The 57859-nt window shown below is 48.5% G+C and overlaps 1 protein-coding gene across 1 annotated transcript; it reads right to left on the bottom strand.

Annotated features, from left to right (window-relative positions):
* Positions 1-10757: 10757 nt before the first annotated feature.
* On the bottom strand, positions 10758-23983 carry GMNC (geminin coiled-coil domain containing). The gene is made up of 5 exons (XM_087726053.1): positions 23948-23983; positions 22869-23040; positions 15442-15527; positions 15092-15295; positions 10758-13248 (listed from the first exon to the last, which is right to left on the bottom strand). Exons 1-5 carry the CDS (start codon positions 23981-23983, stop codon positions 12694-12696), a joined length of 1053 nt encoding a protein of 350 aa, XP_087582179.1. The 3' UTR covers positions 10758-12693.
* Positions 23984-57859: the final 33876 nt, after the last annotated feature.

The following is a 57859-nucleotide window of genomic DNA, read 5'->3' as shown; positions in this document are numbered from 1 at the left end:
ACAGACTCAACAAAAGAGTTGGGGCTGTTTGCATTGCAGCTAAGGAATTAGTAGACTTCCACAGAGATAAACAAAAGCTTTCCTGAAAGTATTTGGGTAAATATTAAAAGAGAGAAGAAATGGCTTTGCTGGAGGTGTGTACTAATCATGGACGAACTCTTTGCTAATCAGTTAGCTCAGGGGTTCCCAAACTTGGCAACTTTAAGACTTGTGGACTTCAACTCCCAGAATTCTCCAGCCAGCTCTGCAGAGCTGGCTGGAGAATTCTGGGAGTTGAAGTCCACAAGTCTTAAAGTTGCCAAGTTTGGGAACCACTGAGTTAGCTGAAGAGTTCAGGAAAGACACTGCAAGAAGAACAGAGATTTTTTAAATACCCTGATATCCATTGGGAAACCAACGGTGCACCTAGGGAAGAAGAAACATTAAAAGATTGAAAATCTATAAAACAAAATTAAGCCGCTGAGACCCCAGAACAGTGTTTCTCAACCTTGGCCGACTTTAAGTCCTGTGGACTTCAACTCCCAGAATCCCCCAGCCAGACGTCCACAGGGCTTAAAGTCACCAAGGTTGAGAAACACTGTTCTAGAAAGAGGGCAGAGAAGAGCAACAGAGATGATAGCAGTTAGCAATAGCAGTTAGACTTATATACCGCTTCCTAGGGCTTTCATCCCTCTCTAAGCGGTTTACAGAGTCAGCATATTGCCCCCAACAACAATCCGGATCCTCATTTCACTGACTGTTAGCTGCAGTTCAGCGGTTCTAATCTCACCGGCTCAAAGGTTGACTCAGCCTTCCATCCTTCCGAGGTGGGTGAAATGAGGACCCGGATTGTTGTTGGGGGCGATATGCTGACTCTGTAAAACCACTTAGAGAGGCCTGAAAGCCCTATGAAGCGGTATATAAGTCTAACTGCTATTGCTAATTGCTATCTGCAGAAATATAGGCCCCCCTTCCCCAATCAGCCGGGTTGATTGACAGTTAGGATCCTTAATCCCCGGGAAGTACCCAATCTTTGCCATTTTGTATAGAGAGGCAGAGAGAAAGAGAAGGCGGTGTGCCATCATAAATCAAAGCTCCTTCAGCCTGTTCAATACATTTTTCTCGTTCAGTTCCTCGGAAAATATTTAAACAATCATCATGATTTATTGAAGGTTTTCAGACTTCTGGAAACCAAACACAAGTTTCCCCTTTCGCAAATGGCCTTTAAAAAAAAAAAAGAGAGAGTCCTTTTCATAGCCTTCTTAAAACCTAATCCTTCACTTTGATTTACTTTTGGTATTATTTGAGTCCAGCAATTTAACTTTCCCTTCTCTCCAACTAACAATGCTTTCCACGCCTTCTGTGTGTTTCCCCCCGTCTGTTTGTGGATGAGTTAAGCTCTCTTTAAATTTACCCAGGAAGGATTGGTGTGTCTAAACCTGGATAAACACACTTTATTATTATTTATCAAACTCATACTTCTGAAGAGGGAGGTTTTGGGGCAGACCTACAGCCTGGGGTTTTGGATTTCTTGCACCTTTCTAATTCGCTTCCTGATAAGCTGGCCCTTAAATGCAAGGCGTCCTCAACTTACAACAGTTCATTTGGGGACTGTTTGAAGTTACGACGGCACTGAAAAAAGTGACATGATCCTTTTTCACACTTAACAACCATTGCAGCATCCCCATGTTATGTGAACAAAATTCAGACGCTTGGCAACTGACTCGTATTTATGACGGGTTGTCGTGTTTTGGGGTATCATAGAGTCCCCTTTTACAACCTTCTGGCCAGCAAAGACAATGGGAAGACAGAGTCAATCAATCAATCAATCAATCAATCAATCAGAATAGAGCTGGAAGGGCATCAGGTAGATTAACAGTGTTGGAAAGGACCAGCCCCCTGCCCAAGCAGGAGACCCTACACGATTTCTGACAGGTGGAAGTCCAGTCTCTTCTTGAAAGCCTCTAAGAGCCAAGGTGGCGCAGTGGTTAAATGCAGCACTGCAGGCTACTGCTAGATCAGCAGGTCAGCGGTTCAAATCTCACCGGCTCAGGGTTGACTCAGCCTTCCATCCTTCCGAGGTGGGTAAAATGAGGACCCAGATTGTTGGGGGCAATATGCTGACTCTCTGTAAACCGCTTAGAGAGGCCTGAAAGGCCTATGAAGCGGTATATAAGTCTACTGCTATTGCTATTGCTATTGCCTCCAAGGATGAAGCTCCCACAACTTCTGAAGGCAACTTCTCTTCCATGGGTTGATTGTTCTCACCGTCAGAAAATTCCTCCTTATTTCCAGGTTGAATCTCTCCTTGGTCAGTTTCCATCCATTCTTCCTTCTCTGGCCTTCGGGGGCTTTGGAGAATAGCCTGACCCTCTTCCTCCTCTCTGGGGCAGCCCTCAAATATTGGAAGATGCTCTCCTGTGTCCTCTGGTCCTTCTCTTCACTAGACTAGCCATGCCCTGTTCCTGCAACCGTTCTCCATATGTTTTAGCCTCCAACTTCCTAATCAGATTCAGATTAATAGAGTTGGAAGGGACCTTGTAGGTCATCTAGTCCAACCCCCTGCCCAAGCAGGAGATCCTACACCATTTCTGACAGATGGCAGTCCAGTCTCTTCTTGAAAGCCTCCAGGGATGGAGCTCCCACAACCTCTGAAGGCAACTTCTGTTCCATGGGTTGATGGTTCTCACTGTCAGGAAATTCCTCCTTACTTCCAGGTTGAATCTCTCCTTGCTCCGTTTCCATCCATTGATCCTTCTCTGACCTTTGGGGGCTTTGGAGAATAGCCTGACCCCTTTCCTCCTCTCTGTGCCAGTCCCTCAAATATCGAAAGATGCTCTCCTGTCTCCCCTGGTCCTTCTCTTCCCTAGACTAGCCAGGCCCAGTTCCTGCAACCGTCCATTGTCTGTTTTAGCCTCCAGACTTTTGACCATCTTAGTTGCTCTTCTTTTCACTTTTTCCAAAGCCTCGACATCTTTTTTGCAACCTTTTTTGTAACCAGAAGAAGAAGAAGGAGAAGAAGAAGGAGGAGGAGGAGGAGAAGGAGGAGGAGAAGAAGGAGGAGAAGAAGAAGAAGAAGAAGAAGAAGAAGAAGAAGAAGAAGAAGAAGAAGAAAAAAGGAGAAGAAGGAGGAGGAGGAGAAGAAGAAGAAGGAGAAGAAGAAGAAGAGAAGGAGAAGAAGGAGAAGGAGGAGAAGAAGAAGAAGAAGGAGAAGAAGAAGAAGAAAAGAGGGAGAAGGAGAAGGAGAAGGAGAAGGAGAAGAAGAAGAAGAAGAAGAAGAGGGGGAAGGAGAAGGAGGAGAAGGAGGAGGAGGAGGAGAAGAAGAAGAAGAAGAAAAAGAAGAAGAAGAAAAGAGGGACAAGGAGAAGGAGAAGGAGAAGAAAAGAGGGAGAAGGAGAAGGAGGAGGAGGAGGAGAAGAAGAAGAAGAGGGGAGGAGGTGGGGGCGGCAACTGAGATTGAAACATCTGGACAGATGTTCAGCTACTCCTCCAGAGTAATGCAACTCCGTCTATTTCAGGTTGACGGGCTCTCTCTCTCTCTCTCTAGGGAGAGTTAATTTTTTACCTTGGAACATCTGCTGGGGAGTTGAATACCTAACAAACGAGGGTCAAAAGAGAAAGAAAGAAATTCGAATTTATTTGTGACAAACCATCTTGGCTAGAGACAGTTACCTAGTTTGGTAACAAAGCATCTGCCACCGAGCCACCAAGCTCAGAGAGACCACCACGGACCCCACCGTCCTCCATATCATGATGTGACAGGGGAAGGAAGAGGGAGGAGGCCCCCAATTCCTCGAGGGGTCCGAACGAGGGACCTCCCACCCGAGATCTCCGAATGGGGGAGGGAAGGGATCAGGCTCCAAACGTCGTCCGTCCATCTTCCCTCTCCAAGGCACGAAGGGAGACCACATTTCTCCGTCCCACCTTCGAACCTTCTCAGCTTCCAAGCCCACATCCGAAGCTTGGTCTCCCCAACTAGGACGGAGACCTGAGTCCTGAAAGAGGAGGGGGCGGATGGGAGAGGAGCACCTGTGTTTTGGCAGAAGACCCTCCGTGCCCATGGAGGGGAGAGAAATGTCTGTCATGCCCCATTAAGATCGCCGAAGCCGGGGGAATTTTTAATCCAGCCAGGTTAACCTGGGCTGACTCCCTTTCTAGCGTTCCACACGCTGCCTTGCCAGTTGCTAAGAGAAGACGCACTACACACACACACACATACAACACACACACAACACACCATGGTGGCAGAGCCCAAGAAATCCACCTGCTCTGTATTTCGAACAACTCCAGAGGAGAAAAGGTGGTTGGCAGGCAGGCCTCCCTGGTTCTTGGCACGCGCATGGTGTCATCCCTGAGCTTCTTCCAATGTCAACCCGTGGACTTCAACTCCCAGGATTCTCCAGCATGACTTGCTGGGCAAATTATTGGGCTTGAAGTCCATAGGACCAATGTGCAAAGTTGGGCAGGCCTCAGATTTAAACCTTAGAAGGTCTGGGGTTGCTGCAGCTTGGCAGAGATTCTGTACCCGCTTGTCTCCTTGAGGGATTATCCAAATTGGAAGCTACATCAGAGGATGCTCCCTAGTTGGGTCATGAAATGTCTGTAAGGAAACCACCAAGCCCAGAGGTCACCAAGGACCCCTCTTCTCCCCCTCCCCCTCTCCACCAACCCTTCTAGCACTGATGATGTTCCCTAGTTGGGTCATGAAACCTTTGCAAGAAAACCACCAACTTCAGAGAACACCAAGGACCCCATAGTCCTTCTCTTCCTTCTCCCTCTCCCTCCTCCTCCTCTCTGCAAACACCATCACCTTCCAGCACTGATGATGTTCCCTAGTTGGTCGGGAAACGTCTCCAAGAAACCCACCAAGCTCAGAGAGCACCAAGGACCCTCCTCTTCTTCTTCTTCTTCTTCTTCTTCTTCTTCTTCTTCTTCTTCTTCTTCTTCTTCTTCTTCTTCTTCTTCTTCTTCTTCTTCTTCTCCTCCTCCTCCTCCTCCCCCTCCTCCTCTTCTTCTCCTTTTCCTCCTCCTCCTCCTCCTCCTCCTCCTCCTCCTCCTCCTCCTCCTATTCTTCTTCTTCTTCTTCTTCTCCTCCTTCTCCTCCTCCTCCTCCTCCTCCTCCTCCTCCTTTCTGCAAACCCCATTCCCTTTTAGCATTGATGATGTTCCCTAGTTGGGTCATGAAACGTCTCCAAGAAAACCACCAAGCTCAGAGAGCACCAAGGACCCCACGTGCCAACCCTGAGCAACAAGGCCTCTCTCTAGTGAGAGCTTTTGGTCTCAGAACCTTGGCCGGAGGCAAATTTGGAGACAAGAGTTGCCCCCTGAAGCTCCTTGACCACCAAAATGCCCAAGAAAGAATCATTAAGGCTGGAAGGGACCTTGGAGGTCTTCTAGTCCAACCCCCTGACCAAGGCAAGAGACCTTATTACATCCTGGGCAAATAGTTGTCCAGACTCTTCTTGAAAACCTCCAGTGATGGAGCATTCACAAGTTCGGGTGGCAAGCTGGGTTCCACTGCTTAATTGTTCTCACTGTCAGGAAATTTCTTCCTGAATTCTAGTGACTCGTGACAGTTTTTCACACTTACGACCACCGTTGTACCATCCCCATGGTCACCTCATCAAAATTTGGACTGTCTCACCTTTGTGATGGTTGCAGTGTCCCCAGGGTGTGTGTGTGTGTGTGTCACATGATCCCCTTTTGCGACCTTTTGACCATCAAAATCAAGAAGGCAGCTTTGCTTAACGACCGTGTTCCTAAATGGCAGCCATTCCGTGAACAAACCATGGTGAAAAAGGTCATAAAATGGGGCACAACCCACCGAACAACCATCTTGCTTAGCGATAGACCTCTTGGGCTCGATTCTGGTCATGGGTGGAAGACCCCCAATTTGGGGCCCATTTGCTTCCATTCTGTCAATGATTCTTAAGTCCCTGATTTTCCAGGAAGAGAGAGAATCACATTTCCCCCTTTGCTGGAGAAGCTTGGATGGAAGATCAAACGTGACCTGCGGAGGTCCAGGGCTCTGGAGGCACCTGGTGTCCTTGATGGGTTGTTCCTCCACCCCACAGCAGGAGCATCTCCCTCTGATGCCACCTGGCCCACAATTACTCATCAACCCCATCGGGAGTTAATCAATAACACAACCGGCCCTCGGAGAAGCCAAGCACAACGGACCTTCCCAAGGCTCCGCTCCTTCCGTGGGGCTTCCCCTGGCCCCGCTTCCACCCTCTTGCCATGGGGTTCGGCCAACCTTCTGCCAGGTGAGCCTCTTCAGCCTTCCTCCTCCAGCAAAGCCACAACTTCACCAAGAGCCCTCCAGTTCAAAGGGGGTCTTGATGGGGCCCCATTTGTAGGGGTTGAAACTTAAAAGCTCTAAGGCCGGGTGACTTGAATAGAATAGAATAGAACAGAACAGAACAGATATTAGAATGAAGAATAGAATAGAATAGAATAGAATAGATATTAGAATGAAGAATAGAATAGACTAGAATAGATATTAGAATGAAGAATAGAACATATATTAAAATGAAGAATAGAATAGAATAGATATTAAAATGAAGAATAGAATAGAATAGAATAGAACAGATATTATAATGAAGAATAGAATAGAACAGATATTGGAATGAGGAATAGAATAGAATAGAACAGATATTAGAAGGAAGAATAAAATAGAATAGAACAGATATTAGAATGAAGAATATAATAGACTAGAACAGATATTAGAATGAAGAATAGAACATATATTAAAATGAATAATAGAATAGAATAGAACATATATTGGAATGAAGAATAGAATAGAGTAGAATAGAATAGATGTTAAAATGAAGAATAGAATAGAACAGATATTAGAATGAAGAATAGAATAGAATAGAACAGATATTAGAATGAAGAATAGAATATAATAGAACAGATATTAGAATGAAGAATAGAATAGAACAGATATTGGAATGAGGAATAGAATAGAATAGAACATATATTGGAATGAAGAATAGAATAGAGTAGAATAGATATTAGAATGAAGAATAGAATAGAGTAGAATAGATATTAGAATGAAGAATAGAACATATATTAAAATGAAGAATAGAATAGAATAGAACAGATATTGGAATGAGGAATAGAATAGAATAGAACATATATTGGAATGAAGAATAGAATAGAGTAGAATAGATATTAGAATGAAGAATAGAACATATATTAAAATGAAGAATAGAATAGAATAGAACAGATATTGGAATGAGGAATAGAATAGAATAGAACATATATTGGAATGAAGAATAGAATAGAGTAGAATAGATATTAGAATGAAGAATAGAACATATATTAAAATGAAGAATAGAATAGAATAGAACATATATTGGAATGAAGAATAGAATAGAACATATATTGGAATGAAGAATAGAATAGAGTAGAATAGATATTAAAATGAAGAATAGAGTAGAACAGATATTAGAATGAAGAATGGAACAGAATAGAATAGAATAACTGAGTTGGAAGGGACCTTCCAGGGTGAAGGAAAACCCTTCAGGCAAATGGTTATCCAACATCTTCCTAAAGCCTTCCAGTGTTGGGGCATTCACAACTTTTGGAGATAAATTGTTCCACTGGTTAAACGTCCTGTCAGGAAGTTTCTCCTTGGTTCTAAGTTGCTTCTCTCCTTGATTAGTTTCCACCCATTGCTTCTTGTTCTACCCTCAGGTGCCTTGGAGAATAGCTTGACTCCCTCTTCTTTGGGGCAACCCCTGAGATATTGGAAGATGCTATCATGTCTCCCTTAATCCTTCTTTCCATTAAACTAGACATCCCCAGTTCCTGCAACCGTTCTTCATATGTTTGAGCCTCCAGTCCCCTAATCATCTTTGTTGCTCTTCTCTGAAATTCTTTCTAGAGTCTCCACATCTTTTCTACATCGTGGCGACCCAAACTGAATGCAAATATTGCAAGTGTGGCCTTACCAAAGCATTATAAAGTGATATTAACCCTTCACGTGATCTTGATTCTCTCCCTCTGTTTTTTTTTTTTCTTACAAACATTTTATTTTATTTCATTTTCATTTTCATTTTATACAATCACTTATATACTGTGCATAAAAAAAAAAAGAAAAAAGGAAAAAAAAAAAACCCCACATAACACTTCATTCCCCCATACACCCTCTCTTCTCCCCCTCCAACTTTCCTTTCACCCCTCCAGCATTCCCCTCTTCTACTTCCCTACCCCCTCAGACATCTCCCCCTCCCTCCATTTCACCCTCCTTACATTCCCTCTCACTCCCTCTTTACTTCTCCCTTCTCTTTCCCTCTTCTCCTCACTTTGGTGTATCCATACAATTCAATTTGTTTTTTACAATAAAAGTAGAGAAAGAAAAAAAGAAAAAAAAAAAGAAAAACGAGCCACCTCCTCCTCCTTCTTCTCCCTCTGTTGATGCAGCCTAGAACTGTGTTGGGTTTTTTGGCAGCTGCTGCCCACGGCTGATACCCCTGAACCCAACTGTCCAACTTTAAGATCTGTGGACTCCCAGAATTTCCCACCCAGCAGAGCTACAAATATTCTACATCTGTAGAATGCAAATATTTATTAATATTTAATACACAATATTATTAAAAACTAATTAAATAATAGTTGGATATTTAGTAAGTAATGTTAATGTCTTTGTAGCTTCTCCGTCATCCAGGTCATGATTGCTTCAAAGGTGCCTTTTTTCCCCAGGAGGCAACTGGACTTTCTGCTTTTTCTTTGAAGATGTCTCCCTTCTCCTCCAAGGAGCTTCTTCTGCTCTGACTGGAGGTGGGAAAGGGAGGGGCTTGTGTTCCCCACCATCCAATCAGAACTGAAGAAGCTCCTTGGATGAGAAGGGAAAAACATCTTCAAAGAAAAAGCAGAAAGTCCAGTTGCCTCCTGGAAAAAAAAAGCACCTTTGGGAAACTGTTGTGGTTGTTCCTGTTGTTTTGTTCTTGTTATTATTATTAAATATGATTTATTAAATATTTGTATAATTACAAATACAAAAATGTACGAATGTGTAGCAGAGCGACCAAATGCTCCTGTAAGTACCATGATGGCACCTCATGAATTGATCAGTGCAAAGACTCGGTTCCTTTTGAAGTCTTTCTCTAAGGAACCGAGAGGAGAAGTAGGATAAGGACACAGAACAGGAGTCGGCAACTTCAAACACTCGAGGAGCCACAAAGGTCCTAACCAGAAGCCCCCATTGAATTCTGAAGCTGACCGGAAGTCCTGTTCCCCCCACCATAGAGTCTCCTCCTAGCCTGGCGTCCTTTTTCCTCTGCCGACCGGAAGCCCTGTTTCCCCACCATAGAGCCTCCTCCTAGCACGGCGTCCTTTTTCCTCTACCTGTCCTAACCGAAAGCCCTGTCAATTGTGGAGCTGACCAGCGACAGGGAGCCACAGCAGAGGGATGAAAGAGCCACATGCGGCTCCAGATCTGCAGGTTGCCGGCCCCTGACCTAGAACCTTTCACCCTGGAGAAGATCTATGCTTGGGGCTGCTAAAGCTCAACATTGACTTGATAGCACATAATCAAAAAAAAAAAACTTTCGGAATACAAAACCAAAGACTTGGAAGGGACCTTGGAGGTCTTCCAGTCCAACCTTCTACTCCAGCAGGAAATCCTATACCAATCCAAAGAAATGGTTCTCCAGTCTCTTCTTGAAAACCTCCCGTGATGGAGCTCCCACAACCTCTGGAGGGAAGGCGGTCCATTGGTTCATTGTTCCTGAATTCAATTGGCTTGAATAATAGAATAAGGGAGTTGAAAGGGACCTTGGAGGTCTTCTAGTCCAGTGTTTCTCAACCTTGGCAACTTGAAGATGTCCGGACTTCAACTCCCAGAATTCCCCAGCCAGCATTCGCTGGCTGGGGAATTCTGGGAGTTGAAGTCCGGACATCTTCAAGTTGCCAAGGTTGAGAAACACTGTTCTAGTCCAACACACTACTCAAGCAAGAGACAGCCTCTTCTTTTAAAAAAAAACCTCATTTTGGAGGCCCCACAACATCTGAAGGCAACTTCTGTTCCACTGATTGTTCTCACCATCAGGAATTTCAGCTTCTTTTGATGTCTGTCTGTCTGTCTCTCTGTGTTTGTGTGTGTGAGAGAGAGTTTGTGTACAACATAACTCCTGAAAGTCTTATATCTGGAGAACTTTGGGTTCTGCCAGCAAAGGAATCTTTCTGTTACCCGCTTTGATCATTCCACTAGCATTTCAGCTGGGCTCGGACTGAACTAATTTAATAGCCATTAATTAATATGCATCCCAAGACCCAGGCGGCCTTCCAATTCTAAAGTCGAAAGGCACCAATTCAGAAGCTTGTTTGTCCACCTCAGAGTAAGCCAGTGTGGCCCCCCCAGCCCTCCTCATTCCTTTGGGGCAATTAGCCCAGAAAAGCAAAGTTTGAATCAACCAAGGTGAACGAGAAAATCAAGAAATCCCCAAGAGACTGCAAAGAGAGAAGGGCATACATCTGTTAACCGCACCCCCAGACCCTCTTCTTCCCATTGATGGATGTTTTTGTGCTCAACGACTTTTGGAATAAGTGCAGAAAATGATTGATTAGCAAATCTGGGAAGTTAAATGTTTTGCTTTATTGCTTGAAGAAGAGATATTGGAAAGATCTCTCTCTCTCTTTTTCTCTCTCTCTCTCTTTTCTCTCTTTCTAACTCTCTTTCTCTCTTTCTCTCTCTTTCTCTCTCTTTTCTCTCTTTCTCTCTTTCTAACTCTCTTGCTCTCTCTTGCTCTCTCTTGCTCTCTCTCTCTCTCTCTCTCTCTCTCTCTCTCTCATCTTAATTTGGGGAAAATATCAGGCAGAGATCCAAAGGGCCAATTATTTTGAGTGCAATAATTGCAACAATAGCTGTGATAAACACCGCTCCATCGCGCAACTGTCAGTTCCCAGTTTCTGTTGAATAAAATCATTTGAAGCTGCGAAACCTTGAAAATTCCTAGAAAGAGACTGGCAAATCTAGTTGCATCAACTCCAAAAAAGCACCAAGTAGGTCAGACTGGGGGAAAATCTTCTCCAAAATCCAGCTCTTCAGAGAGCTTTGAAGTTCTAGATCTTCTGAATTCTCCCCATCTTGATCTTTGCCCCTCAGCTGTATCTCCCCTAGCTTTCCAACATTCTAGATCTTATGAATTCTCTTCTTGGTCTTAGCCCATCATCTACATCTCTCCTAACGTTTTGAAAGTTCTAGATCTTATGAATTCTCCCCTTCTTGATCTTAGCCCCTCAGCTATGTCCCTCCTTCCAAAGTTCTAGATCTCTGAATTCTTAATCTTAACCCATCAGCTGTGTCTCTAACCTCCAAAGTTCTAGATCTGCTGAATTCTCCCCTTCTTGATCTTAGCCCCTCAGCTATGTCCCCCCTTCCAAAGTTCTAGATCTCTGAATTCTTAATCTTAACCCATCAGCTGTGTCTCTAACCTCCAAAGTTCTAGATCTTCTGAATTCTCCCCTTCTTGATCTTTGTCCCTCAGCTATGCCTCTAACTTCCAAAGTTCTAGATCTTCTGAAGTATCCTTCTTAATCTTAGGCACTCAGCTACATCTCTCATGTTTCCAAAAGTTCTAGATCTTCTGAAGCGTCCTTCTTAATCTTAGCCACTCAGCTACATCTCTCGTAATGTTTCCAAAAGTTCTAGATCTTCTGAAGCATCCTTCTTAATCTTAGCCACTCAGCTACATCTCTCATGTTTCCAAAGTTCTAGATCTTCTGAAGTGTCCTTCTTAATCTTAGCCACTCAGCTACGTCTCTCGTAGTGTTTCCAAAGTTCTAGATCTCCCTGATCTTAGCCTATCAACTATGTCTTTCCTAATTTTTCAAAATATTTGGCAGATGGGACTCAGAGAATGCACTTCACTTAGGGCAAAAAAAAATTGAGCAGAAGCAGCAGAGCTGGCCTTTTGAGAGTCAGGAGAGAGTGTCCACCATGAGGTCCTTCACAAGAAGGTTTCCTTCACAAGAGTTAGCTGGCAGTTTGTGGAACCTGACAGAGGTCTTTTTCAGGCATTTGTGGGTGGTGTCTCTTCCATGTTCTGGTACTAATACAACAATAGCAGCCGTACCAGAGAGCAGGCATCTCATGGGGTTTCTTGGCCAGAATAGTGGAGCTTTGGAAGGCTAAGGCTGAGCAAGTAATGACGTCTCCAAGTCCATGCAAGAGGGATAGTCTTATCCCACTGGTGCCCTCCATCAAGGACATGCCTTCTAGATCAGTTGACAAGTCCTCCAAACAAGAACCTTTTCCTAGAACCCGGCTCGTCATGACAATCTCTACAGAGCAGAAGACCCAAGGAATTTAGGAGGCATCAACTCAGCAGCTTCTCTTCACCGCATCTGGAGGCACTTTCTGCTCTTGGCACATGATGTACATCTCTGGCACGTGGTGTGGCTCTGATGCCCAACCTTCCCATGGCTGTGTATGAAGGTTGCCAACAGAATCATGACAATCGTTATGGTTATAATCCTTCTGTTATTCAGGCAGTGCAACGTGGGCTTGATGAGATATTAGAAGGAAACGACTCTGTAAACACATCCTTCGCTGGCAGTAGAACATGGCTGGCTGGTTCCAACCATCCCAGGGTTGGAAGGGACCTTGGAGGTCTTCTAGTCCAACCCCCTACTCAAGCAGGAGACCCTTTCAGCATAGGGGACAGATGGCTGTCCAGCGACTGTTGGGGATGGTGGGGAAAGGCCTCATTCAGACTGGGTGGGTACCCAGGTGAGCTTCCACCCTCCATCTTCATCCCGGCGCACGAACGCCTGTCCTTGGCGGAAGGTGTGGGTCTTCACGTTGCAATGGGGGCTCAGAGACGTGGTGAAGGCCACGTCCATCTTGGCTGGCGAGGGGCAGTCGGGGAGGCAAGGCAGTGGGCAGGGCGTGGGGAAGGGGCTGGCAATGCTGTCCACTGGGGAGGTCAAGGGGACACTGCCACCCGGTTGACTCTCGCTGACGCCCAGGTCGGAGGCCCCAAAGGGAAGACCCCAAAGGGGAGGGCCCAAAGGGGGAGGGCCCAGGGTCGAGGCACTGTAGTTAGCTGACTCGTCCACGGTATCCACGTCCTTGAGCCCCAGGGTCTGCAGCACCCAGGAATCCACGGGAGGCGCCGGCTGCTCCTCTTGGCAGGCGGAGAAAGCGCCCGAGAGGTTCCGCCTGGCCTTTGGCGGGTGGCGCCCCTCCGTCTTCCGGTGCCTTTTGCCGATCTTGGAGGTCCCGTCGACGTCCTGGCCATCCTGAAGGAGAAGCAGCTTCTGTTCAGGAGGGAGAGGAAAGAAGGGGAGAAGATGAGGTGAGCCGGGCAGGACTAGGAATCATATTCAGATCAAAAATGGATTTATTTATTTATATCCTGCCTTTACTATTTTTACAAATAAGCCAGTGGTGGGTTTCAAATTTTTTTGGAACCTCTTCTATAGGTGTGGCCTGCTTTCTGGGTCCACTGGTGGAACCTCTTCTAACCGGTTTGGTAGGTTTGATGAACCGGTTCTATCGAACCAGTGCGAACCGGTAGGAACCCACCTCTGAAATAAGCCATCTAGCTTTCATGCCTAAGGTGGGGCTAGAACTCACCGTCTCCTGGTGATTGGCCCAAAGTCACCCAGTTGCTTTTCACATCTAAGGTGGGACTAGAACTCAGATCAGTCATGGAGAACCTCTATCCTTTTGGCTGCTAAGAGTCAACACTGATCTGACTATCAATCAATGCAAAGACCATCATGCAGGGAAAGATGGAAAGAGAGAGACGAGGAGGACACCCAGCAGCAAAGTGGAAGACCTGAAGGACTAGATTGGAGACAGATCAGCCATGGAGAACATCTGTCCTTTTGGCCAACACTGATCTGACAGTATTAAGCCATCAATCAATGCAGAGACCAGCTCCTTTGAGAAGTCCATCATGGTGGGAAAGGAAGGAAAGAGAAGAAGAGGACAACCTCCATCAAAGAAGATCAACTGAGTTATGGTGGTGATAGAGACACTCTTGGAAGACCCAAAGGACCTGCTTAGAGACAGATCCAGCATGGAGAAGGCCCATCCATGCAGTACGTAAACGTTGACCCTGACTTGATGGCACATGATGAGTGGATCGATCAATCAGTCAATCAATGCAGAGACCAGCTCCCTTGAGAAGTCCACCATGGTGGGAAAGATGGAAGGAAAGAGAAGAAGACAACCAGAAGCAAAGAAGATAGACTCGATTACAGCAGTGATGGGACCACCGTTGGAAGACTTGAAGGACCAGGCTGGAGACAGATCAGCCATGGAGAACCTCTATCCTTTTGGCTGCTAAGAGTCAACACTGATTGGATAGCATTAAACCATCAACCAATGCAAATACCAGATCCTCTGAGAAGTCCATCATGCTGAGAAAGGAAGGAAAGAGAAGAAGAGGACAATCATCAAGAAAAAAGATCCAGTTACGCTGGTGACAGGGTCACTGTTGGAAGATCTTCAGGACCTGCTTAAGAACAGATCAACCATAGAGAAGGTGTATCCATGAAGTCACTAAAGGGTGAGCCTGACACAATGGCACATGATGATTGATCAATCAATCACTCAATCAATCCAAAGACCAGCTCCATTGAGAAGTCCATCATGATGGGAAAGGTGGAAGGAAAGAGAAGGACAACCAGAAGCAAAGAAGATGGACTCAGTTACAGCAGTGATGGGACCATCATTGGAAGACTGAAAGGAAGACTTGAAGGACCAGGCTGGAGACAGATCAGCCATGGAGAACCTCTATCCTTTTGGCTACTAAGAGTCAACACTGATCTCATAGAATTAAACCATCCATCAACGCAGAGACCAGCTCCCTTGAGAAGTCCACCATGGTGGGAAAGATGGAAGGAAAGAGAAGCTCAGTGACAGATGAAGGTGATGGTAGCACCATTGAAGGACCATATTGGGGACAATCCTCCTGCAGAAAGTCTTTTCAAGAGTTATTTCAGCTTGATGGCATAGAATCAACAGATGAAAATAGGCAGAGTTTTGGAGAACAGTGAAAAACTCATGCTTCCATTACCGTTTTTGATTTTTTGGGGAAACCCACCCAAAACCCCAGAGGACCCCCTCACCCACCCCCAGACGTCAGTTAAATGGAGCTGGGGGAAGGTTTCTTTGCGCCAAGAAGTCCTGAGTTGGCCTGGCTGCCGGTACAGAGGTCCCCCTACAGAGGACGGATACCTGGGTCTTCTCCTCCAGCTGCTTGACCAAGGCTGAGTTGAGGAAGTGTTTGAGATGCTGGTTCTCCTCCTGCAGCCGAGTCAGCTCCACCTCCTTCTGGACCAAGATGTCCCGGAGCTGCAAAGGAAGAGAGACAGAGAAGGAGATTGGACTCAACCTGGAACTAAGGAGAAACTTCCTGGCGGTGAGAACAATGACTCGGTGGAAGAGAAATAGCAGCCCCACCTAGAGAGCACTGCAGTAGTCTGGATGTTGCTCCTTACCTGTTGGTTTCTGAAGAGTTGGGTGGACAGCTGGTCTCCAGAAGGGGAGCCATCTTGAAGGACGTTGCCTGGGAAGTAGAACCGATCTAACGGAGCAAGAAGGTGAAGAGGTCAGGAGCCCCCTCCACGCCTCCCCATCTCCCGCCCCTCCATCCTCACCCTGCGTGGCCCGCTGCCACCTCCGTCTCATCACAGGTGGGTGAGACAGGTGAAACGGGGTGCGAGGTCTCTGGCCCCTCCCCTCCTAAGCCAAGCCCCCCACCCACCCGTTGCCCAAAGTCAGCACAGCTGGCTGGGGGGATTCTGGGAGTTGGAGCCCAACTTTAAAGTGGCTGAAGCTGAAACCCCCGGAGGAAACCGAGGGAGGAATTGTGGGAGGTTGGAAAAGCCTCTTGGATTGATTGAGCTTTAAGAGCAGAATTTTACCAGCAGGATTGGGCTGCCCTCCCACCTGCCCCCTCCTCACAGACCCCTCCCCTTCTAGTGCTCAGAGAACAGCAAGGAACACTCAGTCCTCCTCCTCCTCCTCCTCCTCCTCCTCCTCCTCCTCTCTGCAAACTCCCTCCTTTCTAGCATTGATGATATTCCCTAGCTGGCTCACGAAAGGTCTGCAGAAGACCAATTTCGCAATTTCGCAATTTCATGGGTTTATATGCCGCCCAATCCTGGGGGGACTCAGGGGCGGCTTACAAATACGAATGAAATAAAATAACACACAGGATACAAACAATACAAACAGTATTAAAAGCACAACATGCATCCGGTTTAATTGGGGGTTGAACCTGATTTGAGTCAGGGAGCCCCAAGGACTCCACAAGGCTCCTCCCCTCTGACCAGCAAAGCCCCCTCCCTCCTGGCATGGATGACGTCACCTCGTTGGGTCATGAAAGAAAACAGCCCAGCTTTGAGAGCCCCAAGGAGCCCACAGAAGTCATCCTCCTCCTCCACCACCTCTTCCTCCTCCTCTTCCTCCTCCCCCTCCTCCTTCTCTTCCTCCTCTCTCCTCCTCCTCCTCCTCCTCCTCCTTCTCCTCCTCCTCTTCCTCCTCCTCCTCCTCTTCTTCCTCTTCTTCCTCCTCCTCTTCCTCCTCCTCCTTCTTCCTTCCTCCTCCTCCTCCTCCTCCTCTCTTCCTCACAACCCATCTCCCATCTACTTCTCAGAGAGCCCCAAGGACCTCACAGTCCAACCTGAAGTACAAACATTTGGTGGGTGCCCCTCTGATTCCTTCTGCCCTCTGGATTGGGGACCAGGGAAGAGGACCAAACCAGAGGAGACAAGCCCACATCCGGCTGACCGGCCACCTCCCACCCATCTGGCAGAGATTGAAACATGGATGGGAGGGACGGAAAGAGAGAGATCAGTGAGTGAGCCTGGCTACGTTCTGCTGACTCTGGGAAGAGCATTTGGAATCATAGCGAGAGTCCCCAAAACTGGGGTTTCTTCCTTTAACCCTTGAAGGCCTTTCCCTTCTCATCCAAGGAGCTTCTCGGGTTCTGGTTTTCAAGGAAGAAACCCCCAGAAAGTCCAGCTGCTGTTTCAGAAACACTTTGGGGGCAAACATGACCTGGATGAGGGAGAACCTCCATGGCCAGAGAGAGAGGGAGGAGGGAGGGAGGAGAGGGAGAGAGAGGGGGGGAGGGAGGAGGGAGAGGGAGAGAGAGAGAGAGAGAATTGGGATATAGAGCCGGTGGCAGTGGTTAGGGTGCAGCACTGGAGGCTACTTCAGCTGACTGCTAGTTCTGCAGTTCGGCGGTTCAAATCTCACTGGCTCAGGGTTGACTCAGCCTTCCATCCTTCCGAGGTGGGTAAAATGAGGACCCGGATTGTTGTTGGGGGCAAAATGCCGACTCTGTAAACCGCTTAGAGAGGGCTGAAAGCCCTAGGAAGCGGTATATAAGTCTAACTGCTATTGCTATTCCTTCCTTCTCCCTCTATCCCTCCTCCATCCTTTTCCTTCCTTCCTTCCTTCTCCCTCTATCTCTCTCTCCATCCTTTTCCTTCCTTCCTTCCTTCCTTCCTTCCTTCAAGGTTGACTCAGCCTTCCATCCTTCCGAGGTGGGTGAAATGAGGACCCGGATTGTTGTTGGGGGCAAAATGCCGACTCTGTAAACCGCTTAGAGAGGGCTGAAAGCCCTATGAAGCGGTATATAAGTCTAACTGCTATTGCTATTCCTTCCTTCTCCCTCTATCCCTCCCTCCATCCTTTTCCTTCCTTCCTTCCTTCTCCCTCTATCTCTCTCTCCAGCCTTTTCCTTCCTTCCTTCCTTCCTTCCAGCTTGACTCAGCCTTCCATCCTTCCGAGGTGGGTGAAATGAGGACCCGGATTGTTGTTAGGGGCGATATGCTGACTCTGTAAACCGCTTAGAGAGGGCTGGAAGCCCTATGAAGCGGTATATAAGTCTTATTGCTATTCCTTCCTTCTCCCTCTATCCCTCCCTCCATCCTTTTCCTTCCTTCCTTCCTTCTCTCCTATCCCTCCCTCCATCCTTTTCCTTCCTTCCTTCCTTCTCCCTCTATCTCTCTCTCCATCCTTTTCCTTCCTTCCTTCCTTCCTTCCTTCCTTCCTTCCTTCCTTCCTTCCTTCCTTCCTTCCTTCCAGCTTGACTCAGCCTTCCATCCTTCCGAGGTGGGTGAAATGAGGTCCCGGATTGTTGTTAGGGGCGATATGCTGACTCTGTAAACCGCTTAGAGAGGGCTGGAAGCCCTATGAAGCGGTATATAAGTCTTATTGCTATTCCTTCCTTCTCCCTCTATCCCTCCCCATCCTTTTCCTTCCTTCCTTCCTTCTATCCTCCTCCCTCCATCCTTTTCCTTCCTTCCTTCCTTCTCCCTCTATCTCTCTCCATCCTTTTCCTCCTTCCTTCCTTCCTTCCTTCCTTCCTTCCTTCCTTCCAGCTTGACTCAGCCTTCCATCCTTCCGAGGTGGGTGAAATGAGGTCCCGGATTGTTGTTGGGGGCGATATGGTGACTCTGTAAACCGCTTAGAGAGGGCTGAAAGCCCTATGAAGCGGTATATAAGTCTAACTGCTATTGCTATTCCTTCCTTCTCCCTCTAGCCCTCCTCCATCCTTTTCCTTCCTTCCTTCCTTCCTTCTCCCCTATCCTCCCTCCATCCTTTTCCTTCCTTCCTTCTCCCTCTATCTTCCTTCCTTCCTTCTCCCTCTATCTCTCTCTCCATCCTTTTCCTTCCTTCCTTCCTTCCTTCCTTCAAGGTTGACTCAGCCTTCCATCCTTCCAAGGTGGGTGAAATGAGGTCCCGGATTGTTGTTGGGGGCGATATGCTGACTCTGTAAACCGCTTAGAGAGGGCTGAAAGCCCTATGAAGCGGTATATAAGTCTAACTGCTATTGCTATTCCTTCCTTCTCCCTCTATCCCTCCCTCCATCCTTTTCCTTCCTTCCTTCCTTCTCCCTCTATCTCTCTCTCCAGCCTTTTCCTTCCTTCCTTCCTTCCTTCCAGCTTGACTCAGCCTTCCATCCTTCCGAGGTGGGTGAAATGAGGACCCGGATTGTTGTTAGGGGCGATATGCTGACTCTGTAAACCGCTTAGAGAGGGCTGGAAGCCCTATGAAGCGGTATATAAGTCTTATTGCTATTCCTTCCTTCTCCCTCTATCCCTCCCTCCATCCTTTTCCTTCCTTCCTTCCTTCTCTCCTATCCCTCCCTCCATCCTTTTCCTTCCTTCCTTCCTTCTCCCTCTATCTCTCTCTCCATCCTTTTCCTTCCTTCCTTCCTTCCTTCCTTCCTTCCTTCCTTCCTTCCTTCCTTCCTTCCTTCCTTCCTTCCTTCCTTCCAGCTTGACTCAGCCTTCCATCCTTCCGAGGTGGGTGAAATGAGGTCCCGGATTGTTGTTGGGGGCGATATGGTGACTCTGTAAACCGCTTAGAGAGGGCTGAAAGCCCTATGAAGCGGTATATAAGTCTAACTGCTATTGCTATTCCTTCCTTCTCCCTCTATCCCTCCCTCCATCCTTTTCCTTCCTTCCTTCCTTCCTTCCTTCTCCCTATCCCTCCCTCCATCCTTTTCCTTCCTTCCTTCTCCCTCTATCTCTCTCTCCATCCTTTTCCTTCCTTCCTTCCTTCCTTCCTTCCTTCAAGGTTGACTCAGCCTTCCATCCTTCCAAGGTGGGTGAAATGAGGTCCCGGATTGTTGTTGGGGGCGATATGCTGACTCTGTAAACCGCTTAGAGAGGGCTGAAAGCCCTATGAAGCGGAATATAAGTCTAACTGCTACTTGATTCCTCACTAGATTTCCAAATAGAGGATGCCAGGATTGAGCTCATGGAGAGAGAAAGGGGGGGGATCTGGGAGGGGGATGTTTTGTGGGCCCTAAAACAAAGAGAAGAATGCAAAACAGGGGGATCACCTGTTGCAGAAGGCTTTAGATTAGACTGGATTAAGAGAGCTAGAAGGGACCTTGTAGGTCATCTAGTCCAACCCCCTGCCCAAGCAGGAGGCTGCAGAATAAGAGAGTTTCTCTCTTATTTCCCTTCTCCGTTTTCTAACTTTTGTTTCCTTTTTTTAAAAAAAAATTATTTTTTTTAAATCAAGCTTTCACAAAAGGGCTTGGGGAAGGATAAAACTCCAGGGGGGGGGGAGCTCCGGTGAAGTGCAGGCCTTGCCGGGCGCAACAATAGAGACGGACTTTCAACCCCAAACTCTCCAAATCACCTTTCCCCCCCCCCTTTTCCTCCTCCCTGCCAAGAGCCCTCCTGCCCAGCAGCTTCAACTTCTGACCCCCCGCAGGAGGAGTCGGGAACCTCCGGCAAAGTTTGGCAAAGGGCGAGCCTCCCTCCGTGGGAGCAGCTCTCCCCAGAGGTTGGGTCATCTTACAGAAGGACCTGGATTAGCAAATATTAGTCATGAGGCTCCGTGCTGCACGCATTCAAAAGGGGGCCCAGCCGAACAATGGGAGGGGAAGGAACCTTTATGCCAGGCCGTGCCAGCGCTTCTCCCGCTGGTTTCCCCCGCCTGGTTCCGTCAGGTGGAGGAGTCGGAAGGGCACAACGCCCCCTCCCCCTCCCTGCTTGGATGGGGGCAGCGGGCACAGCTCTAGGTCTCTTCCCCCCTTTGCCTGCTTCACAGGAACTTCCCTCCATAATTCCTTCCCTCCCTCCCTTTGCTTCCTTCCTTTCCTTTTCCTCCCTCTCTCTTTCCTCCTTTCTTCCTCCTCCCTCCCTGCTTCCCTCCTCTCCTTTTCCTTCCTTCCTCCCTCTTTCCTTCTTTCTTCCTCCTCCCTCCCTCTCTGCTTCCTTCCCTGCATCCCCTCCTTCCTTCCTTCCCTTCCTCCCTCTCTTTGCTTTCCTCCTCTTTTTCCTTCCTTCCATCTCTTCCCTCCCTCCTTCTTTCGTTTTCTTTCTCCCTCCCTCTTTTTCTTTCTTCTTCCTCCCTCCCTGATTGCTTCCCTGCATCCCTCTCCTTCCTTCCTTGCTACCTCCCTCTTTCCTCCTTTCTTCCTCCTCCCTCCCTCCCTTTGCTTCCTTCCTTTCCTTTTCCTCCCTCCCTCCCTCTTTCCCCCTTTCTAACTCCTCCCTCCCTCTCTGCTTCCTTCCTCTCCTTTTCCTCCCTTCCTCCCTCCCTCCCTCTTTCCTCCTTTCTTCCTTCTCCCCTCCTCTCTGCTTCCTTCCCTGCATCCCCTCCTTCCTTCCTTCCCTTCCTCCCTCTCTTGGCTTTCCTCCTCTATCTCCTTCCTTCCATCTCTTCCCTCCCTCCCCCATCCTTCCCTCCCTCCTTCTTTTTCTTTCTCCCTCCCTCTTCTTCTTTCTCCCTCCTCCCTCCCTGCTTGCTTCCCTGCATCCCTCTCCTTCCTTCCCTCCCTTCCTTCCTTTCTATCTTTCTTTTCTTTCTTTTTCTTTTTTATAATATATGTGGTCACCTGTTCATTTTCCCATCCCATCTCCCTAAATCCTTCTCTCTTTTTAATTGCAAACTCTTGCAAGGGGCTTCGTGGGGGTACCATCTGCCCCTCTTCCTGCAGGGGGCTGCCTTTGGGGTGTTTGTACACAGCCCCAGCCCCCCCCTCCTCTTAGCCTCCTCTCTTATCAGCTAAATGGCCCCGTTTCCTGGAGGCTTGGCTTCTACATCGTGATCCTCTTGGGACTGCTCCTTGGAAGCCCCCTCCAGCTACTCTCCTCAAATGGCCAGCAAAGGAACAGGACTGGGGGGTGGGGGGGTGGGGGTCGAGCAGCAGTTCTCGACTTACGACCACTCATTCAGCGATGATTCAAAGTTGCAAAGCCGCCGAAAAAAGGGGACTTGTGTCTGTTTCTCACAGTTACGACCCCTTGAAGCCTCCCAGGCTCCATTCAGAGGCTTGGCAACGAGCTCGTACTTATGACCGCTGCACGTGATCCCCTTTTGCGACCTCCTGACAAGCAGAGTCAACGTGGGAAGGCGGATTCACTTAACGACCGTGTCGCAAACTTAACAACGGCAGGGTTTCACTTAACATCGGTGGCAAAGAAGGTGGTAAGTTGGGGCAAGGCTCAACGACTGTCTTGGTTAGCAACGGAAATTTCGGGCCCGCCGTAAGTCGAGGACCGGCTGGCCTCTTCAGTTGCGGCTTCACGACGATGCTGGCTCAGCCTTCATGGCCCCCTCGCCCCTCCAGTTCCCCCCCCCCGATCTCCCACCTTGGGGTTCTCTTACCACGATGGCTTCTCCCCGCACAGCAGGGGCTTCCCAGCCTGGGCAACATGAAGGTGCCTGGATTTCAACTCCCAGAATCCCCAGCTTTTGTAAGGCTGAATGATGGGGAGCCAAGGCGGGGGGGGGGGGGCTTGGAGAGTCCAAGGCTGATCCCTTGCCTGGGATGGGTGCCCCTCCCACCCCTCCTTCAGCCCTTGGTATCTGGAGGGTCCTTCCCTCACCTGAACCAGGTATTGCCCAGACTCAGTCCCCATCAGGAGGGGCTGCTCCAGCCCCTCCCCTGCCCCTCCCCTCCCCCTCTCTGAAAGGAGTCTCCGATCCCATTGGAGGCATCGGCAGGGCCAAATGTCTCCTGAAGCTTCCATGCCCACATGGGATGGGGTGCAGGTGGGCACAGGGTGGCTGCTGGCCTCTGCTCTCTCTCCCCCTTTATCTCCCCTCTCCTCTCTTTCCCCCTCCTCTTCTCTTCCTCCTTTTCTCTCCCTCCCTCCCTCCCCCTCTCTCTCTGTCTCTGTGTCTTTCTCTCTCTCTCTTTCTCTCATTCTCTCTGTCCGTCTCCCCCTCCCTCTCTGGAGTGGGGGACCCGCAAGGCCGGAGGGGCGCCCTCTCCACCTCCACCTCCCATTCCTGAGCCTCCCGTCTGCTTCGCGCTCGGGCAGAAGCCGCGGAAGGACCGCGGGGCAGAAGCGCCCCTGCGCGGCCAGCAGCGGCATCATCCGCGACGGCTCCCTCCCTCCGCCTGCAGTTCCCCTCCCTCGCCTGGACGACAGCCCAGACTCACCTCCGCTGGCCGCGGCCGGATCGTCGGGGAGAGCCGCGGCGGCCCAGATCGCGTCGAGCCACGTCTCCGAGGAAACCTCCGTCGCCGCCGCCGTCGAGGGGGTCCAGGGGAGGAGGTGGGCCGGGCCCCCCGCCAGGGCCGGCGGTGGCTCTTGGCAGGGCGCGGCGCTGCTCTGGCCAGGAGAGAGGCAGGAGACCGCGTGAAGGGAGGGAGGAGCAGGCTGGACGGCCGCCTTCCCACCACACGCGTCGCCCGGCTGGCACCGGTGGCTGCTCCGGCCCTTCTCCGGCCGCGCGTCCAGTCCGGCCGCTAGGCGACCTCCCTGCAGCCTCCTCGCCCGGCAAGGGGGAAGGTTTGGGGCGAGGGGTCCTCCGCTTCCCCCGTCCCAGCAGTGGAGCGCGGGCGCCTGGTTGCAAATGCGTCTCCCTCGCACGCGCTTGAGACCCGCAGCCGAGGCAGCGCCGACCGTCGGAGGAGGGGAGGGAGCCAGCTGAGGGAAAAAAAGACCCCCACCCTCTTCCCCTTCGGGGGGTCTCCCCACTTACCATCGGAGCGGCGGGGCGGGGAGAGATCGGATCCAGCCCCCTCCCCTGCTTGGGCTCCGTCGGGGCTCCTCGCAAGCGGCAGCGGCCCCTCGACGGGGCGGGCGGGAGGCGCGGAGGAAGGCGGGCAAGAGGAGGCGCCCAGGTTGCTGCGCCCGTCGCCGCCCCGCGCCCGTCTCGGTGCCCGCCTGTCAAAGCGGTGAGGCGGAGCAGCCAAGCGCCGATTTGGGGGGGGGGGGTGGACGCCGGGCAAGGGAAGGCGGGGGCGGAGGAGCCGTCTCCAGCTCCGCTGGTGCCAACCCGCCCCTCCCCACTTCAGAGAGAGAGGGGGGGGGACACCCGCTGCCCAGTGCCCACCCCCGCGGAGAAGGCACGCGGGGCTTTGGGCTGGCGGGCACCATGCAACAAAACCTCTCCCCCATCAGGTGGCAGGTGGGGGGTGCGGGCACACCTATCTTGCCAGCCCTGGCATGGGCCAGCGGGGTTCTCTGTGTGTGCCATTGTGGGTCTGAGGTAACAACCACACCAGCCTCCAACTTGCAGGCTTGCCAGTCCAAGCTGAGTCCCAGCCATGTTGCTGATTGCGGGTCAGTTTTGCCAAGGTGGTTGTGTGAGAACGGCATTCATGGGGAAAGCTGGCTTCACCTGTTACAGCAGTGATGGGGAAATCTTTTGGGCTCAAACATTCGGAAAATGCTTAATTTCACTCTCCTGGTGTGTGTGTGTGTGTTTGTGTGTGTGTGTGTGTGTGTGTGTGTGTTGCACACATACAGACATCCTTGACCAAAGAGAAACATTTCTTTTTCAAATCCATTCATTAAAAAAAAAAAACACTTCAATCATACGTGGTGTTAAGTGTTGCGCAAAGAAACAACACAGGCCTGTGTAAAATAGCACTAGTGGGTGGGTGGGGGGAACCCAGCTTCATTATTAAACTGTTTCTTGGTTATTAAAAATGGTTTCGTGCAGCCCGTTAATCAAACAGGAGGAAAACTGCAATTATGCAGAAATGTAATTGCTTCAGGAGTGGCCATATAACAGGAGGGACAACATGCAGACCGATGATTAGGCTCAAAATAGTGCGCTAAAATTTACTCAACTTATATTCCAAGTATTCGTTGTTGTTTGAAATGGTGCAATATTTTGTCAAATAACATTTTGCCACAGCACCAGATTCCTCTCAGGGAAGCAAAACGGCTCCCAGGAGGCCTTCGCCCTGTAAAATTTGGAGCCTGTGTTCTTGTGCGCCCGGCTGTCTCTGAAAGAGGGAAGGAGGGAGGGGGGACTGTGGGGGTCCTTGGTGGTCTCTGAAATTGTTGGTTTTCTTGCAGACGTTTCATGACCCAGCTAGGGAACATCATCCATGCTAGAAGGGAGTGGGGTTTGTGGAGAGGAAGACGAGGAGGAGAGGGGAGGAAGGAGGAGAGGGAGAAAGAGGAGAAGGAGGAAGAAGACTGTGGGATCCTTGGTGCTCTCTGAAATTGTTGGTTTTCTTGCAGACGTTTCATGACCCAGCTAGGGAACATCATCCATGCGAGAAGGGAGTGGGGTTTCTGGAGAGGAGGAAGAGGAGGACTGTGGGGTCCTTGGTGCTGTCTGAGCTTGGTGATTTTTTTGCAGATGTCTCATGAGCCAACTAGGGAACATCATCTGTTCTAGAGCATACTGATATAATACTGTATATAAAAAGAGAAAGCCCCTCTCCCTCCTAGCCCTGATGATGTTCCCTAGTTGGGCCATGAAACGTCTGCAAGGCAACAACCAAGATCATAAGGAGTTACAGGCTGTGCATTTTTGCTTTTTCACATTATGTCATGTGTCATTGTAATGACATGCTGTAAACTTCCTTGAGTCTAAAGGGGGTATATAAAATGCTGAACAGATCAATGACATATTTTAGGAAAGGACCATTTATGTAGCCTTACTCTAGAGCAGTGGTTCCCAAACTTGGCAACTTTAAGACTTGTAGACTTCAACTCCCAGAATTCTCTGCTGGCTGGAGAATTCTGGGAGTTGAAGTCCACAAGTCTTAAAGTTGCCAAGTTTGGGAACCACTGCTCTAGAGCCATCAGGGGCTAGCTATCCCAATACCCCCCATCACTTAACAAGCACTAGCCCATCACTTCTACCGCTTCACTGAGTTGGCACGGGGCGGACAGATACAGCTGAGTATCGTCCGCATATTGATGGTATTTAATCCCGTTCCGGCGTATGATCTCACCCACGGCTTCATGTAGATGTTAAATAGGAGGGGGGATAGGACCGAACCCTGTGGCACCCCATAGTTGAGGGGCCTTGGGGTCGATCTCTGTCCTCCGACCAACACCGACTGCGACCTGTCCGAGAGGTAGGAGGAGAACCACCGTAAAACGGTGCCTCCCGCTCCCACCTCCCGCAACCGTCGCAGAAGGATACCATGGTCGATGGTATCGAAGGCCGCTGAGAGGTCAAGAAGCACTAGGATGGAGGGATGACCTCCATCCCTGGCTCGCCAGAGATCATCGATCAGCGCAACCAAAGCAGTTTCCGTGCTGTAGCCAGGCCTGAAACCCGACTGAAAGGGATCCAGATAATCGGTTTCATCCAAGGACCGTCGGAGTTGAAAGGCCACCACTTTCTCAACAACCTTCCCAACAAAGGGGAGGTTGGAGACTGGACGATAGTTGCTCAAGATGGCTGGATCCAGAGATGGTTTCTTCAGGAGGGGTCTCACCACCGCATCCCATTGTCGATTTGTGAATATTTGAGCAGGTGAAAACGTTGTGGGATTTCTACATACAAGTCGGTAAACTCTTTGCACACGGCAGATTTAACTGTGATTGAAAAGGAGAAAGTGTGGATAATTGGATTATACCAGGCGGAATAGAAGAGGAAGAATTGGAGAAGATCATTTAACAGTTTAAAAGGGAGGAGGAAGGGAGATGGGAGGGAGGGAGGAAGATGGGAATGAAAGGAAGGAGGGAAGGAAGGATGGCTGGCTGGCTGGAAGATAGGAAGGAAGGAAGGAGATGGAGGGAGGGAGAAAATGGGAATGAAAGGAAGGAGGGAAGGAAGGAAGGATGGCTGGCTGGCTGGCTGGAAGATAGGAAGGAAGGAAGGAAGGAAGGAAGGAAGGAAGGAAGGAAGGAAGGAAGGAGATGGAGGGAGAGAGAAAGATGGGAATGAAAGGAAGAAGGAAGGAGGGAAGGAAGGATGACTGGCTGGCTGGCTGGAAGATAGGAAGGAAGGAAGAAAGGAAGGAGATGGAGGGAGGGAGAAAGATGGGAATGAAAGGAAGAAGGAAGGAGGGAAGGAAGGATGGCTGGCTGGCTGGAAGATAGGAAGGAAGGAAGGAGATGGAGGGAGGGAGAAAGATGGGAATGAAAGGAAGAAAGAAGGAAAGGAAGGAAAATACATTTACCAACCACCCTCATTGATATTCCAGACAGTAGAATTAATATTAGCCATATTTTAGATATACGGTAAATATGGACATATTTATTTCCATATAAATATATAAAATTGTATAAAAATAAGCCATCTTGATTTGTCTGAAATGGCATAGGGTCTCCTGCCTGATCAGGGGGTTGGACTAGAAGACCTCCAAAGTCCCTTTTCCAACTCTTGTCATTCTGTAATTTCTTTTCAACAGATCATTTTTTAAAACTGTTACATGCAGGTAGTCCTCGAGTTACAACACCTCATTTAGTGACCATTCAAAGCTACAACGGCACTGAAAAACAATGACTTATGACCGTTTTTCACCCACCCATTGCAACGTCCCCCGTGGCCTCGGATTAAACTTCAGATGCTGGGCAACTGACTCAAAGTTACGGCGGTCACGTGTTCCGGGGTCACGGGATCCTCTGGGGCGACCTTCGGACAAGCGAATTCAATGGGGAAGCCAGATTCACTTCACAGTTGTGTTACTAACTCAACAGCTGCAGGGATTCGCTTAACAACTGTGGCAAGAAAGGTCGGAAAATGGAGCAGGACTCCCTAAACAAATGTCTCACTTAGCAACGGAAATTTGGGGCTCGATTGTGGTCGCAAGTCAGGGACTCTCAGTATTGCAGTCACTCAGTTTTGGGACCGTGTGCAAATGTTCCAGAGACAAAAGAAAAAAAAGAAAAAAACTCCTTGCTGATGCCACCTAAGAGGGGGACAAATGGGGGGCGGGATCTGCCGCTTTGCCCTTCTTACCCGGGGCACGGATATCAACGCTGAGAGGCTCCCCGGAATGCCTGCCTGAGAGGCTGCAGAGCATCCCTCTTGTGCCCACCTGGGCAGGTAAGAAGTCATCTTGATCCTTCATGAAGGGCTGAGAAGATGCCCCTGGGATGCGGGGAGCAGCAAGGCAGCCTTCAGCCCACTAAGCTGCCCACCCCAGGCTCCGTTCTGGCAGCCAGCTCCTCCTCCTCCTCCTCTTCCCCCCTTCCAGCACTGATGATGCTCTCTAGTTGGGTCATGAAACGTCTGCAAGGAAGCCAACAAGCTCAGAGAGCATCACGGATCCCACAGTCCTCCTTCTCCTCTTCCTCCTCCCATTCTGCTCCTCCTCCACCAGCACCTCCTCCTCCTCCTCCTCCTTGTACATTCCCCTCCCTTCTAGCACTGATGATGTTCCCTAGTTGGGCCATGAAACATCTGCAAGGAAGCCACCAAGCTCAGAGAGCACCCAGGACCCCACAGTCCTCCTCCTCCTCTTCCTGTTCTTCTTCTTCCTCCTCTTCCTCCTCCCTTCTAGCACTGATGATGTTCCCTAGTTGGTTCATGAAACGTCTGCAAGAAAACAACCAAGCTCAGAGAGCACCAAGGATCCCACAGTCTTCCTCCTCCTCCTCCTCTTTCCTTCTGGCACTGATGATGTTCCCTCTTTGGGTCATGAAATGTCTTCAAGAAAACCACCAAGCTCAGAGAGCGTCCCTATAGTTTTTTTCCTCCTCCTCCTCCTCCTCCTCCTCCTCCTCCTCCTCCTCCTCCTCCCGTCCCTTCGGCCTTTTCTGATTTCACGCTGGCTTTTTAAATTGGAGGCTCGGGCGAGCTGGGCTGACGGGGCCACAGCTGGAGTGGAAGCGGATGGGGCTGGGAGGCGGGGCTGGGGGGGGGGGGGCTGGCGCCCTCCGGGCCTGCTGGTGGCGTCAATTGGATCAGCCCACCCCCTGCCCAAATCCCCTCGGGGGCTGGGGCTGCTCCGGTGTGCTGGGGCGTCGGTGCCCTGGTGCCAGCGTGAGAAGGTGGACTTAATTGTGAGCATATGGTGGCGGGGCTGCAGCAGCCGCCAGCCAGCCAGCGAAGTGCTGGGGAGGAAAGTTTGGGGCGGAGAGGTGGGGCGGGAGGGGGGGGCAGCCTTTTTTTGGGAGGGGGGGTTGTTGGCTAGATCCTTCTCTATTCTTTTTGTCTGGGGCTGCGGCGCAGGAACAGCTTGGTAATAACAGAGAGCGGAGGCGGTTAAGACCTTGTGGTTAAGGGCGGCGCGCGGCGTGGCTTCCTCGCACGCGACCCTCCTTTAATTGGCCTGGCCCCGGTGGGCACCGGATTGAAGAGGGGGGGGCGGGCGGCACCGGGAGGAACACATGGCCCACCTGGGCTTCCACCCCAGCTGCAGCGCAGATGTCTGTACAGGCCCACGGAGAGGGGTTTGGGGGGGGGAGGAGAGAAAAGGAGAGATCTTCGGAGGGGAAGGGGCTACATGGTTAGAATGATGGGAAGGGGCTGGCTTTGCACCGCGCCAGCAGCGTTCCCCCCCCCCCACCTTTCCTGGTTTGAGAAAGGTGGTCCAAACAGAGATGGAAAAATTAATTTACGCATTGATTTACACTAATTATTTCATTACACTAATGAAATTATTTACAGGCTGTTCTCAAATTGCACCCCTGCATTTAGAGACTGTGCGAAGTTATAAAAAAGCAAACTTATGGACGTTTCTCACATTTAGCGACTGTTGCAACATCCCCAGGTCCCTTGATCAAAATCCGGACACTTGGCAACTGGTTCATATTTACAACGGTTGCTGTATCCTGGGGGTTATGTGACCCCTTTCGTGACCGTCTTGAAAAGCAAAGTCAGTGGGGATTCGCTTAACACAGTGTTTCTCAACCTTGGCAACTTGAAGATGTCCGGACTTCAACTCCCAGAATTCCCCAGCCAGCATTCGCTGGCTGGGGAATTCTGGGAGTTGAAGTCCGGACATCTTCAAGTTGCCAAGGTTGAGAAACACTGGCTTAACAACTGTATTGCTACCTGAAACCTGCTGAACAGTGGCTGGTTTCACTTAACGACCATGACAAGCAAGGAAACTTACAAAGTGGGGCAAAGCGCATTTAACAGCTGTCTCAAAAAGAAGAATAAAGAAAAAGGAGAAGATAAAAAAGAGGGAAGAAAGAGAAAGGAAGGAAGGGAAAAGAAAGAGAAGGAAGAGAAGAAGAGAAAGGAAGAAAAGGAAAAAGAAAGGGAGGAAAAGAAAAAGAGAAGGAAGAGGAGAAGAAGAGAAAGGAAGAAAAGGAAAAAGGAAGAGGAGGAAAAGAAAAATAAAGAAAAGAAGAGAAAAAAGAGGAAAGGAAGAGAAGGAACGAGAAAGAAAGAAAGAGAAAGAAAGAGAAAGAGAGAGACAGAAAAGAGAGAGAGAGAAAAGGAAGGGAAGGGAGGGAGAGGAAGGAGGGAAGGGAGGGTGAGAGGGAGAGAGAGGAAGGAAGGAAGGAAAGAAAGAAAAAGAAATCGATTGATTGTCCTTCCTGCAACACAACCTCAGTCTCCATCCAGGCCTGGTTCAACCACTTCAAGGGTCTTCGGGATCTGTCCTTGGTCCTGACCTGCCACCTTTTCCTGCAAACTCTGCCCTCTCTCACCCCCAAAGGACAGGTGTCTTGCTTATTTTGGTGTATTTAAGTATTTAATAAATTTATAGGCTGCCCAATCCCAAAGGACTTCGGGCGGCTTACAGAAATACATCTCTAAAAGCATAATAAATTTAAAAATAAAGAAAACAAACAGATTAAAAGATCACTTCATGCACTCAATCTAGGTGGGGCTGGACCTCATTCATGAGGTCAACAGCCCCAGGCCTGCCGGAATAGCCAGGTTTCGGTAGCCCATTCAGTTTGGTGTCCATTCAGTTTGACCACAAGTTTGATTCTGAACCTCCCACGCTGATTTTGCAGGGACAATCTTCCTACCAACTTTCCCCCGTCCTGTTTTGCAAAATACGCTTCTGCTAAAGGATCCCTTGCAGGTAATCCTTGACTTACAACCAGTTCATTTAGTGACCATTCAAAGGTACAATGGCACTGAATGTATTAAAAGAGGAAAGAGTAATCCAAACATGGTTTCAATATGGACAGTTACAGGCCAGATGGAAAAAAGACCAGAAAATTGGTATTATGCAAAATGAGCACAATCTAGTAGCAATAGCAATAGCAGTTAGACTTATATACCGCTTCATAGGGGTTTCAGCCCTCTCGAAGCGGTTTACAGAGTCAGCATATTGCCCCCAACAACAATCTGGGTCCTCATTTCACCCACCTCGGAAGGATGGAAGGCTGAGTCAACTCTGAGCCGGTGAGATTTGAACCGCCGAACTGCAAAACTGCAGTCAGCTGAAGTAGCCTGCAGTGTTGCGTTTAACCACTGCGCCACCTCGGCTCTAATTAGGACCAGAGTCAAATGCATATAAAAAGATTATATAATATATTGATAGAAATGGATTCTGAAACAGAATTAGTTAAAGACTGTATGATAAAGTGGGCACAAAATTTTGAAGAACCAATAATGATGGAAACATGGGAAAAAATATGGGTAAGAAACGTAAAATTCACGCAAGCCCAAAACCTGAGAGAAAATTTCTACAAGATGTTTTATAGGTGGCATTTAGATCCTAAAAAATTGGCTTGCATGTATCCAAATTTACAACCTAAATGCTGGATATGTGAATGTGCTGATGCTACGTATTATCATATATGGTGGACTTGTAAAAAGGTCAAAGCATTTTGGATAGAAATATGGTGGGTTATGCAAAATATCTTAAAAAGAGGATAAAGTTCACTCCCCAGTTATTCTTGTTAGGTATAATTACAGACTGTACAGTTATAGAGACTAATTTGATTCTGAACTTGACAACGGCAGCAAGACTGTTGGTGTCGCAATACTGGAAGAAGGAAGATTTGCCTACTATTCAAAAATGGACGTTAAAAGTAAGCAAACTTAGCAGAGATGGCTAAAATATCAGCATATCGCAAGGACCATTCAGACTTTAGGCATGAAAGCTTGGCTGGGTGAGTTTCAGCCAGTCCTTTTTTAGCCCAGCCCACCTCACAGGATTGTTGTGCTGTGGAAAACAGGCAGAGGAAGCCATACTAGGGATGTTTGCTGCCTTGAGTGATTTATAAAAATAATAAAGGCGGGATATGAATGCATCAATTAAAAAATGGGGGTTGGGGAAGGAAGGAAGGAAGGAAGGAAGGAAGGAAGGAAGGAAGGAAGGAAGGAAGGAAGGAAAAGGAAGGAAGGAAGGAAGGAAAAGGCAGGCAGGCAGGCAGGCAGGAAGGAAGGAAGGAAGGAAGGAAGGAAAAGGAAGGCAGGAAGGAAGGAGAATTGTTTCCCCTTCATCTTGTCAAAGAAATACTTTGCAAATGGAGAGGTTTCCCTTCTTGGCTGCCCTGGCAAACCTCTCGCCTAGAGACAGCAAAGGGGAGGAGAGCTGGGGCTGCCCTCCTGGTTTTGTTCAGCCTGCATGTGCAGAGGGGTCTGTTCCCCCCCCCTTTCCCCCAATTGGAAGCCCCTCATTAAAGCCGCTGCCTCCCCCCCCCACTCCCTCCGGAAGCAATATGTTGGTCTTCCCTTGACAAAGCTCTGTTTAGGTTTGAACAAACTGACCCAGCGGGGGCCTGGCCTCCCCCGGCCCTTCGTATGGGCTGGCAGGCTGTGTTTGTAAACAGAACCCGGCTCGGCTTGCAGGGGGTCACGAGCAGAAGTCAGCCAATTAATTGAATGTCAGCTCCCCACCGAGAGCCTGACCCAATGAGTCCCCTGGGGGAGGAGGAGGAGGAGGAGGAGGAGAAGGGGAAGGAGAAGAGAAGGAGAAGGAGGAGAGGAGAAGGAGGAGGAGAAGGAGGAGAAGAGGAGGAGGAGGAGGAGAAGGAGGAGGAGAAGAGGAGGAGAAGGAGCAGAGGAGGAGGAGGAGGAGGAGGAGAGGAGGAGGAGGAGAGGAGAAGGAGAAGGAGAAGAGGAGGAGAAGGAGGAGGAGGAGAAGAAGGAGAAGAGGAGGAGGAGGAGAAGGAGAAGAGGAGGAGGAGAAGGAGGAGAAGAAGAGGAGAAGGAGGAGAAGGAGGAGAAGAGGAGGAGGAGGGAGAAGAAGAAGAGGTGGAGGAGGAGGAGAAGGAGGAGGAGGAGAAGAAGGAGAAGAGGAGGAGAAGGAGGAGGAGGAGGAGGAGGAGAAGGAGAAGAGGAGGAGGAGAAGAAGAGGAGGAGGAGAAGAGGAGGAGAAGAGGAGGAGGAGGTGGAGGAGAAGAAGAGGAGGAGGAGGAGGAGAAGAGGAGGAGGAGAAAGAGAAGAAGAAGAGGAGGGGGGGAGTGGCTGTTTCCTGACAGGTTGACAGGCATTGGAAGAGGCCCCCACTGCCTGGCCTGCCCACTGGAGCCCTGGGTGGATGCAGTCTCCTGCCTTAGCAGGGGGTGGACTAGAAGACCTTCAGGATCCCTCCCAGCCTTAGGGATTCTATGATCCTAGGAGATTATGATTCTATGACTGAATCTATCATTCTAGGATTGGTTCTATGAATATGATTTTATAATGTTTTATTATTGTATGATTGATTCTATGATTTTATTGATTGTTTCTATAATTTTATGACTTTCTATTGATTCTATGATTCTATGATTGAATCATTCTTCTGTGATTGGTTCTATGATTTTATGACTGATTCAATGATTCTCTGATTCTACAATTTTATGATTGGTTGTATGATTTTATGATTCATTCTATTGATTCTGTGATTTCATGACTTCCATGATTTTACGATTATTGTATGATTCTATGGCCGATTCTATGATTCCATGATTGTCAGGATTAGTAAGAACTGGTGTGGGTACATCCATGGAAACTTTGCAGGTGGGGAAGGGTCTCGTGAAGGGGAGGGTTTTGGAATGATGCAAGCACAGATATCAAGTAGGCAGAGCCGTCAACCACTTAATGGCTTCCAAATATAGTTGACCGAAAAAAACCAGGTTCTCCTGCCTGAACAGATGAGTCTGTCCCCCCTCTCCCACCTCCTCCAATGAACAGGGATGGCTGTCTGAAGGGAAAGCCGGGAATCATGGTTATAAACTCTCCTCAACTGATGTAAACCAGGACCAGCAGAACACTCATCCTACAGTCATGGGATGGTGCTTGGAGTACGTGGTGCTGGGCCAGATTCTTGTCTGTTTGTAGCATCTCGTGGTCACATAGCCACAATTTAGGTCGGTTTTGCTGAAAACCAGCATTAACTTCCCGTTTTCAGCAAAACCATACCCACAGCGAAGACGGGTTTGCTTAATAACTGGGATGTTTATTTGACAACAACAAAGATTTGCTTAACAAAAGCTGCAAAAAAGGTCATAAGATTGGGCCAGTCATGTGACCAACCCAACCCATGAAGGAAGAGGAGGAGGAGGAGGAGGAGGAGAATAGGAGGAGGAGGAGGAGAAGAAGAAGAGGAGGAGGAGGAGGAGGAGAAGGAGGAGGAGGAGGAGGAAAGGACTGTGGGGTCCTTGATGCTCTCTGAGCTTGGTGGTTTTTTTGCATTTCATGACCCAACTAGGTAATACCATCAGTACAAGAAGGGAAGGGGGTTTGCAGAGAGGAGGAGGAGGAGACGGGGAGGGGAGAGAAGGAGGGGATAGAACAATTTGAACTGGTAAGATGGTGGTCTTGCAGCCCATCTCAATCAAACAGGATTTCCCACCTTGGCATGTTAAGACGCATGGACTTCTACTGGGGAATCCTGGCTGGGCAGTTCTGGGAGTTGAAGTCCAGGCATCTTAAACTGGGCTCAGGTTGGGAAATCTTGCAATGAAAGAGTTCTTATCCTTCTGTGGAATGGATTTCCTGGTCCGGCTCCCTCGTTCCGGTCAAGAAACGGCCTGTCGGTCGAATGAAGCAGTTGTGCTCCACTAGCATTGCCATTGTCCACTCAGGGAGTCCATCAGTTCCCCTCCTGGCCTGGTCTCTCCATTCATCATGGCCACCGTCCTGGAGGAGAGGCCCCTGGCCATCGGGCTCCCCTTCCTCCACCCCCTCTGGAAACCGTGGGCTCAGAACAAGGGAAGCCCAGAGTCAGCATGGATGGAAAAAGTACTCCAGGACGGGGCCGAGGGTCACCGAAACGTTTCTCCAAGCCCCTTCCTAAGAGGATTAGACCAGCAGGGCCTTCGCTGTAGGTCAGCCCGAGGACTGAGCTGAATCCGCCAGGCGTTTTCATTAACAGCCAGCTCCTCCGTCTCCATCCGTGGCTGCAATTCCTCCGTCTCTCCGTCGGTGACAAGGTATTTGCTGAGGCTGGACTTCTCCATCCGAGGCCACCAGCCTGCTGGGAAAAGTTCATTATATTTGCTTGGCGGGCAGACGAGGCCGGGCTGAAGCGGGATTAGCCAGACGGGGAGACGGTTGGAGCTGAACCTTCGTATATTGCCTGCAGACGGGAACTGACCTGCTGGGTGGATACACGGATGTCTGGCGGAAGGCTCGGCTCTTTGCAATGCCTTGGAATTCCTGGCAAATCCCGGGCTCTGGTAATATACCACTAGTCCTCAATGTATGACCACCACGGGGGCCCAGAATTGCTGTGGCCAAGCAAAGCAGAACAAACAGAACAGAATAACGAAATTGGAAGGGACTTTGGAGGTCTTCTAGTCCAATTTCAAGCAGGAGACCCTTTCAGGCAAATGGTTGTCCAAACTCTTCTTAAAAGCCTCCAGTGATGGAGCACCGGCAATTTCTTTTTCTTTTTTTTTAATAAATTTATTTTATTTTATCAATTTCATATATACATTCACAATTATATGATCTCATAACTGTTATTAATAATATGTATTTATAACAATTTTTCCCTACTGTTAACAATATAGTTGAAGATTGCTTTTTTATCATCCCATAGATCCATCTTATCTTACAACGGTCCTACTTCTTCTTCCCTCCCTCCCTCTTTCCTTCCCTCGTTTCTTCTCTCCTACTCCCCTTCCTTCCCTCCCTCCTTCCCCTTCCCTCCTTCTCTCCTTCCCTCCTTCCTTCCCTCCTTCCTTCCTTCCCTTTCTTTTCTCCTTCTCTCCTTCCTTTCCCCCTTCCTTTCCTCCTTCCTTCCCCCCTTCCTTCTCTCCTACATTCCCTCCTTCCTTCCCTCCTTCCTTCCTCCTTTCTTCTCTCCTTCCTTCCCTCCTTTCTTCTCTTCTTCTCTCCTTCCTTCCCTCCTTGCTTCCCTCCCTCCTTCCCTCCTTCCTACCCCCCTTTCTTCTCTTTCTTCTCTCCTTCCTTCCTTCCTGCACCGGCAATTTCTGAGGGCAAGGTTGATTGTCCTCACTGTTAGGAAGTTTCTCCCGAGTTCTCGGATGGGTTTCTAATGATCTTCCATCCGTTACGTCTTGTCCAGAAGATAAAACAGAATAGCAGAGTTGGAAGGGACGTGGAAGGTCCTCTAGTCCAGCCCCCTGCTCAAGCAGGAGACCCTATGTGCCATTCAAGAGAAATGGCTATTCAATGTCTTCTTAAAAGCCTCCAGTGATGGAGCACCATGACTTCTGGTGGCAAGCTGTTCCACTGGCTAATTGTTCTCACTGTCAGGAAATTCCTCCTCAGTTCTAAATTGCTTCTCTCCTTGATTAGTTTCCACTCATTGCTTCTTGTCCTGCCTTCAGATGCTTTAGTATATAAGTTGAGCCACTCTTCTCTGTGTTGTTGTTAGTTGCAAAGTCATGTCCGACCCATCGCGATCCCATGGATAGCATCCTTCCAGGCCTTCCTGTCCTCTACAAGGAGTCCCTTGAAGCTCACGCCAGCTGCTTCGGTGACTCCATCCAGCCTCCTCCTTCTCTGCCCTCTCCTTCTTATTTTTTTGCCCTCCATCGTTCCCAGCATGAGGCTCTTCTCCAGGGAGTCCTTCTTCCTTCTTATTAGGTGGCCAAAGTACTTGAGATAGATAGATAGATAGATAGATAGATAGATAGATAGATAGGTAGGTAGGTAGGTAGGTAGGTAGGTAGGTAGGTAGGTAGGTAGGTAGGTAGGTAGGTAGATAGATAGATAGATAGATAGATAGATAGATAGATAGATAGATAGATAGATAGATAGATAGATAGATAGATAGATAGATAGATAGATAGATAGATAGATAGATGTTGTGAGTTGCAAAGACATGTCCAATCCATCGCGACCCCATGGACAACGTTCCTCCAGGCCTTCCTGTCCTCTCCCATCCTCTGGAGTCCATTGAAGCTCACGCCGACTGCTTCGGTGACTCCATCCAGCCACCTCCTTCTCTGCCGTCCCCTTCTTCTTCTTTTGCCCTCCATCGTTCCCAGCATGAGGCTCTTCTCCAGGGAGTCCTTCCTTCTCATTAGGTAGCCAAAGTCTTTGAGTTTCCTCTTCAGGATCCGGCCTTCAAAAGAGCAGTCAGGGTTGATCTCCTCCAGGACTGACTGGCTGGATGGCCTTGCAGTCCAAGGGACTCAATGCAGGAGTCTTCTTTTGGCAGCTGCTGCCCACAGCTGGCTCCTATTTAAATGGTTGTCCACTGGGACTCCAAGATCCCCCTCCCAGTTACCACAAGGGAGCCAAAGCTCTTGTTAAGGTTAGAAACCCTGGCCTTTGTTGATGCTGACCGTTCTTCCTTTGCCAAGACATCACCATCCTCAGAAACAACTGATAGAGATTAACAGAGTTGGAAGGGACCTTGTAGGTCATCTAATCCAACCCCCCCACCCACCCAAGCAGGAGACCCTAAATACCATTTCTGGCAGATGGCAGTCCAGTCTCTTCTTGAAAGCCTCCAGTGATGAAGCTCCCACAACTTCTGTTCCACAGGTTGATGGTTCTCACTGTCAGAAAATTCCTCCTTATTTCTAGGTTGAATCTCTCCTTGTTCAGTTTCCATCCATTCTTCCTTCTCTGGCCTTCAGGGGCTTTGGAGAATAGCCTGACCCCCTTCCTCCTCTCTGTGGAAGCCCCTCAAATATTGGGAGATGCTCTCCTGTCTCCCCTGGACCTTCTCTTCACTAGACTGGCCATGTCTCTCTCTTTTTTTCATTATTTTTCCTTCCTTCCTTCCTTCCTTCCTTCCTTCCTTCCTTCCCTCCCTCCCTCCCTCCCTCCCTCCCTCTCTCTCTCTCTCTTGTGCATTGGAGAATAGCCTGACCCCCTTCCTCCTCTCTGGGGCAGCCCCTCAAATATTGGGAGATGTTCTCCTGTCTCCCCTGGTCCTTCTCTTCCCTAGACCAGCCAGGCCCAGTTCCTGCAACTGTCCATTGTATGTCTGAGCCTCCAGGCCCCTCATCATCCTGGTTGCTCTTCTCTGCCCTCTTTCCAGAGTCCCCACATCTTTTTTTTAAATATAGTGTGGTGAAGAAAACAAGACCCACCAAAGTTGGGGGAGAGATTTCTCCAGGTAAGCCCTGCATCCAAGGCAGATGGATTACATCTAAGCAGGGGATTATGGCCCAAGCTGGCCACTGGTACACGTCTGGAGCATTTTTCTTTTGACCCAGAAAATTCCCCCTCCGTCTGAAGGGGGCAGGAATGTGTGCCCGCCTGGTAGCCCAGATGGCCGGCCAGGGGAGATAAATTGGGCATTGGCACAGCAGGAGCAGGAACTGACCGTCTGCCGGGGCTGTTCGTAACCCGGGGCAGAGCTGGGAGCAGCAGGGAAGGAGAGCGAACTGGCGCTGGGGAGGGAGGAATGTGGTGGCCAGGAATTATGGCTGCAGAGGAGGAGGAGGAGGAGATGTCTGGAGCATAATAGGAGGCTGGCTGGGTAATCCTTGCTGCTCGGACAGGCGGGCGCGACGGCTGGGGATTGTTCTAGCTAAATTATACCCTCCCTGAGCGGATTTTATTTCTCTGCTAATCAGCCTTTTTCTTCTCCATAGGGAGTGAATCTTAGCTGCAAATCGAAGAAGCTGCAACCATGAGCATGTACAGGAGGTCCTTGAGTTACGGACCACGATTGAGCCCAAGATTTATGTTGCTAAGTGAAAAAAATGGTTGAGTTTTACCCCATGTTACGACTTTTCTTGCCACCGTTCTTAACTGAATCATTGCATTTGTGACAGCATCACCACCAATGGGATTCATAACCAATGGGATTCATGACAAACCATACTCAATGGGTCGTCCTTAATGGGTCTATGCCTACAGGGAAGGAAGAAAGCAGTGGGGTAATACAAGGTTATGTCTTATGCCCAGGACTCTTCAATATCTTCATAAATCATTTAGATGAGGGAGCAGAAGGGGAACTTGGGAAGAATTCCATGGATGAGAATCCTCAAGGGGAAAACAACTCAAGAAGCTTGGGAAATCTAGAGGAGAAAGGAGAGGAATAGGAGAAAGGGAAAGGCAGAGGAAGAATGGGAGGGAATGTAAGAGTAGGAAAGAGGGGAGGAATGGGAAGAAGAGGGGAAGGGTAAAGGGGAGGAAGGGGAAGGAGAGAAGGGAAAGGAGAGGAGGAAGGAAGGAAGGAGAGAAGAAAGAGAAGAAAGGGGGGTAGGAAGAAGGGAGGGAAGGAGGGAGGGAAGCAAGGAGGGAAGGAAGGAGAGAAGAAGAAAGGAGGGAAGGAAGGAGGGAAGGAGAGAAGAAAGGAGGGAAGGAAGGAGGGAATGTAGGAGAGAAGGAAGGGGGAAGGAAGGAGGAAAGGAAGGGGGAAAGGAAGGAGAGAAGGAGGAAAGAAAGGAGTGAAGGAAGGAGGGAAGGAGAGAAGGAGGGAAGGGGAAGGAGGGAGGGAAGGAAGGGGAGTAGGAGAGAAGAAACGAGGGAAGGAAAAAGGGAGGGAGGGAGGGAAGAAGAAGTAGGACCGTTGTAAGATAAGATGGATCTATGGGATGTTAAGAAAGCAATCTTCAAGTATATTGTCAACTGTAGGGAAAAAATTGTTATAAATACATATTATTAATAATAGTTATGAGACCATATAATTGTGAATGTATATATGAAATTGATAATAATAATAAAAAAGAATTTACTGCTGAAAAAAAAAAGAAGGTTGGGAAATTTTGAAGAATGAGATTACAAAAGCCCAGTAGAGCACAATACCAATGAAGAAGAAAAAATAACAGCTCCCAAAAGAAACCAGCATGGCTGCATAAAGAACTCTCTGACAAATTGAAAGACAAAAAAGATAAGTATAAAAAGTGGAAAGGGTGGGGGACATAACTAAGGCAGAATATCAGCAAATAGCCCGAGCCTGTAAAGATGAAGTGAGGAAAGCTAAGGCTCACAATGAAGAAAGGCTTGCCACAAAAGTAAAAAAATAACAAAAAAAAGCTTCTTCCAACATGTTAAAAACAAGAAAAAAGTTAAGGAAACAATTGGTCCATTGCTGGGAGAAAGTGGCAAGAAGGTGACAAGCAACAGGGAGAAAGCAGAACCATTTAACTCATTTTTTCTCCATCTGTCTTTACACAAAGGGATAAAACAGTCCAACCTATCAAAAACAGCACCACAAAAATCAGATTAGGAACACAACTTGAAATAGGGAAGAAAATGGTAAGTGAGCACCTGTCTACCCTAGACGAGTTCAAATCACCAGGACCGGATGGATTACACCCCAGGGTTCTGAAGGAACTGGCAGACGAGATCTCAGAACCACTGAACTTTATCTTTCAGAGATCCTGGAGCACCGGGGAACTACCAGAGGACTGGAAAAGAGCTGATGTGGTTCCCATCTTCAAGAAAGGGGAAAAAATAGATCCAGGAAACTACAGACCTATCAGCCTGACCTCAATACCAGGAAAGATTCTGGAAAAGATAATCAAGCAACGAATTAGCGAACACCTAGAAGTAAACAAAGTAATAGCCAAAAGCCAACATGGGATTGTCAAAAACAGATCCTGCCAGACTAATCTTATTGCATTCTTTGGCAAAGTGACAAAATTAGTGGACCAGAGGAATTCCATCAATATAGTTTACTTGGACTTCAGTAAGGCATTTGAAGAGGTAGACCGTAACCTACTACTAGATAACGTAGAAGAATGTGGGTTGGATAGGATCACCACCAGATGGATTCGTAACTGGCTGACCAACCGCACTCAACGTGTCGTCCTCAATGGAACTGCATCTTCATGGAGGGAGTTATGCAGTGGGGGACCCCAAGGCTCTGTTTTGGGCCCAGGACTCTTCAACATCTTCATCGATGATTTGGATGAGGGAATAATTGGGGAACTCATCAAATTTGCAGATGACACCAAGCTGGCAGGAATAGCCAACACTCCAGAAGACTTAAGGCTTAAGATACAGAAGGATCTTGACAAACTTGAACATTGGTCACTAATAAAATGGAATTCAATGGTGAAAAGAGTCAGGTTCTACATTTAGGCAAGAAAAATGAAATGCACAGGTACAGTATACAGTACAGTATAGATGGTACCTGGTACCTGACTAGAAGACCTCCAAGGTCCCTTCCAGCTCCGTTCTGACAAATGAGTTTCCTTTCAAACTACCAGCCTGAAAGAGAGAGATGGGGAAGGAAGGAGGGAAGGAAGAGAGAGAAAAAGTAAGAAAGAGAAAGAAAGAAAGATAAAAAAAAATTGAGAAAGTAGAAAAAGTACCAAGGAGTAGAGAGAGAAAAAGAAAAAAGGAGGGAGGGAATAAGGAAGGAAGAAAAGGAAGAACGAATGAAAGAAAGAAAGAAGGAATGAAAAGAAAAAATAAAGGAAAAGGAAAAAGGAAGGGAGAAAAGTCAAAAAAGGAAGAGAAGAAGGGAGCAAGGATAGGAGGGAGGAAGGAAAGAAAAGTGGAAGGAAGGACCCACCATTATTTAGGGCTTACCTGTTTCTAAACCTCTTGGCTTCCCCACTTCTGGAAGTGCCTCAAGGGGGGGTCTGTGTTGCCTTGAAACAGTCAAAGGTTCACCTGGGCAACTGAGAATCAAAATGCAGCTCAGGGGAGGCTTCCACGCAAATCTCATTCATCAAATTCAGATTAAAACATCTGGAAAATGAAAAGCCAGGGAAAGTGGCGATTCAGCTGCCAAAGGATCAGCCGGGCTCTCCCTTCCCCTGTGGCGGGGGTGGGGTGGGGAGTCAGCCCGGAGGAGAAGGTGGGCTGGGCAGGGTCTCTTTCGTCCGGAGTCTTTCGGAAGGGAGAGGCTTTTTGCAAGAGGAGAAAGAGTTTTAGAACCGGGGAAGGATTCATGAAACACACGGAAAATGGTTCACGGCTTATGAAGTGCTTGCCAGAAAATAACTTCTTCCAAACAAAGGAAGGAAGGAAGGAAGAGAAAGAAAAGAGAGAGAAAGAAAAGAAAGATAAAGAAAGAAAGAGAAAGAAAGAAAGAGAGAAAGAAAGAAAGAAAGAAAGAAAGAGAAAGAAAGAGAAAAAAAGAGAAAAAGAATGGAAGAGAAAAAAGAAAGAAAAGGTAGAGAGAGAAAGAAAAGGTAGAGAGAGAAAGAAAAGAAAGAGATAAAGAAAGAAAGAGAAAGAAAGAAAGAAAGAAAGAAAAAGAAAGAAAAAGAAAGAGAAAAGAAAGAAGAGAAAGAAAGAAAGAAAAAGAAAGAGAAAGAAAGAAAGAGAGAAAGAAAAGAGAAAAAGAAAGGAAGAGAAAAAAGAAAGGAAAGGAAGAGAGGGAAAGAAAAGAGATAAAGAAAGAGAAAGAAAGAAAGAAAGAAAAAGAAAGAGAAAGAGAAAAGAAAGAAGAAAGAGAGCGAGAAAAAGAAAGAAAACAGACAGACAGACAGAAAGGGAAACAATAATTGAAGAATAATATTGGCATAGCTTTGGAGTTGTTTTTAATTTACAAAGCTGACATCAACTGTTAAGTTACTCTTCTTCCTTCATTTCTCTCAAAAATGTCTACGGATGATGTTCCCTAGTTGGGTCATGAAACGTCTGGAAGAAAGCCACCAAGCTCAGAGAGCATCAAGGACCTCACAGTCCTCCTCCTTCTCCTCTTCCTCCTGCCAGGAGATGCGGAAAGACAAACAGGTCATGGACAATTGGGTGGGTCAACAGCTTGCTTTCTAACTAACCATGAGGTTGGGAAGGGAAGGTTGAGGAAGGACGCCAGTCCTTAAAGAGCCGAGGTGGCGCAGTGGTTTAATGCAGCACTGCAGGCTACTTCAGCTGATTGTAGTTCTGCAGTTCAGCGGTTCAAATCTCACCGGCTCAAGGTTGACTCAGCCTTCCATCCTTCCGAGGTGGGTGAAATGAGGACCCGGATTGTTGTTGGGGGCAATAATGCTCACTCTGTAAACCGCTTAGAGAGGGCTGAAAGCCCTGTGAAGCGGTATATAAGTCTAACTGCTATTGCTATTGCTATTGCTAAAGAAAGAAAGAAAGAAAGAAAGAAAGAAAGAAAGAAAGAAAGAAAGAAAGAAAGAAAGAAAGAAAGAAAGAAAGAAAGAAGGAAAGAAAGAAGGAAAGAAGGAAAGAAAGAAAGAAGGAAGGAAGGAAGGAAGGAAAGAAAGAAAGAAAGAAAAGAAAGAAAGAAAGAAAGAAAGAAAGAAAGAAAGAAAGAGACGAGGTGGCGCAGTGGTTAGGGTGCAGCACTGCAGGCCACTTCAGCTGACTGCTATCTGCAGTTCGGCAGTTCAAATCTCACCGGCTTGAGGTTGACTCAGCCTTCCATCCTTCCGAGGTGGGTAAAATGAGGACCCGGATTGTTGTTAGGGCGATATGCTGACTCTGTAAACCGCTTAGAGAGGGCTGAAAGCCCTAGGAAGCGCTATATAAGTCTAGCTGCTGTTCCTATTCCAATATTTGAGGGGCTGCCACAAAGGAGGGGGTCAAATTATTCCCCAAAGCACCAAAGAAGGCCAGACACGAAGCCATGAATGGAAACCCATCAAGGAGAGAAGCAACCTGGAATTAAGGAGAAACTTCTTAACAATGAGGACGATTCACCAATGGAACGGCTCGCCACAAGACGCTCCTCCATCACTGGAGGTTTTTTAAGAAGAGACTGGACACCCATTTATCTGGGATGGTCTAGACGCAGTGTTTCCCAACCTTGGAAACTTGAAGATGTCCGGACTTCAACTCCCAGAAATTCCCCAGCCAGCATTCGCGTATAAACAATTCAGTGTCTAGGACAGTGTTTCTCAACCTTGGCAACTTGAAGATGTCCGGACTTCAACTCCCAGAATTCCCCAGCCAGCATTCGCTGGCTGGGAATTCTGGGAGTTGAAGTCCGGACATCTTCAAGTTGCCAAGGTTGGGAAACACTGGTCTAGAGCCCCCGCCCTGCTGGCTGGACTAGGAGATCTCCAAGGTCCCTTCCAGCTCTATTCTGGCTGATGGCCTCAGCTGGTCTTCTCAGATCTTACAGCTGTGGCGGATAGACCTTGTCCACCGCTGGGAGAAGGACTCCTCCTCCATCCCCAGCTAGCCAAGCCAACCGTCCACGTGATGGGGAGGAACCGATTCTAACCTTCCAGAGAGAGTGGCCAGCCAGAAGGGGAGGCAGGAATCCTACGCAGGAGCTGCCCCCCGACTTCAGCCCCTGGCAGTGGACGAGCTTCTGCCTCTCCCCCAGGAGCCCCCCAGGAAGGCCCTGGAGATCCGAGGACACCTGAGCGGAGGCCAGGGAAGCCTTGGAAGGAGAGTGGTGGGGCCTCCTGCTTCCAGGGGTGATGGGCAAGAGGCTTGCCTTGACTGTGGCAGCCTGGCAAAGGCGATCCGAGCTGAATGCTGGCCGGACAAAGGGCCCTCCATGTTCTCCCCTCGTGTGCCATCTTCCCCCCCCTCCCAAGTTCTTTATAGTGCTTTTCATTTGGGGCTGCAAATCGTCATTCTTCTCTCCCCTTTTCTTTCTCCTTCCCTGCTTTTCTTCCTTCTCAAGCACGGGAAGCCCCCAGGGCTTGGCCCACCCTCCAGTCCCCGTGAACTTGGGGGTGGGGAGAAAAGGGGGCCCCATGGAGGTCTGTTTCCCTACCCCCCCTCTTCCCTCTTCCCTATTCAGCCAGGACCTGTGGGCAGAATAACCCCTGGCAGAGGCAGCCTCTCCCCCACCCTTGCCCCACCAGGGAGGGGTTCAGCTGCTCAAGAACTCCTTTGGGGTCATTCCGGGGTCCCGCCAAGCAGCCAGGAGGCCCGCTGGAGGAAACAGAAATGCAGCCGTGGCCCCTTCCTGCCCAAAGGGTGGAAATGTCCTCCTTGGAGGAGCTGGAAAGTGGCAATACAGCTGTCATTCATGAAGGCTGGCAATGCCAGGGAGATGCCAGGGGAAGGAGGAAGACCATGGAAGCATCCAATGGCTCGCTTGGGAAGGAATGATATGGTCAAATTGGAGGGGGGGGCTGTTAGCTGAGGATGAAGGAGAGTCATTGTCTCACCGATTGAGGAGGTCTCCAGAGGTGGGATCACATCAGGGGTCTCCAAACTTGGTAACTTTAAGACTGGGGGGACCCCAGAACCTGCCGAAGTTGGAACAAGAAGGTGGCACAGTTTTCCTAAGGCTGAAGGGACCTTGGAGGTCTTGTAGTCCAACCCCTTGCTCAAGGCAGGACTCTTACCCCAGGCTGATGGTTGACCAACCTCTTCTTGAAAACCTCCAGTCATGGGGCACCTACAGCTCCATGAGGGGGGGGGGGAGAGGTCTTTCATGGCTAGCTGGGGAATTCTGGGAGTTGAAGTCCACCAGTCTTAAAGTTGCCAAGTTTAGAGACCCCTGAATGTCTTTTGCTAGTCTTTTCAGATCTTACAGCTGTTCAGGGGAGAGATTCTCAACCTGTGAGACAAGGACCTTAACCCTAACCCTAATCCTTCCTTCCTTCTCTTTCCCTCCCTTCTTTCCCTGCCTCCCTGCCTCCCTCTTCTTTCTTTCTTTCTTTCTTTCTTTCTTTCTTTCTCTTTCTTTCTTTCTTTCTCCCTCCCCCCTCCCCTTCTCTCCTTCCTTCTTTCCTCCCTCCCTCGCTCCCTTCCTTCCTTTCCTGCCTCCCCTCCCTCTTCTTTCTTCCTTCCGCCCTTCCTTCCCATCTTGTCAGATGCAAAAGGGCAGGTTCACAGTCCAATTAAATCTGTTGATTGCTAAAAGCCCCTGCACAGGAATCTTCTCAACTAATGGCCAGCGCCTGCTAGGAGTTAGATCAGCGGCAAGACCACAGAGGGACATTGGACTTAATTCGCTTGTGGCTATGTAGGGATTCTAAGCTGATTCCTCTTTTAACTTCAGCCCTAGGTTTCTCCACCTCTTCTCCTATCATATGTTAGTGCAGTGGTTCCCAAACTTGGCAACTTTAAGACTTGTGGACTTCAACTCCCAGAATTCTCCAGCCAGCTCTTGCTGGCTGGAGAATTCTGGGAGTTTGACAGTCCACAAGTCTTAAGTTGCCAAGTTTGGGAACCACTGTGTTAGTGCAAACTCAATTTTTTTATGTGCAAGGTAAGTTGATAGTGAAGTATTGATGGCACTTTATAAATCCTTTGTCAGGCCTGCATTTATATTCCTTTTAGAATTTTGGCCTGCCACACTTTCTCTTATTTCATTATGCTGTTTCTTTAAGTATAGTCGAAGGGGAGGGGGCAATAGAAGGGGTAGGATTGTGGAATGTATTGTTTTCATTCTTTACTAGAAGCCAAGGTCATCCTTTGTCTCCGCACTTTCACACCTGACCGGAAGCAGCTGGGTGGAGACGCCAGCGTGGGAGAAGAAAATTGGACCATGTGATGGATTTGTGGGTGTGGGGACAAGATCGTGAACTTTTAACTGGGTGGGATTCTGACGCAACTTCCAGAGTTGGAATCCCACAGTACGATGCCAACATGCCTGTCTTATTAAATTGGAACTTTTAAGCATAGTTTTGCCTTCGACTCTGATTTAATTCTGCATGCTATTTGGAATGCTGACGGCCTTAATAAGACCACATCTAGAATACGGCATCCAGTTTTGGTCACCACATTATAAAAAAAGATGTCGAGACTTTGGATAAAGTTTAGAGAAGAGCAACTAAGAGGATCAAAGGCCTGGAGGCTAAAACATAGGAAGAACGGCTGCAGGAATTAGGTATGCTAATCTAGAGAAAAGAAGGACCAGGGGAGACATGAATAGCAGCCTTCCAGTATTTGAGGGGCTGCCCTAAAGAAGAGGAGGGGCGTCAAGTTATTCTCCAAAGCACCAGAAGGCAGGACAAGAAACAATGGATGGAAACTAATCAAGGAGAGAAGCAACTAGAACTAAGGAGGAATTTCCCAACAGTGAGGACAATTAACCAGTGGAACAGAAGTTGCCACCAAAAGTCATGAATGCTCCATCACTGGAGGTTTTCAGAAGGGACTGGACAGTCAATTGTCTGAAAGGGTTCAGGGTTCTCCTGCTTGAGCAGGAGGTGAGAATAGAAGACCTCGAAGGCCCCTTCCAGCTCCACTCTGATTGATCGCATGCATTTGCAAAGCTGAAGAAGGCCCCCTGGCAGTCCTTGATGTGTGACCCTCATGGAACTGTCCATCACAGTTGAAGAGCCTAGGTGGCACAGTGGTTAAATGCAGCATGCAGGCGACTTCAGCTGACTGCAGTTCTGCAGTTCGGCTGTTCAAATCTCACCGGCTCAGGGTTGACTCAAGCCTTCCATCCTTCCGAGGTGGGTGAAATGAGGACCCGGATTGTTGTTGGGGGAAATATGCTGACTCTGTAAACTGCTTAGAGAGGGCTGAAAGCCCTAGGAAGCGGTATATAAGTCTAACTGCTACTGCTATTGCTAATAGCTTGTTTCCCATCAGCCTGGGCTCCCTTGCACCCTGCTGGATGGCAGCTGGTGGCTCTGGGCACGTGGGGGTATCTGATGGGGTGGGGGGATTCTGGCCCTGATTTGGTCCTTGTGGTGGGGGGAATGTCCTGTTCGGCTGGCAGGAGTCTGTTCCTCTAAAAGGCTCCAGCAAACCTTCCCCCAGTCATATTTGCCCAGGGCTATGCCAAGGCCACTGCCAGGCCTGGCTGCCCAGGGTGCATTCTTCAGAGTGGGCATAAACATCCCTTTAAAACGCATTGGAAGGTCCAGGATTCTCTCTCTTTGCCCCACTTTGGAAGCCCCGATTCTCCAGCTAGTTGGCCTTGCTAGCTACTTGGCTGCTCTCCAGAGAGAGAGAAGCAGGGACTCCCCCACACCCCGAAATCAGTAGGGTTGTCGCCCCCAGAATTCCTTTCTTGTTGACTGATGGGCGAACCTGGGGGAAGGGGGTGTTTTCTGGGGCCCCCTCCCCAGTGGAGGCTGCCTGCCTTTGAGACCCGGAGGCCATGCCAGGCACCAGAAGAGAGTTTTCAAAAGCATCCGGATGTTGCATCTACAGAAATGGTCTCCCTCACCTGTGTGTGTGTGTTTTTGTGTTTGTGTGTGTGTGTGCGTTTATGTTTCTTTCTTTTTGGGGGAAATGGAAGGCACCCGCTGGCTTCCGCTCAAATTCTGGACTCCAAGTTGCTGGAATGAGCAGGTGAGGATGGGAGCTAGCAGGCTGGAGCATACAACATGTGTATTTAAAAATAATTAAAGGAAATAAATACATAAACAAACAAACAAACAAATAAATGCACGAGACTATTTGTCGCTCGGGGTGGAACTGTGGGGTCCTTGGTGCTCTCTGAGCTGGGCGCTTTTCTTGTATCTTATGACCCAACTAGGGTACAAGGGAGTGGGATTTTTTGGGGGGAGGAGGAGGAAGATGAGAGAAAGAAGAAGAAAAAGAGAGAGAAGAAAGAAAGAGAAAGAAAGGGAAGGAGGGAAAGAGAGAAAGAAAGAAAGTGAAAGAAAGGGAGAAAGAGAGAGAAAGAGAAAAGAGAGGGAAGGAAAGAAAGAGAGAAACAAAGAAAGAGAGAGAGAGAAGGAGCGAAAGAGGGAAAAGGAAAGAAAGGAAAGGAAAGGAAAAAGAAAGAAGGAAAGAAAGGAAGAAAGAAAAAGAAAGAAAGAAAGCGGGAGGAGAAAGGAGAGAGAAAAAAGAGAGGAAGGAAAGAAAGAGAGAAACAAAGAGAGAGAGAGAAGGAGCGAAAGAGGGAAAAGGAAAGAAAGGAAAGGAAAGGAAAAAGAAAGAAGGAAAGAAAGGAAGAAAGAAAAAAGAAGGAAGGAAGGAAAGAAAGGAAGAAAGAAAGAAAAAGAAAGAAAGCGGGAGGGAGGAAGGAGAGAGAAAAAGAGAAAAGAGAGGAAGGAAAGAGAGAAACAAAGAGAGAGAGAGAGAGAGAAGGAACGAAAGAGAGAAAAGGAAAGAAAGAAAGGAAAGGAAAAAAGAAAGAAGGAAAGAAAGGAAAGGAAGAAAGAAAAAAGAAAGAAAGAAGGAAGGAAAGAAAGAAAGAAAGAAAGAAAGAAAGAAAGAAAGAAAAAGAAAGAAAGTGGGAGGGAGGAAGGAGAGAGAAAGAGAAAAGAGGGGGGGGAGAGAGATCCTCTCCGGCATGCAATACCAAAGCAGAGAAGGCCCCTTGCTATCTTTTGGGGCGAAAGGAGAGAAGCCAAGGTGCATACATGTGCACTCACACACCTCCTCATGTGTACATCACACATCAGTGACACATGACTGCCACCTTGTGGGAGGGGGGGAAACAAAGGACAAGCTAGTTTTTAGAGGCCGGGTGCCACAATCCTCACAACCGTTTTAACAAGGTTAAAATCCCAGCAGAAGAACGATTCAGACTCCACGCGAAGCTGGATTCATTCGGGTGAACCTCGATGAGCTTTTAGGGACGTAGCATATCCTGCAAATTCAGTCTGCTCACTTAATTCCTTATCCTTTTTTGCGGCTTGATTTGCTGCAAGTATGAACCAAAAGTATAGACCAAAAGAGCTTTGATTTTTTGCTGTCAATCTCATATTTTAAAATATTTAATATTCATTTTTTTTCATTATTCAGATGTTCTCCCTTTTTCTTTTAACATGCAGGGTGAACTTTTTATAGAGTGTATTTATTGATGAATTCTCTCCCCCCTCCCTTTTTTTCATCACTGCTAGGATGACTTCCTCCGTGATTTCTTTCCTGCAGATGTGAGAAGCGAAAAAGATTTGCTCCCCCTTAAAGTTTCTGTACAGCAGAGGTCTTCAAACTTGGCAACATTTACACTGTGGGTAAATGGCTTCAGCAGCTTTTGAAAATGCTGGGTTTTTACAACTGCTTGTAGGCTGTTACCAGTGTTGGTGTCAACGGTGCAAAGTTTTGGCACATAAAATGGGTGGCTAAAAAGGAAAGGAAGGAAGGAAGAAAAGAAAAAGAAAGAAAAGAAAAGAAAGAAAGAAAGAAAGAAAGAAAGAAGAGAAGAAGGAAGGGAAAGAAAGGAAGGAAGGAAGAAAAAAGAAAGAAAGAAAATGAAGAAGAAAAAAGGAAGGGAAGGGAAGGAAAGGAAGGGAAATAAAGGAGGGAGAGGAAGGAAGAAAGAAAAGAAAAAAGAAAGAAAAAGAAGGAAAGAAAGGAAGGAGAGGAAGGAAAGAGAAAGAAGAAAGGAAGGAAGGGAAAGAAAGAAAAGAAGGAAAGGAAGGAAGGAAGGACAAAAAGAAAGAAAAAGAAAGAAAGAAAGAATGAAAGAAAGAAAGAAAGAAAAAGAACGAAAGAAAGAAAGAAAGAAAGAAAGAAAGAAAGAAAGAAAGAAAGAAAGAAAGAAAGAAAGAAAAACCCACCCTCTGGGCCTTCTTTGCTACCCACTGAAAGAGAAGCAGGAGCCGTTTCATCCGTCCAACTGGCATCTCCATTCGGACCACAATTGCCGGCTGCCGGCTGCTGTCCCCGGTTGTTCTGCCACAAAGCTAATCAGGGGTTTCCAGACTGAGTTATTTTGAACGGAATATTGATCCCGGTTGGATCTTAGTCTGAAGGATGCAAGCAGTTTGGCTGATAGGCTCCTGGAGTCATGAGGGGGCAGCTGTCTCTTCCTGTCCACCCCCCCATCTGTCCAGTATGATTGACATGGGGCAGGGCAGGGTTCCACGGACAAGGGAGAAGGTCTCACCCTGCACTGCAGAGGGGGTCAGGCCCCCTTTGGGGCTGAAGCTGAACCCTTCAAAGCAGACAGGAATAAGAGGATAGCAGAGCTGGAAGGGACCCTGGAGGTCTTCTAGTCCAACCCCATGCTCAAGCAGGAGACCTCCAGTGATGGAGCACCCACAATTTGTGGTGGCAAGCTGTTCCACTGGTTAATTGTCCTCACTGTCAGGAAGTTTCAGATTGCTTCTCTCCTTCATTAATTTCCATCCATTTCCTTCCTTCCTTCCTTCCTTCCTGCCTGCCTGCCTGCCTGCCTGCCTGCCTGCCTGCCTGCCTGAATCATGGGACTGCAAGGGACCTCAGAGGTCTTCTAGTCCAACCCCCTACTCCAACAGGAGACCCTAAACCATCTCAAACAAATTGCTGTAAAAATCTCTTGTTGAAAACCTCCAGTGATGGAGCACCCACAACTTCTGGTGGCAAGTTGTTCCACTGGCTAATTGTTCTCACAGTCAGGAAGTTTCTCCTTAGTTCTAGGTGGATTTTGTCCTCGATTAGTTTCCAACCATTGCTTCTTGTTCTGCCCTCAGGTGCTTTGGAGAATAGTTTGACTCCCTCTTCTTTGGGGCAACCCCTGAGAGATTGGAAGACTGCTATCCTGTCTCCCGTAGTCCTTCTTATCATTAAACTAGACATACAATACAATACAATAGCAGAGTTGGAAGGGACCTTGGAGGTCTTCTAGTCCAACCCCCTGCCTAGGCAGGAAACCCTCTACCGTTTCAGACAAATGGCTATCCAACATCTTCTTAAAGACTTCCAGTGTTGGGGCATTCACAACTTCTGGAGGCAACTTCTGTTCCACTGATTAATTGTTCTCACTGTCAGGAAATTTCTCCTCAGTTCTAAGTTGCTTCTCTCCTTGGTTAGTTTCCACCCATTGCTTCTTGTTCTGCCCTCAGGTGCCCTGGAGAATAGTTTGACTCCCTCTTCTTTGGGGCAGCCCCTCAAATATTGGAAGGCTGCTATCCTGTCTCCCCTGGTCCTTCTTTTCATTAATCTAGACATCCCCAGTTCCTGCAACCGTTCTTCGTATATTTGAGCCTCCAGTCCCCTAATCCTCTTGGTTGCTCTTCTTTCCAGAGTCCCAAGAGCTTTTTTGTAATGTGGTGACCAAAACAGGATGCCGGATTCCAAGGTCTGGCAAGGCCTGTCAACCCCAACCAGCCTCCCAGATGGGTGGGTGATGCAAACGTTTTGCTTCTGGATTTGGTCTCTTTTCCAGGTTGGTCCCTGTACAGATACAAGGGAGCCCCATATCTCCTTGGGTGCTCAGGACCCTCTATGTGTCAGCCATCTTTTCTTTTGGGTCTTTGGCCTGCCACACTTTTTATTATTCTACTATGCCGTTTTTATTGTGGGAAAATGGGGGGGGGGAGATGGTACGGAGTTAGATGCTATGTAGCCATAACAACATTCTTTCTGGAAAGCCAAGGTCATCCTTTGTCTCTGCACCTGACCGGAACTGCCAGCATGGCAGTGTATGATTGGATCATGGGATGGGCTTGTGGATGTGGGGGGGCAGGATCTTGAACTTTCAACTGGGTGGGGGAAACAGGAAGCTTTCAGATTCGGGGTTTCCCAGATGTGCCAACGTGGCTCTCTTCATCAATTGGAATTTTGAGAAAACCTTTGCTTCGGACTCTGGTTTAATTTTGGATGCCATTTGGAATCCTGACCCCATGCTTCCGGTTGAGTGTGGTGTTCAGAGGGAATGTGGCTTTTGCAGGCTGTTTTGTTGTAAACTACCATCTTCGGTTGGGTGGTTTAAATTTTTTTTTTGAAGTAAACAAACAAACAAACAAACATACCACTCAGCCAGGTCCTAATTCTTCAGATGTTGTAGGAGGAAATGACTCTCCGTGTAAGACCCAGCATGAAAGCCAAGAGAAATTATATCCTGAGGGGCAACCACCATTCCTTCCTTTTTCTCCTGTCTCTTCCTGGAGTTACGAACCAAACATGAATAGCAATAGCAGTTAGACTTATCTACCGCTTTCAGCCCTCTCTAAGTGGTTTACAGAGTCAGCATATCACCCCCAACAACAATCCGGGTCCTCATTTCACCCACCTCGGAAGGATGGAAGGCTGAGTCAACCCTGAGCCGGTGAGATTTGAACAGATTTGAATTGGTGACTTTGCACCAATCACCGGGAGACAGGGAGTTCTAGTCCCACTTTAGACATGGAAGCCAGAATTGGTGACTTTGGGCCAATCACCGGGAGACAGGGAGTTCTAGTCCCATCTTAGCCATGAAAGCCAGCAGGGTGACCTTGGGCCAGTCCATCTTTCTCTCCATCAACCCCCCACCCACCCCCAGGGTCATGGTGGTGGAAAATAGGAGAGGGAAGGAGCGTGAGATGCACTCACCAGCTTGAGTTATTTATAAACAAAACAAATAAAGGCAGGATAAAATAAATCTTTAAGCCTTGGTCACAGCAATTCCTATTTCTCATTCCTGCCCAAATCATCTCCAGAAAGTGGCAGAGGGGCCAGTCCCTCTCCAGGCGAGGGTGGGAGTGATTTGCCTGTCCTGAACCTTCTTTCCTTGCACCCAGTGACTCCCAGTTCTTGTGCCAAGTCCACCCTCCCTCGCCCCCCCACCCCTCCTTGGTGCTGACCTTTCTCTGGGGCTGGCCCCCTCCCCTCCCACCCAGGCTGCCGTCTAGCCCAACCTCAAGCACTTAAGGTGTTTAAACTTCAGCGATGGAACTCCTATATTTATCTAGCAGGAAACTGAAGAAGTGCCTATTAGAGATAATGAGTTTCTCGGGGCAGCAGCCGAAGTTGGGGTCAGGGAAGCAGGGTCCCCCTTCCTGCTTCCACGTGGACCGGGGGGGGAGGAGAGTGGGGCAATGCTCGGGGGCAGCAGTATCCCAATCCAAATATTGTGGCTCCCAAATTTGTGTGCCCACCCGTCATTTGGAAACCGCAAGGAGACTCCTGCCGGTTAATCGAGGTTGTGGCTTGGAAACGGGGGCCAAGCTGGGCTGTTCCTGCAGTGGACACTTAAGGATCCGCTCGGAGAAAGGTGTGAATTAATTCCAGATGTAATTTTCTTAAAGAATATAATTTGCTTTTCAACCACAGTGGAAAAATACTCCGGGCTGAAGACAATAAGGTAGCCAGGTGGGGGGGGGAAGACACACATTCAACACTGACTTCAAGTAGTTGATTTTTTTTTTTTAAAGGTCTATTGAGAATCAGGCCGATAATCCAGAGAGGGGGAAAAAATATACCAATTATGACAGATTACAGATTAACAGAATTGGAAGGGACCTTGTAGGCCATCTAGTCCAACCCCCCACACAAGCAGGAGACCCTACCCCATTACTGACAAATGCCAGTCCAGTCTCTTCTTGAAAGCCTCCAGGGATGAAGCTCCCACAACTTCTGAAGGCAACTTCTGTTCCATGGGTAGATTGTTCCCACCGTCAGAAAATTCCTCCTTATTTCCAGGTTGAATCTCTCCTTGATCAGTTTCAGTCCCTTGATTTAGATCCAGTGGGTTCACCTGCGGATGGACATCATGTTGGCAGGAATAGCCAACACCCCAGAAGATAGGCTCAAGATCCAGAAGGATCTCGGCAGACTTGAACCCTGGGCCCCATCCAACAAAACGAAATTCAAGGGTGGAGAAAGGAAGGTTCTACACTTAGGCAAGAAAAACGAAGTGCGCAGGTGTAGAACTGTAGTAATCTGTTTATTTACGTTAGTTAGTTAGTTAGTTAGTTAGTTAGTTAGTTAGTTAGTTAGTTAGTCAGTCAGTCAGTCAGTCAGTCAGTCAGTCAGTCAGTCAGTCAGTCTGTCCCTCATGGGCAAGATAACAGGAATAAGAATAAACAGGAATAAGAACACAGGACACGGTTACAAATAAATGGGGACATTAGAACAGGGACAGTAGGAATGCTGGTGTGCTTCTGCACGCCCCGTAAGGACCCCTTAGGAATGGGGGGAGACCAGCAGTTGACAGTCTAAGGTTAAAGTTTGGGGGGGGGGTGTTGAGGATGTAACAAGGGAGTCAGGTAGAGCATTCCAGGCGTTGACCACTCTGTGGCTGAAGTCGTATTTCCTGCAATCGAGTTTGGAGCAGTTTAGCTTGAGTTTCTATCTATTATATGCTTGTGTATTATTGGGGTTGAAGCTGAAGTTAGAGGGATGTCCGTCACCATTGCAAAGAAGGTTACTCTTCCTGGGAGCAGCAGGTCCACCTGGAAACCCATCTGATGGGAAGCAGGGTCTCCTTGGTGGGCCCCAGATGGGTCTTGTGTCAGGCCCGCAGCCATCTTTTCTGGTGGATCTTTGGCCTGCCACACTTTCTACTATTCTACTATGCCTTTTCTATGGTGGCAAAATGGGATTGGATGCTATGTAGCCATAACAACATTCTTTCTAGAAAGCCAAGGTCATCCTTTGTCTCTGCACCTCTGCACCTGACCGGAACTGGATGGGTGGAAGCTGCCAGCGTGGCAGTGGGAGATTGGACCAGGGGATGGACTGGTGGGTGTGGGGGAAAGATTGTGAACTTTCAACTGGGTGGGGAAAACCGGGAAGCTTTCAGATTCGGGTTTTCCCAGATGTGCCGACATGACTCTCTTAATTAAATTGGGACTTTGAGGAATCCTTTGCCTTGGACTCTGATTTAATTTTGGGTGCTATTTGGAACCCGGACATCTTGATGTTTTCCCAGGGAGAGGACTCAGTCCAAAGTCTCCGGAAGTCCGGAAGGACGGAGCTGAGTGAGCAGCCTCCATTCTCCTCCTGTTAGCCTCGTCTCTTCTGGGTCCTTTCTCAACGTCCAGCAGCCAGAAGACCAGAACGGACTTGCCTCTGCTGGCATGAAATCACTCCCAACGGTGCCCCGTTGGCGATGGCGGCCCCAGCCTCCCCGTTCCCTTTTCCGAAGCCATCAGCATCTTCCTGCGCTCCCTTGGCGCTCGGCCTCCTCCCTGAGGGCCAGCCTCTTGGAGAAGCTCACCGCTGATGGAGCAGGGCTCACATATCAAAGCTCGGAGCAGTTGGAAGCGTGACAGAGCCGGGCTTGATAGTAGATTTCGCTGACAAGGTTCTTTTCAGCAGGCAGCTCCCTCCGGCCTCTCTCCAAGCCTCATGGAACCCAGATAAATATAGGGTTATCGGAGAAACGCCTTGGCAAAGCTGTGGTGTGTTCCCATGTTGCCAAGGGCAGACGGAGCACACCGCAGCTCTGGGAGGAATCAACCAGGAAGGGCTGGGGGCCTGGCAGAGGAGCCGGTCCAGCCAGGGGAGGAGGGGGAGGGGATGGGAGGGGGCTCCTGGAGCATCCGGGATGATCCATTTGGGCTTTGTCTATGGAGATTCTCCGGCCTCCAGATCAGGGTTGTCCCAAAGGTGCTTTTTCCAGGAGGCAACCGGATTTTCTTGTTCTTTCTTTGAAGACGTTTCGCTTCTCCTCCAAGGAGCTTCTTCAGCTCTGACTGGAGGGTGGGGAAATGGAAGGATTTATACTCCTTGCAGACAAAGCTGGTCATTTGCATCCTTTGAGAGGGTCGTTGAGGCCACTTGGAGTTTCACCTGTGTCCTCAGGGTCACCTGAGTGGTGCAAACAATAGCAATAGCAATGCAATAGCAATGGTTAGACTTATATACCGCTTCCTAGGGCTTTCAGCCCTCTCTAAGCGGTTTACAGAGCCAGCATATCGCCCCCAACAACAATCCGGGTCCTCATTTCACCCACCTCGGAAGGATGGAAGGCTGAGTCAACCCTCAGCCGGTGAGATTTGAACAGCCGAACTGCTGAACTGCAGTCAGCTGAAGTAGCCTGCAGTGCTGCATTTAACCACTGCGCCACCAAGGCTCCTAGGTTCCTGTAGCCTGCCATTTCCCCCCCCCCTCTGGAAATCCACCATTCAAGGGGTCTTCATCCCAAATTGTAGAGCTAAAAAGAGGACACTGTCTCTGAGGTCACAGAGAAACCTCCAAGTGGCCTCAAGGACCCTCTCAAAGGATGCAAATGACCAGCTTTCTCTGCAAGGAGTATCAATCCTTCCGTTCCCCACCATCCAGTCAGAGCTGAAGAAGCTTCTTAGATGAGAAGCAAAACGTCTTCAAAGGAAAAAACAAGGAAGTCCAGGTGCCTCCTGAAAAAAGCACCTTTGGGACAACCAGGACCTGGAGGGCTGAGAATCTCTACAGACTTTTAGCTTTGCAATGTGGGACGAAGACCCTTGGAATGGGGTGGAAGGGATTTCCAGAGGGAAAAAATTGCAGGCTACAGGAACCATTTGCACCACTCAGGTGACCCTCCTGAGGACACAGATAAAACTCCAAGTGGCCTCAAGGACCCTCTCAAAGGATGCAAACGACCAGCTTTGTCTGCAAGGAGTATCAACCCTTCCATTCCCCACCATCCACTCAGAGCTGAAGAAGCTTCTTGGGTGAGAAGTAAAACATCTTTAAAAGGAAAAAAAAAGTGATGTATTTAGTTATGTTTGATGGATAACCGGTGATCTTATTTCTAATTGTAAAAACTGATGCACAAAAGCTTGTAACCAAACGACATGCTTGACGAAATTGAGGAAAGTTTTTTGCATGTGAGGTTTTGTTTTCGTTTGTTTTAAAAATTAAAAAATATTTAAAAAGGAAAAAAAAGTCCAGTTGCCTCATGAAAAAGTACCATTGGGACACCCATTTGTGGTTCGTTCAGCCCTGGAGGGCCACAAGAATGGGAGCCACAGCTGTATTCTATCTCTATAGAAGATCAAATTTCTGGGGCACCAAAGTTTTTCCTAAGGTCCATGCAGGCGATTAGCAGTGGGAACAATGGCTTCCCTTTGCAGAGTAACATTGCAGAGTTGGGCAGCTCATCCATGGCTTCTTCAGAAGGTTTGGCTGGAAGGATTGGGGTAGATTACAAGTACTATCCCAAGAAGTATTAGTACCTCGCTGTAAAGCCTTAGTAAAGCCACACTTGGAATATTTGCGTCCAGTTTTCCTCGCCATGATGGGAAAAAGGCGTTGAGACTCTAGAAAGAGTGCAGAGAAAAGCAGCAAAGAGGATGAGGGGACTGGAGGCTGAAATGTACGACGAACAGTTGCAGGAATTGGGTAGTGAAAAAAAGGATGTGGGAGACGACATGATAGCAGCCTTCCAATATCTCAGGGGTTGCCACAAAAAAGAGGGTGTCAAGCTATTCTCCAAGGCACCTGAGGGCAGAACAAGAAGCAATGGGTGGAAACTAATCAAGGAGAGAAGCAACTTAGAACTGAGGAGAAATTTCCTGACAGGGAGAACAATTAACTAGTGGAACAGAAGTTGCCTCCAGTCAGGAAATGCTGAATGCTCCGTCACTGGAGGCTTTTAAGAAG

The sequence above is a fragment of the Thamnophis sirtalis genome, unplaced genomic scaffold (assembly GCF_051295495.1).
Source record: "Thamnophis sirtalis isolate CommonGarterSnake01/CBP01778 unplaced genomic scaffold, rThaSir2_p1.2 scaffold_11, whole genome shotgun sequence".
Classification (NCBI taxonomy): Eukaryota; Metazoa; Chordata; class Lepidosauria; order Squamata; family Natricidae; genus Thamnophis; species Thamnophis sirtalis.
The sequence above is the reverse complement of the archived record's forward strand: the minus strand, read 5'-3'. Positions and strand labels throughout refer to the sequence as shown.

Coding starts and splice junctions, on each gene's coding strand:
- GMNC (XM_087726053.1), bottom strand. CDS start 23,983: ATGGCTGGGACTCAGCTTGGACTGGCAAGCCTGCAA. Junction 15,296..15,441: donor AACTCTTCAGAAACCAACAG/GTAAGGAGCAAC, acceptor CTTCCTTTGCAG/CTCCGGGACATCTTGGTCCA. Junction 13,249..15,091: donor GAAACCTTCCCCCAGCTCCA/TTTAACTGACGT, acceptor CCTCCTGAACAG/AAGCTGCTTCTCCTTCAGGA.